The sequence below is a fragment of the Miscanthus floridulus genome, chromosome 11, assembly GCF_019320115.1.
Source record: "Miscanthus floridulus cultivar M001 chromosome 11, ASM1932011v1, whole genome shotgun sequence".
NCBI classification, from domain to species: Eukaryota; Viridiplantae; Streptophyta; class Magnoliopsida; order Poales; family Poaceae; genus Miscanthus; species Miscanthus floridulus.
The window spans coordinates 190,475-262,563 of NC_089590.1; the positions used below are offsets into that span (position 1 = coordinate 190,475).

Genomic DNA, 72,089 nt, shown 5'->3' on the forward strand with positions numbered 1-72,089 from the left:
CTGTCACTGTCCGACGACCTTTGACATTTATGCATATGTTTCCATTAACTTAAAAAGATTGTCGGGTGTCCTCGGGGAACCCCGAATCATCCATGATTTCCGAGTAGGATCACGTTACAGAGTCATTGCAGTATTACAACATTTATTCAAATATCAAAACCAGAGTAAAAACAGCGGAAGTCTTACGATAACATAGCTTACAAACCAGTTGTTTCAAACTAAGTTCGATGATAATTATTACAAACCATAGTAGTAGTGGAGTGGCATAATTAATATACACATAGCACACCAAATAAACATCCTGCCCAAGGATCACACATTTACTTCTCGTCGTCAGAACGAACGATATTCATGCAGCACGATCCAAAACAGATCTGCTCATGAGGCTCACCTACAACAAGGGGTCAACGAACCCTGAGTACAAAAGTACTCAACAAGACTTATTCGAAATATTAACTGATAAACTCAGGAATGCAGGCTCAGGGATTCAAGGTATAGCTTTAACAATGATCAAAGTTCTTTTGCATAAAAGCTCTTTTAACAATATTCTTTATATAGAAAACTTCTCAAGAATTATATACAAAGCTGACACGATCCGCACTGAGATCATGAAACTTCATATCCAACACCTTCACGAGCCTTATTCAAGTTCCGGTTATTAATTCTACGATGATGAACAGTGAATTGAGTCTCCTTAACCGAGGAGCAACGACGATTCGAACCGATTAAACCCAGCTGGGAATTCCAGACCACACGACATATGCAGGTCCCTGACCTACATATACCAACCTATCCTCGGATCCCCTAAGACAAGAACGGGTCCACGCCACCCGAGAACACAGTACTCCACCATTCCAGCCCATGGCCACGTGGGTACACGCTATTCCCGCTATCTCTCCACTCCCAGTGCGCGAGTAGCCATTCTCGTAATAGAATTGCCAAGTTCAGGCTTACCGGAGTATGTGGTTAGTACTACAAATTCTCACCTCATGCAATTCAACAACGGACGTGCCTTAATCGACACAGGCGGAAAGACCCCGCTCACAAGACCTCCATGTCCTATGGCTCACACACACCGAGTCCGCCCGGTCTAGATTTATTACTCCACATTCCCATATCACATGCTAACATAATTAACCAATGTTCCATTTAAAACTAGAAGGTGGCAGGTAGTCACCCGACTTTCATCGTTCTATGCATAGCTAAGCAAAACTAGGCATATACGAGTTTAAAACAGGTAATATGGTAAATATGGAATAACAAGGGTGGTAATGCACCAATTAGGCTTTTACTTAACTCCTAATCACTTAATGCAGTAACAGAAAGCAAAAGCAAAATTAATTTATAAAATACAAGGTAGGGTTGTATGCATCCGGGGCTTGCCTTCGTTGACGGAAAAGTCTGGTTCCTGCGACGTTTCACAAGTATTCGATCCGACTTCAACAGACGGATTAACCTCCTCAACAACTTGATTAACTACCACATGTTCACCTTCGTTCACTACACGTAATAACAATGCCATGTTTAACATGATGCGGAATACGAAATATGATGCTCGATGATGGATGCAAAATTAATAACTTGAATACAACTTTCCTTCGCGGTACAGTTGCAAGTCAAACAAACTAAATCTTTTTTGTAACACATACATCAACTGCCAAGGATCATTAACAACAAATGACCCAAGGTCATCACTCAATCCAAAATTCCAAACAAAAACCTAAATCATTAAAGGTTACTATTCACTTTTATGAATTAATTATTTAATTCAAAATTATGAAATAAATCAACTTATTCCAATTGAGCTCAAAATTTTAGTACATGTTCATTACATGTTAACTAAGTGGCAAAACAAATTTCATAATTTTTGGATAAATAAATAAGCCTAGAAAAATCCTGGAAATCCATTTATGAATTAACTGAGCAATTTTTATCACATTTAAAAATTACTAAAAAACATTATTTCATATTTTTCTTAAATAATATACCTCACAGAGAAGTCACTCAAAAATTTTCATAATTTTTGGAGCTCTAAATAAATCTACACAAAAATAACAAAAACAGACACTATTCATTCAAATCTAAAAATAGAAAAATCCAATTGAACGCTGAGTCACTGACATCGGACCCCACATGTCATCACTTACCTCCCGCGTGTTGACTACGACGACGACGGCACTGACCGGTGCAAACTCACCGACGGTGAGATCAACGGCGACGGCCAACGTACCAAAATGACCACATCATCCCGGCGCATCGACTGAAGGCACTAGCTAGACGAATTACTACGAGTTACGAGCTTGGCGTTGGCCATGGCGGACGCGGTGGCTCGGCGATGTTACGCCGGCGACAGGAGTACAGTAGCAGTTAATCAAAGGGCACAGGAAGCATTAGGAGCTCACCACGAACACTACAGAGCAGAAAGTAAGCCTAGAGAAGCAGCGTAGACGCGGGTCGACGTGAACAGCAACGGCGGCGGAGCAAGGATCGTCGATGATGGTGTGCCGGCGACTGCAGTGGATAAAACAGCCAATCAACAGTGAAATGAGCACTACGGCATCGAGACGAAGCTAAAGGTACACCAATCAAGGGCAATGGCTCACCGACGGGCTCTGGCCACGGAGATGCGCATGCGACGATGAGGTTACCGACCGCGAGGAAGAAGGCGATGAAACTCGAGTTCTCGGTAAAGACAAGCCAAATTGGTGGGTCAGATGGATGCGCAAGGTTCAGGCAGAGCTGGGACTAGCTTATCAGCGACGGTGGAGCACGACAACGACGGCACGGGCTCGCCGGAGATGGAGCAGCGGCGACGGGGAAAAACAGAGAACGAAGAAAGAAGAACGGCGGCGGCTCCAGAGCTTTATAGGGCAGCCAAGGAAGCGCAAGGAAGCCACGACGAAGCCTTCAGCGCGCCAACGCGACGCCCAGACGGCCACGCGCGCGACTGGAAGCAAGCCAAAGCTCGCCGGCGGTGTAGCGCAAGCGGTGAACACTGTTCATCGAAATTACAAGTTTGCCATTCGCCAAAATTCACAAATTACTCCCAAATTTTCATAACAACTCAAAAATCTCCAAAAATAAAAGTTGTTCAAAATCAAAAGTTCTACAACTTTGCTTTTATAACCATCTCCTAATTCGGTCTAGATTTTGAAATGAACTTTTGAATTTGAATAGGGAAATTTAACGAATTACGCCTTTTTGAATTACTCAAAATTTTCCTAAATAACTTGAAAAACTCCAAAAACAAACTTTGTATAACTTGCCAAGCTCTACACTTTTGCTTTTGGGCCCAACCCCAAAATATGCTTAGATTTTGAAATGGATTTTCAGGGTAGGATTTAAATATGGAAAAGCGGGGTTTTCTCGAAAAATTCAAAATCCAAACAAACATTGAACTTGAGTCAAACAATACATTGCAACACATACCACATAAATATAAACTTGTATTAGTGTATGCATATCAAAGTTTTCACCAAATGCCAAATGCTTTGCAATGCATATGATGACATGCCAGATTTTAATATTTAAACACCCGAGGTGTTACAAAGCATCATCGCCATCATTGGAGAAACAAAAGAGCGATGCAGACTTTCTACTACAAATTAGGTTGGGATCACCATGGATGGAAATTAATCATCTTGGAATAGAAAGTCAAAACACTAAAACCATGGATGAACACAGATACATACAGTAAGCTATTCTCCATACATTAACCAAATCTATTTCCTGATTGACCCATTAAAAATCCGCTTGACGATCATCTATCTAAAAGAAAGATGCAGAACCTTAAGCCGATGTAGCATGCCAAGTTCAGCAGGGATGGAGCCAACGAGGCTGGTGTTTGCGAGGTTGAGGAAGGAAAGGAACGAAAGATTACCGAGCAGAGAGGGAGAGGGAGGGGGCCGGCCGCCGGAGACACATCGGGAGCCTGCGATCCTCGCCTCCTCAGTGCGGCGGGAACCCTAGCCTCCTCGCTCCGGATCTAGGCGAGCGGAGAGGGAGAGGGAGGGGGCCGGCCGCCGAAGACGCGTCGAGAGCCTGCGGTCCTCGCCTCCTCGGTGCGGCGGGAACCCTAGCCTCCTCGCTCTGGATCTAGGCGAGCGGAGAGGGAGAGGGAGGGGGCCGGCCACCGGAGACGCGTCGGGAGCTTGCGGTCCTCGCCTTCCTCGGTGCCTTCGTGCCGCGGGAACCCTAGCCGCCGAGGAATTGGGCAGCCTGACGGCGTCCATAGGAGATTTCGCCCAACACTTAACGGGTGGCCACAACGACGGTCACAGATATACCTCAGAGCACTGTAGGGGCGGCTGAGGTTATAAGCTGCCCCTACAGAGAAATTATAGGGGCGGCTGAGGTTATAAACCGCCCCTACAGTTGAATTTTTTTTAAAATATCTAAATCAAAATAATTTTTTGAAATGTAAATAATAAATAAACAGTACAAAATTTTATAATTATTTTTTATATATATATTTACATATCCAATAACTAAGACAACTACAACAGTTTAAAATTGAAAAATTGAACCTTTAAAAATGGGAAAAAAATTTAAATTTTAAAAAATTAAAATCAATACTACTAAAATAATTTGAACCTTTCAAATTTGAAATTTGAAAAAATGACAAGTTCGAACCAAAATTTGAGACCCAAAATGATTTCAACATAAAAAGTGATGAATATCAAAGTTGTTCAACTCATTAATATCTACAACTTTTATTTTGGTCATCTTGTCATTTGACAAAATTTGAACCTTTCAAATTTGAAATTTGAAAAAATGACAAGTTCAAACTAAAATTTGAGACCCAAAATGATTTCAACATAAAACGTGATGAATACCAAAGTTGTTCAACTCATTAATATCTACAACTTTTATTTTGGTCAACTTATCATTGGACAAAATTTGAACCTTTCAAATTTGAAATTTGAAAAAATGACAAGTTCGAACCAAAATTTGAGACCCAAAATGATTTCAACATAAAAAGTGATGAATACTAAAGTTGTTCAACTCATTAATATGTACAACTTTTATTTTAGTCATCTTGTCATTTGACAAAATTCGAACCTTTCAAATTTGAAATTTTGAAAAATGATAAGTTCGAACCAAAATTTTAGACCCAAAATGATTTCAACATAAAAAGTGATGAATACCAAAGTTGTTCAACTCATGAATATCTACAACTTTTATTTTGGTCATTTTTTTATTTGACAAATTCTTAGCACACATTGTTCATTAATCTTACACATGTCTCATATAGTTTATAAAACCTTATGAGAGATGTGTCACATTTGTGAACAATGTCATTACCACTTTATCATATGAAGAAATGACCAATACAAAAGTTGTAGATTTTGATGAGTTATTCAACTTTGGTATTTATCACTTTTTCAGCTGAAATCATTTAGGGTACCAAAATTTTGTCTGAAGTTGCATTTTTTTAAAATTCAAAATTTAAATTGCTCAAACTTTTAATATGTATATATTGACAAAACCAACAAAATAAATTGATAGAGAATGATTTTATAAAATTTTAGGAAAAAATCATCAGATTTAGAGTTAGTATGAGGAAGAAAAACTAGTTACAAAGTTAACCCACAGATTAAAAAAACAAAACACACTGTTCACTATAATCATATAAGGATCATCTAGAAAAGTGTGATTTCTCTTTTTAATTTGTGGGTAAACTTTGTAACTAGTTGTTCTCTCTAATACTAACTCCAAATGTGATGGTTTCTTTTCCTAAAAATTTCTAAAATCATGCTTCAGCATTTAAGTTTGATCAAACTTTGATGTGACAATGTTTTACACATTTTAAAATTTGAAATTTGAAATTTGACAAGTTCAAACCAAATTTTCAAACCCTAAATGATTTCAGATGTAAAAGTGATGAATACAAAAGTTGTTCAACTCATCAAGATCTACAACTTTTATTTTGGTTATCTTGTCATTTGACAAAATTTGAACCTTTCAAATTTGAAATTTTAAAAAATGACAAGTTCAAACCAAAATTTGAGACCCAAATTGATTTCAACATAAAAAGTGATGAATACCAAAGTTGTTCAACTCATTAATATCTACAACTTTTATTTTAGTCATCTTGTCATTTGACAAAATTTGAATCTTTCAAATTTGAAATTTGAAAAAATAACAAGTTCGAACCAAAATTTGGACCCCCAAATCATTTTAACTGAAAAAGTAATGAATACCAAAGTTGAATAACTCATGGAGATCTACAATTTTTATTTTGGTAATTTCATAATTTGTTAAATTCTTAGTACACATTGTTCACACAAACATACATGAATGTAGTCTCACACACACATACATGAATGTTGTCTCACACACATACATAAATGTAGTCTCACACACACATACATGAATGTAGTCTTACGAACACTGACACACTTACATAAACTAGCTAGCCCACCATGACAACTTTCCCCTTGACACATTTTCGTTCCCATGGCAATACATCTTTGGGCAGGTTCTTTTCCACAGCCTCGATCTTCTTACAAAAGTCTGTGAATAGCAGCATCTCATCACACTTATTGTAAGCTTCAACATCGTCCACGCCATCAACTCCGATGATATGTTGTTTTCTAGAGGCCACCACGTGCTTTGTCTTCTTCTTTGGGGGAGGTTACTTTGTGGGTCGGGCATATAGAAGACTTGCGCGACTCGTTCAGTGAGCACCCAAGGGTCATCCTGGTAGCCTACATTCTGGAGGTCGACGACTCTCTGTCCGATCTCATTTAATTGATGTTGCTTGATCCAGCGGCATCGAAACAGGGCCACCTTTATATCTCTTCCATAGTCAAGTTCCCATATATCTTAAATTATGCCAAAGTACAGCACCTTTCGCCCCACTTCGTCGAGAGCCTCTATTTGGACGCCGCTGTTCTGATTCACATATTTTCTGTCCTTTGTGTCGGTATAGTATGTGTACCCATTGATGTCATAAGCATTCTAAGACGTCACCTGTTTCGATGGCCCGGCCACCAACTGACTGATGGTAATAGAATCTATGGTTTCTCCAGGCTGTATGTTCTGGTCCTTCAACCATGATGTTAGGTGTTGCTTATGCTGTTTCATGACCCAATCATCTGAACGGCCATTCCTCTCGGCCATAATGATAGCCATGTGTTCATCAATGTACGGTTGCATCACTGCCATACTCTGCAAGACACTGTAATACGCTCGACTCACCTCTCTGTAATCATTGTCGAGGAACACTTTCCTACCACTTGTGCCCTTCCCAGCTAGCCTTCCCTTGTGATGAGAATCAGGATTACCAATCCCTCTCTGTACTTTTAGCCACTCTTGGCAGCACTCGATGACTTCTTCGGAATTGTAACCCTCTATCATAGAGCCCTCTGGGTGTGTTCGGTTATGCACGTATCGGCTTAGAACTGACATGAACCGCTCATAGGACCACATTTCATGCAAGAAGCTAGGGCCCAGCGCCTCGATCTGATGAACCAGGTGAATCATGAGATGTACCATTATATAAAAAAATGGGAGGTAAACACATCTCTAGCTGGTTCTGGGTCTCCACCATGAATTCATGTAGGTCACTCAGCTCTTGCCTGCGAATCGTCTTCTGTGAGATCTTCGAAAAGAAGTAGCACATGTGGGTGATGGCCATCTTTAGGAGCTCTGGCTTTATAGCCCTGATTGCAATTGGTAGGAACACTGTCAGCATCACATGACAATCGTGAGCCTTGCAGTATGTTAATGATAGGTCCTTCATCGACACTAGCTTCTTTGGGGTCGCTGAAAACCTAGTCGGCACTCTGACCCCCCTAAGGAAATTGCATATAGCTCTCCTCTCGTCTAGGGTTAGGTTGAAGCTAGCCGTGGGAAGACTGTACTTGCCATTATCTTGCTGTACCGACCAAAGCTCCCGCATCACGTTCAGCTGCACCATGTCTTTCCGTGATCTAAGACCATCCTTTGACTTGCCCGTGTCCATCAAGGTAGCCATGAGACTCTCAAAGATATTCTTCTGCACGTGCATCGCATCAATGGCATGGGGGACCTCCAAGTCTGGCCAATAAGGCAGGTACTGAAAGAAGATCGATTGCTTCTTGAATGGTACGCCTTTGATGGGAGGTGTGCTTCTATCTCTAATCGTTCCATCCGGATTCTTCTTTCCATAGACGACGTGTATGTTTTGGACCATTCTGAACACATGTTCTCCATTACGATGTCTCTCTGGAGGGGGTTCATCCTTTAGGATGTTGTCATAGTATCTTAGGTACAATTTGCCACGGTACTTGTGATCTGTCTTTAAGAAGCGCCGGTTCCTTATGTAAACTATCTTCCTAGATCTATCTAGGAACACCCATTTAGTACCATCCAAACAGACTAAGCATCCAGTCTTGCCTTTGAACTGTCCAGACAGGGCAAACAGCGTGGGGTAATCATTGGTAGTAACAAATATTATTGCTTTGCATATAAAGTCCTCCCGCCAGAACGCATCATACATTGGCTCCCCATACCTCCATAGCCTCTCCATTTCTTGCATTAGAGGCTCCAAGAACACGTCTATATCAATGCCTGGTTATTTAGGGCCAGAGATAAGAATGGTGAGGAGAAGGTACTTCCTCTTCTGACACAAATATGTTGGGAGGTTGTACATGGTCAAGATGACTAGCCATGTGCTGTGGTCGGTCATCCTCTCATTAAACGGATTCATTCCATCAGTGCTCAAGCCGAACCGTACATTCCATGGGTCATCCCTGAATTCTGCTTTGTACTTGGCATTGAATGATTGCCATTGGCTACAATCGGCCGGGTGTGCGATCGTATCATCATCCACCTTGCGCTCACCATCCCACCATATCATCAGTGCGGCTTCCTTAGGGTTTAGGAACATACACCTCAAGCGGTTGGTCACTGGCAAGTACCACATAACCAGGACAGGAATTCTTCTCTTATTTGCATCATTGCCTAATGGAGTTTCCTCTAGGGTTGAGATTCTTGCACCACCTTCTTCCCACCCTTCTTCCTCTTTCCTATGGAGGCTTCCACCCCACTTTGAAGGTCATTGTTCTTGTACCGACTAGCCCCACACCTAGGACATGTATCTAAAGTCTCGAACGATGTGCCACGTCGAAAAAGGATACAGTGGTTGGGGCATGCATGGATTTTTCAACCCCCAATGTGAGTGGACTTATAACCTTCTTCGCTTGGTATGTGTTGGCGGCAACTGTGTTCGGCTGTGGGAGCAACCGTGACATGAGGCACAACCGATCATTGAAACTGCAGTCTGACCAACCGTACTTAGCATTCAGGATGAGTAGCTCAAGCACAAAACGTAGGAGTGTGAAGTATGTTGGACAGCCCTTCTCAGCATCATACACAGTCTTCTTCAATGCTTTTGTCACCCTCTCAAGATTTTCTAGACCTCTCTTGCTCTTTTCTAATATTTCTGGTCTAAAGGCCCCAAGCATTTCGTCCAAGTTGTCACCATCATCTGCATCCCCCTCACGTGCTTCGCCATCATTGCTAACACCACCAGCATCATCACCACCTTGTTCATTGCCAAAGCCACTACCTTGTTGATTGCCATAGTCACGATCCATTTGTTGCTCAAGATCGTCTATGAATCGGGACAAGTATGCTTGGGTTTTAGCTTCATCAACTAGATCATCGTCGCTGTCATCAACAACCACTGTTTCACCGTGATGAATCCACACTGTGTAGTCCAGAACAAATCCTCTCCTAATCAGATGTTCTTTGATGGTACTCACATCTCGAAATGCAATAAGGTTCTTGCAATCTTTGCAGGGACAAATAATCGTGTCACTATTCTTTTTCAACGTCGCTGCATGCTTCTCTGCGGCTTTGATGAATTTGTCCATCTCATCACGGAAAAGAGCGTCGTGTCTTAACGAACCATACATCCAAGAGTTCCTATAGTCCATGTTATAGAAACAAAACAACCAAAAAAAGAATATTACTTGAGAATAATTGTATATACCTAAGACACGCACCATAGTAGTAGAGGATAGTTAATTAATTGACTATTAATGCATAAATATTTTAAAATATAAATTAATAGGTTCAAATAAACAATTTCAAAGAAAACAATTAGCAACATTTAATATTTCATCCACTACCTTTCATGCAAACTCCATTCCAATTTCATGGTAGAGGATAATTAATTAATGGCCTATTTATCCATAACAAATTATAAACACACATTATAGAAAGGAATCAAAATAAATATTAAATGATAATTAGTAGTCATGGTAGAGGATATTTTACACATTAGCAACAATTAAAATCTTACACATTCACCTACATGCAAACCCTAGTCACATAAAGAAAAAATTGAAAAAGAATAAAAAAACAAAATCCTAGATCTAGATATAGGGTTTCATGACACATGCATCAAACTTCACTAATACTATACTAAAATCAACAAAGATGTACTAACAAAGGGTGTAATCTTACTTCCCTACCTAATTTACCTTAGTATAGTGAAAATTAGGGTCCAATTTCACTCATAACTAGCTCAAGCTCCATGGAAGAGAGAGAAAACCAAAAATTAAATTACTTATTAACCAACGAATTAAACTTTAAATAAAGAGTTGTAGAAGCATTTCCTTACCTTTTAGAGCCTCTTCATCAAAGGATTTGAGATCAAAACCTTCCCCCTTAGTAGAGCAATTTTTAGGAGGAGCCAAAGGCCTCCCAGCCTTTGTTTTTGGTAGAAGAGTATGTCCCGAGTTAGAAGAAGGGGTGGCTGCTATTTATTCGTGCGCCGTCAGTAGAGGCGGCTGGTGATTCAGCCGTCCCTACAGTAGAACAGCAGGGGCGGCTGGTGGCAGCCGCCCCGATAAAATGGTCACTGCAGGGACGGCTGGTGATTGAGCCACCCCTACAGATCAGCCCCAACTGTAGGGGCGGCTTAGGTTACCAGCCGCCCCTACAGTGCCATCTGTAGGGACGGCTGGGCTGCTGGGCCTGAGGACGCCCACTGTAGGGGCGTCCCCAACCCCAGTCGCCCATACAGTAAAAATGCCCCCGTTCCTACTGTGCGAATCTGGCATAGTGGGTGAATAGAGGGAGTAATTAGCTCTAAGCAATTTACCTAAATTTGTTGATTCCATGCATGTAACTGAAAGGGATGTGCCTTAAATTTGTTGATTCCATCTGATTGAAAGAGATGTGTGCCTACGGAGGGCATGTTTGGATGAAAGCAGCGGCGGATCCACGAAAAATTTTAGGGGGAGTTGAACAACACATACCTTCGACTGTTGCTCGATCTTAAATCTCAACTCCATCTACACTATAGAACTTTACCTAAAAATTCATGGGGGCTTTAGAGAGGTTCCACTGCCCCGGTATGGGTAGGCACACTTCGGTACGTCTAACGTTAGCCAGCTTTGACCAACTTAGGCGCCTGTTTGAATTGATTGATAGCGATAGTTAGGATGGCAAGAATCCTTTTCATGTTGCCATGGTCCTGCATGCACGAGTTACTCAAAAAGTGTGACAATATTCTCTTAATCAAGCCAAAGTAAAGCAAAATTCCCATGAACTAACTTTAACAGGTGTGGCAAAAAAAATTATGACTATTAGTAGCAAATTTAATATATGAACCAAACAGGGAGGATCTTATCTTTGTCTCCTCATCCCTTATCCACCCACTATGTAGACAACGTGTCTAGTATATATATTGATACTTCCACTGATATTTTGCAGAAAAAAGTTCCATTAAACCACTGTATAGAGACTACAAGATCTGTTTAGATCACAACTGAACTGTTATAGTTTAATTATATATAGGATTATTATAATCTAGGACATGTTTAGGATCATAGCTAGATTATGATGATCTAGATTGCTATGTATAGGATTATTATAATCTAAATTATTGGATGTTTGGTTTTCTTGATTATTGTGGTGGATTCTTCTTAGTTCAAGTGAAAATACTTGCTATCACCAAGAAGCAAGTCCGTTTTTTAGTCTTTAAACCAGAGATAGGTACGTCTTATATACTAGGAAAGAGCTAGTAAGAAACAACATACCTTATATACTAGGAAAGAGCTAGTAAGAAACAACATACCTAACGAAGCAAAAAATAATAAATGGCAACTAAAGTAACCCTACATATATTAAGATTTTTTAACAATTGTTTTAACTATAACATTGTTACGCTATAAATTCATTTTTTTGCTGCAATAAGATCTTTAAAATGCTATACTATCATAGGCCTTAAAATACAAGTACTATATATGCTATAGTTATTATTCTAGTAAGTAAAATAATAAGGAAGAAAAAACCAAAAACTTATCAAGATCTAGGGTGCCCAAGACAGGTGTGGTGCGCGGTGTTGGCGACGCTAGAGGCAAGGAAGCGAGTGGTGGAAAGGTAGATGTGAGGTGCCTGCGCAAGAGAGAGAAGGGGCACTAGAGGTGTGTTTGGTTGGAGTACGAGAAAACTTTGTCTTAGTTAGATATGGATTCTAGGCGTTCGATTTTGGATGCATGTGCCTAGAATCGTTTGTCTGCATAGAAAATACATGTCTGACAAATCCAAACACGTCCTAGACAGTTTAAGGCTTGTTGACAGTTCACACATGCCGACAGATCTATCAACAAATCGCATGTCAATAGGTTTATGTGACACCTTGGACATCAAACCTATTAGCCCTATCGATAATTGAAAAGGCCGACTAGCCTCCTATCAACTATCGTTGGCGAATAAGCCTGCTAAGATGACATAGAAAGTGATATGGTGACGTGGTGATATGCCAATATCTATCAGAGTCGGTTTGTTACCCGGCTAAAGCCTACCACCACAATGGAGACCGCGCCACACTTTGTGGTGAGCTTTTTGGCCACCACACTCGCCACGGAACAGCGCATGCAAAAACTGTGACGGCCGCATCATGAGGCGAGCAACCAAGCACCATTATTTTCGTGGCTGTCGAACTTTTAGCTGTGGGTGGGAAACCAACAGACCCTTAATAGTCCACTTGATAGAGATTTGGCCTACTGCCAATAGGGATCTAAATGTACAATTTTTTAAAAACAAGATCAATATATGTAATTATTCTTTAAAGTACTATGATATTTTCAAAAAAATAGAGATTTTTGTAGCTAAGCTTGCAAGGCCCGAGCATGATCGAAAAGGAGCGAGGACCAAGCAGGCAAGCACGCATTTTGTCCCGTCCGTTGGAGGAACTAGAAAGCTGCTGGAAGGAGTTTTGTCAACAGACAGACGTGATAATAAATAAGACAAATAAAAAAATGGAATAAAATTGAATGGGAGAGACGGGGGAGTCGGAAGACGAAGAGACACTCCGGAGGCTCCGATTTGTGCAAAGTACCCTCCCTCTGCGTATCTCCTCCCCCACGGCCACTCGCAACCCACAACTCACTCTGTTCCCAACCTCGTGAAGCACCGTCACTCCCCCCGCAAAAAATCCCAAATCCCTTCCCTCCGCCACCGATCGGGCCTCCATGGCCGCCAAGCGCAGCGCCCGCCGGCCAAGTTCCGGCGATTCCAAGGAGTTGGGCGGCAACGGTGGCAATGAGGGTTCCGACGACGACGAGGATGAGGAGAGCGGCAAGTCCGGCGACACCGCCATGTCCGCCGAGCCCAAGGAGATGCCGCTGAAGCGAGCCGAGGAACCCTCGTCGCCGTCGCCGGAGGATGTTGGGGCCCAGGGCTCCGGCGAGGCCTCTCCGGCGAGGAGCGCACCGCGCGGTGGGGTCAAGCGGGTCAAGAAACCCCCTCCGGCGTCGCAGGAGGAAGATGAGGCGGAGAGTTCTGGTGGTGCATCACCGGCGAGGGGTCTGCTGCCCGACGACAGCGCCGACGCCGGCCACAACAAGAGAGGCGCGACTCCGAAGCGGGGCGAGAAGCGCTCCCCGCCGCCACGGCAGGGAGATGAGCGCCCGGAGAAGCGTGCCGCGGGACCTGCTGGCGAGACCGTCGCCGCGTCGGCCCCACGGCGCAAGAAGAAAAGCAAGAGGTCCGCCGAGAAGGACAGGCGCAAGAAGAAGAAAAAGAAGCAGCTTAGAAAGGCCTTGACCAAACCGAAGTCGCCGCCCCAATTGCTGGAACTAGAGCTCAACGACGACAGAGAGGACACACCCTCCTTGCCTGACATCGCCCAAGAAGACGAGCACAATGGCAGAGAGACGGCAGAGCAAGAGCAAGAGCAGAGCAGCACCTCACCCCCAGAGGTCGAGCACAGAGCCCGTGAAGAGGAGCATCAGGAGAAGAAGATCACAGAGCAAGAGCATGCCAGTGACACTTCACCCCCACATGACAAGGACATGCACATCGTCCATGGAGAGGAGCAGCAAGAGAAGGAGGTTGCAAATCAAGAGCATGCAGATGACACCTCACCCCCAAAAGACAATCACAGTGTAGACGAAGGGGAGCAGCAAGGGGAGGGGATCCTACAGCAAGAGCAACCCAGCGACACCTCACCCTCACAAGAGGAGAACCGAGCCCAGGAGGATGAGGAGACAGGGGCTCAAGTGAATGGCAAAGCCTTGCAGGAGAGGAATCCTCCATCAACCAAGCCACACAGTTCTCAGACAGAGAAGAAGCCAGCGGTTGAGCGATCATGGTCCTATGATGACGAGCTCAAGATTCTCAATGCTTTGGTTGTGCACGCCAAGTCCCATAATGGTGCTTTGCCAGATTCATCGCACCTTTTGGCAAATCTCACATTTGACAAAACTGATGCCAACGAGGAGAAGCTCACTGACAAGATCCGCAAGCTTAGGACATGGTACCGCAAGATCCTTGTACAAGGCTGCCCATCCGATGACCTTGGTCGTCGGCTGTTTAAGCTATCTGAAATTCTCTGGGGCCAAGTTGATGAAGATGAGCGGGTTGAGCCAACATCTAGGGACTTCAGTGTACTATCAAAATTGTATCCTCATCTGGCCAAAGAAGTCAAAGCGTACGCCGAAACGCACAGCTCGAGGGACTTAATCATGGCAATGTTCATGACCATAGGTGATGAGAAGGCCCGCGATCTTGATGCTAAGTGCAAGAAGCAACAGATTGAAGCATTCAAGTTGGAGTTGGGCCAGGCAAGCCTAATCAACGAATTGCTCTTTGCACTTTCAAGTCTGACCTGTGTGAAGTTCTAGTAAAGATCTCTGCTATCTTTTGTTTTAGTGTAATGAGTAGACTTGCTGTCATTAGGTTAATGTAGGATCAAGAGCCTTCTTTTGGGTACTGGAAAGCTCTTATCTGCTAACTAGTTGGTTGCTTAGATTTGGTGTCTGTTTCTGCATATGGAACTAGCTGTTACAGCTCGATGGTGGAAAACAGTACTTTAACGTTTAAGTATCATGAGCTTAGTGATCTAATCAGACTGCTTGTGTGATTTATTGGTTTCTGATCTGTTATTGTGTTAGCTTGTGTTTGGGATGACCGGGTTTCACAGATATGGTTATTCAGGTGTACCGATATGAGGCGGGTTCTTCTACTCCATAAACTTTTGAAGTGGATCTTTTCGTGGAAAGTAAAGAGGATTTCCAGGCGTGCTTATTTTTTAGAGAGATTTACTTTTCTTTCAAAAGGATACATCAACCTGTAGTGAACCGGGCCACCGAGCTTGCTTTTACCGCTCTTACAGCTCTCTTCTTTTTTTTTGGTAGTTTGGCCAGGAAAGAGAAAGAGGAATGTACCCATTTCTATTTATCCATTCTCATAGAAAGTACCCAAAATGTTTTTTAATGTATGGAGCAGGCGTATGAGTTGATATCTTCAAGAGTCAAATCCTTTTCTTGCCCACCCAGCCATAAAAAGAAAAAAATCGTTACGAGCGGTCTTCTCAATCTCCAAAATGGAATTGAAAAGCTCCAATTTCCATGAGAGTTTATACTCCATTGAAAGAAGCAAAATTACTATTTACTATTACTTGACAGGGACTTGGCCTAGAATGGATAGCATGATCTGCAGATGTTAGTTTAAGCACTGAAAATTTTCCAAAAGGTCTAACGGCTCTGAGCATTTAATAATTTACGTTACGGCTGCATATTTCTGTTCGTATGGTATTCACCAGCGTTGTGAATTATCGTGGATAATGTTGTCCTCTATTGGGCTTGGACCTTTCTGTTAATTTTTGTACTGCTAGAGCTGAGCACTCCTTTTATCTTATTTGTTTTACCACATTGAATTGATTTTGTTTATGCTGTATTTTTCTGAACTCTATTGTGTGGGGCCACTGCTTGAGGTAATCCATCCAGTTTGCTCGTGGTTGCCTGTGATGGTTGAATTCTGCACGAATTTAATGGTTTTACTTGCTCTGCCTGCAGCTGGTGTTATATGCTTCCTGGTGCTGTGCCTTTGTCCCCTTGAGGTTGGTGCATCCTGTTCCTTGTGTGTTTTCTTTTCAAATGTGTTGATGCTTACCTGGTGGTTCCAAGTTAGATGCTAGAACTGCTGACAGCATTGACTTAGTTACTCATCCTAAACCAAGAGTGCAGGTTACTAGCAGATCACAATGAAGTACTTTAACCAATTCTCTCTAGCAGTACCTTTCCGAGGCATGCATGTCTTGTTTGTTTAAATTTTATCTGTGGCCACCTTTCAATTTATGTCAGATTTTGTGCTCTGTTACTAGCAAAACTTATCGTGCGGCCTATCATTAATCTTTTGTGCTGATTCTAAACAAAGTAGTGCATGGGTGTGGTTATATTGGTGTCTTTCTCTGTTGTGCATGCCTGCTCCGCATAATTGAATTTAGCTTCTAGTGTATGTCAACAGAATTGAAGTTTAAAATTGCTCTTGTGGCAACTACTACAGACTGCTATTTTGACTCATCTGCATCCCACAGTTCAGTTCAGTAGCAGTTGGCTCTTGGTCAAGTGTCAATAATGGCATTTATATTTTCACAATACTGCATTGATGATTGTAAAAATAGGCATCTAATGATTTCTTAATCTTGATAGCGATATTTTTTATGTATAGTTCAAACCTTGCCAGTCTTGAGGTTCTTTCCATAGCTTTAGCTTCTGGTAGCATGCAACATGATCGCAGCAATTCTTGTAATTTAATGTTGTTGAGCTTGTTTTCTTTATCTCTTCAGCATATTCTGTGTGGCAAAAATGGAGTGGCAGGTAATGCTGGGCCTCCAGTTTTTCTTTTTCAGGTGTTGCCCATTACAACTGTATGCCTTTCTTTGGGTCTAGACCTTATGTTATCAAGATTGTGGTCACTTTGATATAACTGGATGCTTCTTTGGATAACGAATTCTTAGCTTCAGTTACCTTTTGACATTCACTTTTTTTTCCTTACCATCTAAGGCCTTTTTACGGGGCCAATATCTGTTGTAGTCGTTGCGCACTGCCATGTGCTAAGGTAGTACTGCTGGCTCAATGGACAACATTCTTACACATTGCACCCAAACTAGTGCGGTTGTTAGTAAAGGTTCATCAACGAAATGCGCAAGGTTCAGGCAGAGCTGGGACTAGCTTATCAGCGACGGTGGAGCACGACAACGACGGCACGGGCTCGCCGGAGATGGAGCAGCGGCGACGGGGAAAAACAGAGAACGAAGAAAGAAGAACGGCGGCGGCTCCAGAGCTTTATAGGGCAGCCAAGGAAGCGCAAGGAAGCCACGACGAAGCCTTCAGCGCGCCAACGCGACGCCCAGACGGCCACGCGCGCGACTGGAAGCAAGCCAAAGCTCGCCGGCGGTGTAGCGCAAGCGGTGAACACTGTTCATCGAAATTACAAGTTTGCCATTCGCCAAAATTCACAAATTACTCCCAAATTTTCATAACAACTCAAAAATCTCCAAAATAAAAGTTGTTCAAAATCAAAAGTTCTACAACTTTGCTTTATAACCATCTCCTAATTCGGTCTAGATTTTGAAATGAACTTTTGAATTTGAATAGGGAAATTTAACGAATTACGCCTTTTTGAATTACTCAAAATTTTCCTAAATAACTTGAAAAACTCCAAAAACAAACTTTGTATAACTTGCCAAGCTCTACACTTTTGCTTTTGGGCCCAACCCCAAAATATGCTTAGATTTTGAAATGGATTTTCAGGGTAGGATTTAAATATGGAAAAGCGGGGGTTTTCTCGAAAAATTCAAAATCCAAACAAACATTGAACTTGAGTCAAACAATACATTGCAACACATACCACATAAATATAAACTTGTATTAGTGTATGCATATCAAAGTTTTCACCAAATGCCAAATGCTTTGCAATGCATATGATGACATGCCAGATTTTAATATTTAAACACCCGAGGTGTTACAAAGCATCATCGCCATCATTGGAGAAACAAAAGAGCGATGCAGACTTTCTACTACAAATTAGGTTGGGATCACCATGGATGGAAATTAATCATCTTGGAATAGAAAGTCAAAACACTAAAACCATGGATGAACACAGATACATACAGTAAGCTATTCTCCATACATTAACCAAATCTATTTCCTGATTGACCCATTAAAAATCCGCTTGACGATCATCTATCTAAAAGAAAGATGCAGAACCTTAAGCCGATGTAGCATGCCAAGTTCAGCAGGGATGGAGCCAACGAGGCTGGTGTTTGCGAGGTTGAGGAAGGAAAGGAACGAAAGATTACCGAGCAGAGAGGGAGAGGGAGGGGGCCGGCCGCCGGAGACACATCGGGAGCCTGCGATCCTCGCCTCCTCAGTGCGGCGGGAACCCTAGCCTCCTCGCTCCGGATCTAGGCGAGCGGAGAGGGAGAGGGAGGGGGCCGGCCGCCGAAGACGCGTCGAGAGCCTGCGGTCCTCGCCTCCTCGGTGCGGCGGGAACCCTAGCCTCCTCGCTCTGGATCTAGGCGAGCGGAGAGGGAGAGGGAGGGGGCCGGCCACCGGAGACGCGTCGGGAGCTTGCGGTCCTCGCCTTCCTCGGTGCCTTCGTGCCGCGGGAACCCTAGCCGCCGAGGAATTGGGCAGCCTGACGGCGTCCATAGGAGATTTCGCCCAACACTTAACGGGTGGCCACAACGACGGTCACAGATATACCTCAGAGCACTGTAGGGGCGGCTGAGGTTATAAGCTGCCCCTACAGAGAAATTATAGGGGCGGCTGAGGTTATAAACCGCCCCTACAGTTGAATTTTTTTTAAAATATCTAAATCAAAATAATTTTTGAAATGTAAATAATAAATAAACAGTACAAAATTTTATAATTATTTTTTATATATATATTTACATATCCAATAACTAAGACAACTACAACAGTTTAAAATTGAAAAATTGAACCTTTAAAAATGGGAAAAAAATTTAAATTTTAAAAAATTAAAATCAATACTACTAAAATAATTTGAACCTTTCAAATTTGAAATTTGAAAAAATGACAAGTTCGAACCAAAATTTGAGACCCAAAATGATTTCAACATAAAAAGTGATGAATATCAAAGTTGTTCAACTCATTAATATCTACAACTTTTATTTTGGTCATCTTGTCATTTGACAAAATTTGAACCTTTCAAATTTGAAATTTGAAAAAATGACAAGTTCAAACTAAAATTTGAGACCCAAAATGATTTCAACATAAAACGTGATGAATACCAAAGTTGTTCAACTCATTAATATCTACAACTTTTATTTTGGTCAACTTATCATTGGACAAAATTTGAACCTTTCAAATTTGAAATTTGAAAAAATGACAAGTTCGAACCAAAATTTGAGACCCAAAATGATTTCAACATAAAAAGTGATGAATACTAAAGTTGTTCAACTCATTAATATGTACAACTTTTATTTTAGTCATCTTGTCATTTGACAAAATTCGAACCTTTCAAATTTGAAATTTTGAAAAATGATAAGTTCGAACCAAAATTTTAGACCCAAAATGATTTCAACATAAAAAGTGATGAATACCAAAGTTGTTCAACTCATGAATATCTACAACTTTTATTTTGGTCATTTTTTATTTGACAAATTCTTAGCACACATTGTTCATTAATCTTACACATGTCTCATATAGTTTATAAAACCTTATGAGAGATGTGTCACATTTGTGAACAATGTCATTACCACTTTATCATATGAAGAAATGACCAATACAAAAGTTGTAGATTTTGATGAGTTATTCAACTTTGGTATTTATCACTTTTTCAGCTGAAATCATTTAGGGTACCAAAATTTTGTCTGAAGTTGCATTTTTTTAAAATTCAAAATTTAAATTGCTCAAACTTTTAATATGTATATATTGACAAAACCAACAAAATAAATTGATAGAGAATGATTTTATAAAATTTTAGGAAAAAAATCATCAGATTTAGAGTTAGTATGAGGAAGAAAAACTAGTTACAAAGTTAACCCACAGATTAAAAAAACAAAACACACTGTTCACTATAATCATATAAGGATCATCTAGAAAAGTGTGATTTCTCTTTTTAATTTGTGGGTAAACTTTGTAACTAGTTGTTCTCTCTAATACTAACTCCAAATGTGATGGTTTCTTTTCCTAAAAATTTCTAAAATCATGCTTCAGCATTTAAGTTTGATCAAACTTTGATGTGACAATGTTTTACACATTTTAAAATTTGAAATTTGAAATTTGACAAGTTCAAACCAAATTTTCAAACCCTAAATGATTTCAGATGTAAAAGTGATGAATACAAAAGTTGTTCAACTCATCAAGATCTACAACTTTTATTTTGGTTATCTTGTCATTTGACAAAATTTGAACCTTTCAAATTTGAAATTTTAAAAAATGACAAGTTCAAACCAAAATTTGAGACCCAAATTGATTTCAACATAAAAAGTGATGAATACCAAAGTTGTTCAACTCATTAATATCTACAACTTTTATTTTAGTCATCTTGTCATTTGACAAAATTTGAATCTTTCAAATTTGAAATTTGAAAAAATAACAAGTTCGAACCAAAATTTGGACCCCCAAATCATTTTAACTGAAAAAGTAATGAATACCAAAGTTGAATAACTCATGGAGATCTACAATTTTTATTTTGGTAATTTCATAATTTGTTAAATTCTTAGTACACATTGTTCACACAAACATACATGAATGTAGTCTCACACACACATACATGAATGTTGTCTCACACACATACATAAATGTAGTCTCACACACACATACATGAATGTAGTCTTACGAACACTGACACACTTACATAAACTAGCTAGCCCACCATGACAACTTTCCCCTTGACACATTTTCGTTCCCATGGCAATACATCTTTGGGCAGGTTCTTTTCCACAGCCTCGATCTTCTTACAAAAGTCTGTGAATAGCAGCATCTCATCACACTTATTGTAAGCTTCAACATCGTCCACGCCATCAACTCCGATGATATGTTGTTTTCTAGAGGCCACCACGTGCTTTGTCTTCTTCTTTGGGGGAGGTTACTTTGTGGGTCGGGCATATAGAAGACTTGCGCGACTCGTTCAGTGAGCACCCAAGGGTCATCCTGGTAGCCTACATTCTGGAGGTCGACGACTCTCTGTCCGATCTCATTTAATTGATGTTGCTTGATCCAGCGGCATCGAAACAGGGCCACCTTTATATCTCTTCCATAGTCAAGTTCCCATATATCTTAAATTATGCCAAAGTACAGCACCTTTCGCCCCACTTCGTCGAGAGCCTCTATTTGGACGCCGCTGTTCTGATTCACATATTTTCTGTCCTTTGTGTCGGTATAGTATGTGTACCCATTGATGTCATAAGCATTCTAAGACGTCACCTGTTTCGATGGCCCGGCCACCAACTGACTGATGGTAATAGAATCTATGGTTTCTCCAGGCTGTATGTTCTGGTCCTTCAACCATGATGTTAGGTGTTGCTTATGCTGTTTCATGACCCAATCATCTGAACGGCCATTCCTCTCGGCCATAATGATAGCCATGTGTTCATCAATGTACGGTTGCATCACTGCCATACTCTGCAAGACACTGTAATACGCTCGACTCACCTCTCTGTAATCATTGTCGAGGAACACTTTCCTACCACTTGTGCCCTTCCCAGCTAGCCTTCCCTTGTGATGAGAATCAGGATTACCAATCCCTCTCTGTACTTTTAGCCACTCTTGGCAGCACTCGATGACTTCTTCGGAATTGTAACCCTCTATCATAGAGCCCTCTGGGTGTGTTCGGTTATGCACGTATCGGCTTAGAACTGACATGAACCGCTCATAGGACCACATTTCATGCAAGAAGCTAGGGCCCAGCGCCTCGATCTGATGAACCAGGTGAATCATGAGATGTACCATTATATAAAAAAATGGGAGGTAAACACATCTCTAGCTGGTTCTGGGTCTCCACCATGAATTCATGTAGGTCACTCAGCTCTTGCCTGCGAATCGTCTTCTGTGAGATCTTCGAAAAGAAGTAGCACATGTGGGTGATGGCCATCTTTAGGAGCTCTGGCTTTATAGCCCTGATTGCAATTGGTAGGAACACTGTCAGCATCACATGACAATCGTGAGCCTTGCAGTATGTTAATGATAGGTCCTTCATCGACACTAGCTTCTTTGGGGTCGCTGAAAACCTAGTCGGCACTCTGACCCCCCTAAGGAAATTGCATATAGCTCTCCTCTCGTCTAGGGTTAGGTTGAAGCTAGCCGTGGGAAGACTGTACTTGCCATTATCTTGCTGTACCGACCAAAGCTCCCGCATCACGTTCAGCTGCACCATGTCTTTCCGTGATCTAAGACCATCCTTTGACTTGCCCGTGTCCATCAAGGTAGCCATGAGACTCTCAAAGATATTCTTCTGCACGTGCATCGCATCAATGGCATGGGGGACCTCCAAGTCTGGCCAATAAGGCAGGTACTGAAAGAAGATCGATTGCTTCTTGAATGGTACGCCTTTGATGGGAGGTGTGCTTCTATCTCTAATCGTTCCATCCGGATTCTTCTTTCCATAGACGACGTGTATGTTTTGGACCATTCTGAACACATGTTCTCCATTACGATGTCTCTCTGGAGGGGGTTCATCCTTTAGGATGTTGTCATAGTATCTTAGGTACAATTTGCCACGGTACTTGTGATCTGTCTTTAAGAAGCGCCGGTTCCTTATGTAAACTATCTTCCTAGATCTATCTAGGAACACCCATTTAGTACCATCCAAACAGACTAAGCATCCAGTCTTGCCTTTGAACTGTCCAGACAGGGCAAACAGCGTGGGGTAATCATTGGTAGTAACAAATATTATTGCTTTGCATATAAAGTCCTCCCGCCAGAACGCATCATACATTGGCTCCCCATACCTCCATAGCCTCTCCATTTCTTGCATTAGAGGCTCCAAGAACACGTCTATATCAATGCCTGGTTATTTAGGGCCAGAGATAAGAATGGTGAGGAGAAGGTACTTCCTCTTCTGACACAAATATGTTGGGAGGTTGTACATGGTCAAGATGACTAGCCATGTGCTGTGGTCGGTCATCCTCTCATTAAACGGATTCATTCCATCAGTGCTCAAGCCGAACCGTACATTCCATGGGTCATCCCTGAATTCTGCTTTGTACTTGGCATTGAATGATTGCCATTGGCTACAATCGGCCGGGTGTGCGATCGTATCATCATCCACCTTGCGCTCACCATCCCACCATATCATCAGTGCGGCTTCCTTAGGGTTTAGGAACATACACCTCAAGCGGTTGGTCACTGGCAAGTACCACATAACCAGGACAGGAATTCTTCTCTTATTTGCATCATTGCCTAATGGAGTTTCCTCTAGGGTTGAGATTCTTGCACCACCTTCTTCCCACCCTTCTTCCTCTTTCCTATGGAGGCTTCCACCCCACTTTGAAGGTCATTGTTCTTGTACCGACTAGCCCCACACCTAGGACATGTATCTAAAGTCTCGAACGATGTGCCACGTCGAAAAAGGATACAGTGGTTGGGGCATGCATGGATTTTTCAACCCCCAATGTGAGTGGACTTATAACCTTCTTCGCTTGGTATGTGTTGGCGGCAACTGTGTTCGGCTGTGGGAGCAACCGTGACATGAGGCACAACCGATCATTGAAACTGCAGTCTGACCAACCGTACTTAGCATTCAGGATGAGTAGCTCAAGCACAAAACGTAGGAGTGTGAAGTATGTTGGACAGCCCTTCTCAGCATCATACACAGTCTTCTTCAATGCTTTTGTCACCCTCTCAAGATTTTCTAGACCTCTCTTGCTCTTTTCTAATATTTCTGGTCTAAAGGCCCCAAGCATTTCGTCCAAGTTGTCACCATCATCTGCATCCCCCTCACGTGCTTCGCCATCATTGCTAACACCACCAGCATCATCACCACCTTGTTCATTGCCAAAGCCACTACCTTGTTGATTGCCATAGTCACGATCCATTTGTTGCTCAAGATCGTCTATGAATCGGGACAAGTATGCTTGGGTTTTAGCTTCATCAACTAGATCATCGTCGCTGTCATCAACAACCACTGTTTCACCGTGATGAATCCACACTGTGTAGTCCAGAACAAATCCTCTCCTAATCAGATGTTCTTTGATGGTACTCACATCTCGAAATGCAATAAGGTTCTTGCAATCTTTGCAGGGACAAATAATCGTGTCACTATTCTTTTTCAACGTCGCTGCATGCTTCTCTGCGGCTTTGATGAATTTGTCCATCTCATCACGGAAAAGAGCGTCGTGTCTTAACGAACCATACATCCAAGAGTTCCTATAGTCCATGTTATAGAAACAAAACAACCAAAAAAAGAATATTACTTGAGAATAATTGTATATACCTAAGACACGCACCATAGTAGTAGAGGATAGTTAATTAATTGACTATTAATGCATAAATATTTTAAAATATAAATTAATAGGTTCAAATAAACAATTTCAAAGAAAACAATTAGCAACATTTAATATTTCATCCACTACCTTTCATGCAAACTCCATTCCAATTTCATGGTAGAGGATAATTAATTAATGGCCTATTTATCCATAACAAATTATAAACACACATTATAGAAAGGAATCAAAATAAATATTAAATGATAATTAGTAGTCATGGTAGAGGATATTTTACACATTAGCAACAATTAAAATCTTACACATTCACCTACATGCAAACCCTAGTCACATAAAGAAAAAATTGAAAAAGAATAAAAAAACAAAATCCTAGATCTAGATATAGGGTTTCATGACACATGCATCAAACTTCACTAATACTATACTAAAATCAACAAAGATGTACTAACAAAGGGTGTAATCTTACTTCCCTACCTAATTTACCTTAGTATAGTGAAAATTAGGGTCCAATTTCACTCATAACTAGCTCAAGCTCCATGGAAGAGAGAGAAAACCAAAAATTAAATTACTTATTAACCAACGAATTAAACTTTAAATAAAGAGTTGTAGAAGCATTTCCTTACCTTTTAGAGCCTCTTCATCAAAGGATTTGAGATCAAAACCTTCCCCCTTAGTAGAGCAATTTTTAGGAGGAGCCAAAGGCCTCCCAGCCTTTGTTTTTGGTAGAAGAGTATGTCCCGAGTTAGAAGAAGGGGTGGCTGCTATTTATTCGTGCGCCGTCAGTAGAGGCGGCTGGTGATTCAGCCGTCCCTACAGTAGAACAGCAGGGGCGGCTGGTGGCAGCCGCCCCGATAAAATGGTCACTGCAGGGACGGCTGGTGATTGAGCCACCCCTACAGATCAGCCCCAACTGTAGGGGCGGCTTAGGTTACCAGCCGCCCCTACAGTGCCATCTGTAGGGACGGCTGGGCTGCTGGGCCTGAGGACGCCCACTGTAGGGGCGTCCCCAACCCCAGTCGCCCATACAGTAAAAATGCCCCCGTTCCTACTGTGCGAATCTGGCATAGTGGGTGAATAGAGGGAGTAATTAGCTCTAAGCAATTTACCTAAATTTGTTGATTCCATGCATGTAACTGAAAGGGATGTGCCTTAAATTTGTTGATTCCATCTGATTGAAAGAGATGTGTGCCTACGGAGGGCATGTTTGGATGAAAGCAGCGGCGGATCCACGAAAAATTTTAGGGGGAGTTGAACAACACATACCTTCGACTGTTGCTCGATCTTAAATCTCAACTCCATCTACACTATAGAACTTTACCTAAAAATTCATGGGGGCTTTAGAGAGGTTCCACTGCCCCGGTATGGGTAGGCACACTTCGGTACGTCTAACGTTAGCCAGCTTTGACCAACTTAGGCGCCTGTTTGAATTGATTGATAGCGATAGTTAGGATGGCAAGAATCCTTTTCATGTTGCCATGGTCCTGCATGCACGAGTTACTCAAAAAGTGTGACAATATTCTCTTAATCAAGCCAAAGTAAAGCAAAATTCCCATGAACTAACTTTAACAGGTGTGGCAAAAAAAATTATGACTATTAGTAGCAAATTTAATATATGAACCAAACAGGGAGGATCTTATCTTTGTCTCCTCATCCCTTATCCACCCACTATGTAGACAACGTGTCTAGTATATATATTGATACTTCCACTGATATTTTGCAGAAAAAAGTTCCATTAAACCACTGTATAGAGACTACAAGATCTGTTTAGATCACAACTGAACTGTTATAGTTTAATTATATATAGGATTATTATAATCTAGGACATGTTTAGGATCATAGCTAGATTATGATGATCTAGATTGCTATGTATAGGATTATTATAATCTAAATTATTGGATGTTTGGTTTTCTTGATTATTGTGGTGGATTCTTCTTAGTTCAAGTGAAAATACTTGCTATCACCAAGAAGCAAGTCCGTTTTTTAGTCTTTAAACCAGAGATAGGTACGTCTTATATACTAGGAAAGAGCTAGTAAGAAACAACATACCTTATATACTAGGAAAGAGCTAGTAAGAAACAACATACCTAACGAAGCAAAAAATAATAAATGGCAACTAAAGTAACCCTACATATATTAAGATTTTTTAACAATTGTTTTAACTATAACATTGTTACGCTATAAATTCATTTTTTTGCTGCAATAAGATCTTTAAAATGCTATACTATCATAGGCCTTAAAATACAAGTACTATATATGCTATAGTTATTATTCTAGTAAGTAAAATAATAAGGAAGAAAAAACCAAAAACTTATCAAGATCTAGGGTGCCCAAGACAGGTGTGGTGCGCGGTGTTGGCGACGCTAGAGGCAAGGAAGCGAGTGGTGGAAAGGTAGATGTGAGGTGCCTGCGCAAGAGAGAGAAGGGGCACTAGAGGTGTGTTTGGTTGGAGTACGAGAAAACTTTGTCTTAGTTAGATATGGATTCTAGGCGTTCGATTTTGGATGCATGTGCCTAGAATCGTTTGTCTGCATAGAAAATACATGTCTGACAAATCCAAACACGTCCTAGACAGTTTAAGGCTTGTTGACAGTTCACACATGCCGACAGATCTATCAACAAATCGCATGTCAATAGGTTTATGTGACACCTTGGACATCAAACCTATTAGCCCTATCGATAATTGAAAAGGCCGACTAGCCTCCTATCAACTATCGTTGGCGAATAAGCCTGCTAAGATGACATAGAAAGTGATATGGTGACGTGGTGATATGCCAATATCTATCAGAGTCGGTTTGTTACCCGGCTAAAGCCTACCACCACAATGGAGACCGCGCCACACTTTGTGGTGAGCTTTTTGGCCACCACACTCGCCACGGAACAGCGCATGCAAAAACTGTGACGGCCGCATCATGAGGCGAGCAACCAAGCACCATTATTTTCGTGGCTGTCGAACTTTTAGCTGTGGGTGGGAAACCAACAGACCCTTAATAGTCCACTTGATAGAGATTTGGCCTACTGCCAATAGGGATCTAAATGTACAATTTTTTAAAAACAAGATCAATATATGTAATTATTCTTTAAAGTACTATGATATTTTCAAAAAAATAGAGATTTTTGTAGCTAAGCTTGCAAGGCCCGAGCATGATCGAAAAGGAGCGAGGACCAAGCAGGCAAGCACGCATTTTGTCCCGTCCGTTGGAGGAACTAGAAAGCTGCTGGAAGGAGTTTTGTCAACAGACAGACGTGATAATAAATAAGACAAATAAAAAAATGGAATAAAATTGAATGGGAGAGACGGGGGAGTCGGAAGACGAAGAGACACTCCGGAGGCTCCGATTTGTGCAAAGTACCCTCCCTCTGCGTATCTCCTCCCCCACGGCCACTCGCAACCCACAACTCACTCTGTTCCCAACCTCGTGAAGCACCGTCACTCCCCCCGCAAAAAATCCCAAATCCCTTCCCTCCGCCACCGATCGGGCCTCCATGGCCGCCAAGCGCAGCGCCCGCCGGCCAAGTTCCGGCGATTCCAAGGAGTTGGGCGGCAACGGTGGCAATGAGGGTTCCGACGACGACGAGGATGAGGAGAGCGGCAAGTCCGGCGACACCGCCATGTCCGCCGAGCCCAAGGAGATGCCGCTGAAGCGAGCCGAGGAACCCTCGTCGCCGTCGCCGGAGGATGTTGGGGCCCAGGGCTCCGGCGAGGCCTCTCCGGCGAGGAGCGCACCGCGCGGTGGGGTCAAGCGGGTCAAGAAACCCCCTCCGGCGTCGCAGGAGGAAGATGAGGCGGAGAGTTCTGGTGGTGCATCACCGGCGAGGGGTCTGCTGCCCGACGACAGCGCCGACGCCGGCCACAACAAGAGAGGCGCGACTCCGAAGCGGGGCGAGAAGCGCTCCCCGCCGCCACGGCAGGGAGATGAGCGCCCGGAGAAGCGTGCCGCGGGACCTGCTGGCGAGACCGTCGCCGCGTCGGCCCCACGGCGCAAGAAGAAAAGCAAGAGGTCCGCCGAGAAGGACAGGCGCAAGAAGAAGAAAAAGAAGCAGCTTAGAAAGGCCTTGACCAAACCGAAGTCGCCGCCCCAATTGCTGGAACTAGAGCTCAACGACGACAGAGAGGACACACCCTCCTTGCCTGACATCGCCCAAGAAGACGAGCACAATGGCAGAGAGACGGCAGAGCAAGAGCAAGAGCAGAGCAGCACCTCACCCCCAGAGGTCGAGCACAGAGCCCGTGAAGAGGAGCATCAGGAGAAGAAGATCACAGAGCAAGAGCATGCCAGTGACACTTCACCCCCACATGACAAGGACATGCACATCGTCCATGGAGAGGAGCAGCAAGAGAAGGAGGTTGCAAATCAAGAGCATGCAGATGACACCTCACCCCCAAAAGACAATCACAGTGTAGACGAAGGGGAGCAGCAAGGGGAGGGGATCCTACAGCAAGAGCAACCCAGCGACACCTCACCCTCACAAGAGGAGAACCGAGCCCAGGAGGATGAGGAGACAGGGGCTCAAGTGAATGGCAAAGCCTTGCAGGAGAGGAATCCTCCATCAACCAAGCCACACAGTTCTCAGACAGAGAAGAAGCCAGCGGTTGAGCGATCATGGTCCTATGATGACGAGCTCAAGATTCTCAATGCTTTGGTTGTGCACGCCAAGTCCCATAATGGTGCTTTGCCAGATTCATCGCACCTTTTGGCAAATCTCACATTTGACAAAACTGATGCCAACGAGGAGAAGCTCACTGACAAGATCCGCAAGCTTAGGACATGGTACCGCAAGATCCTTGTACAAGGCTGCCCATCCGATGACCTTGGTCGTCGGCTGTTTAAGCTATCTGAAATTCTCTGGGGCCAAGTTGATGAAGATGAGCGGGTTGAGCCAACATCTAGGGACTTCAGTGTACTATCAAAATTGTATCCTCATCTGGCCAAAGAAGTCAAAGCGTACGCCGAAACGCACAGCTCGAGGGACTTAATCATGGCAATGTTCATGACCATAGGTGATGAGAAGGCCCGCGATCTTGATGCTAAGTGCAAGAAGCAACAGATTGAAGCATTCAAGTTGGAGTTGGGCCAGGCAAGCCTAATCAACGAATTGCTCTTTGCACTTTCAAGTCTGACCTGTGTGAAGTTCTAGTAAAGATCTCTGCTATCTTTTGTTTTAGTGTAATGAGTAGACTTGCTGTCATTAGGTTAATGTAGGATCAAGAGCCTTCTTTTGGGTACTGGAAAGCTCTTATCTGCTAACTAGTTGGTTGCTTAGATTTGGTGTCTGTTTCTGCATATGGAACTAGCTGTTACAGCTCGATGGTGGAAAACAGTACTTTAACGTTTAAGTATCATGAGCTTAGTGATCTAATCAGACTGCTTGTGTGATTTATTGGTTTCTGATCTGTTATTGTGTTAGCTTGTGTTTGGGATGACCGGGTTTCACAGATATGGTTATTCAGGTGTACCGATATGAGGCGGGTTCTTCTACTCCATAAACTTTTGAAGTGGATCTTTTCGTGGAAAGTAAAGAGGATTTCCAGGCGTGCTTATTTTTTAGAGAGATTTACTTTTCTTTCAAAAGGATACATCAACCTGTAGTGAACCGGGCCACCGAGCTTGCTTTTACCGCTCTTACAGCTCTCTTCTTTTTTTTTGGTAGTTTGGCCAGGAAAGAGAAAGAGGAATGTACCCATTTCTATTTATCCATTCTCATAGAAAGTACCCAAAATGTTTTTTAATGTATGGAGCAGGCGTATGAGTTGATATCTTCAAGAGTCAAATCCTTTTCTTGCCCACCCAGCCATAAAAAGAAAAAAATCGTTACGAGCGGTCTTCTCAATCTCCAAAATGGAATTGAAAAGCTCCAATTTCCATGAGAGTTTATACTCCATTGAAAGAAGCAAAATTACTATTTACTATTACTTGACAGGGACTTGGCCTAGAATGGATAGCATGATCTGCAGATGTTAGTTTAAGCACTGAAAATTTTCCAAAAGGTCTAACGGCTCTGAGCATTTAATAATTTACGTTACGGCTGCATATTTCTGTTCGTATGGTATTCACCAGCGTTGTGAATTATCGTGGATAATGTTGTCCTCTATTGGGCTTGGACCTTTCTGTTAATTTTTGTACTGCTAGAGCTGAGCACTCCTTTTATCTTATTTGTTTTACCACATTGAATTGATTTTGTTTATGCTGTATTTTTCTGAACTCTATTGTGTGGGGCCACTGCTTGAGGTAATCCATCCAGTTTGCTCGTGGTTGCCTGTGATGGTTGAATTCTGCACGAATTTAATGGTTTTACTTGCTCTGCCTGCAGCTGGTGTTATATGCTTCCTGGTGCTGTGCCTTTGTCCCCTTGAGGTTGGTGCATCCTGTTCCTTGTGTGTTTTCTTTTCAAATGTGTTGATGCTTACCTGGTGGTTCCAAGTTAGATGCTAGAACTGCTGACAGCATTGACTTAGTTACTCATCCTAAACCAAGAGTGCAGGTTACTAGCAGATCACAATGAAGTACTTTAACCAATTCTCTCTAGCAGTACCTTTCCGAGGCATGCATGTCTTGTTTGTTTAAATTTTATCTGTGGCCACCTTTCAATTTATGTCAGATTTTGTGCTCTGTTACTAGCAAAACTTATCGTGCGGCCTATCATTAATCTTTTGTGCTGATTCTAAACAAAGTAGTGCATGGGTGTGGTTATATTGGTGTCTTTCTCTGTTGTGCATGCCTGCTCCGCATAATTGAATTTAGCTTCTAGTGTATGTCAACAGAATTGAAGTTTAAAATTGCTCTTGTGGCAACTACTACAGACTGCTATTTTGACTCATCTGCATCCCACAGTTCAGTTCAGTAGCAGTTGGCTCTTGGTCAAGTGTCAATAATGGCATTTATATTTTCACAATACTGCATTGATGATTGTAAAAATAGGCATCTAATGATTTCTTAATCTTGATAGCGATATTTTTTATGTATAGTTCAAACCTTGCCAGTCTTGAGGTTCTTTCCATAGCTTTAGCTTCTGGTAGCATGCAACATGATCGCAGCAATTCTTGTAATTTAATGTTGTTGAGCTTGTTTTCTTTATCTCTTCAGCATATTCTGTGTGGCAAAAATGGAGTGGCAGGTAATGCTGGGCCTCCAGTTTTTCTTTTTCAGGTGTTGCCCATTACAACTGTATGCCTTTCTTTGGGTCTAGACCTTATGTTATCAAGATTGTGGTCACTTTGATATAACTGGATGCTTCTTTGGATAACGAATTCTTAGCTTCAGTTACCTTTTGACATTCACTTTTTTTTCCTTACCATCTAAGGCCTTTTTACGGGGCCAATATCTGTTGTAGTCGTTGCGCACTGCCATGTGCTAAGGTAGTACTGCTGGCTCAATGGACAACATTCTTACACATTGCACCCAAACTAGTGCGGTTGTTAGTAAAGGTTCATCAACGAACGCACAGTGGCGGATAATCAACTAGATCGGCAGTGGATTAGAGATATCAAGAACACCCTTTCAGTTCAGGCAACCATTGAAGCTGCAAAGCTGGGAGCTTGGGACCTAATGGAGCAGATGGTGTGCAGGATGTATAAGTGGGTGCACACAGTGCGCCTGGCCAGTAACTAGCACAGTATGCCGCCCAGAACTCAACAGTCGAGGTGCTTAAGAAGAACCCTCCCCAAATATTGGGATCAGAATATCAGTACTAATTTGTATGCCAATGCCACCCTTCAGAATGAAGCAAAGGTTTCAGATAGGAGCTGATTTTTTTGGGGATGAAACTGCAGGAAAAGGAAATAAAGCTATCTACATCTACTTACATTGGCATTCCAGGTGGTTTGTTGACCACAATGGTGGCCATATTCCCAAGGGAAAAAAAATTACAGATTACAATAATATCATTTAGCATCCAGACTAATCAAATACCTTTGAAAAAAATAGATATATAGTATAGATATATATTTACGCCATGTAAATCTGAAAGCTACATAGAAATCAATCTGATTCTCATTACCAAGGCACTACTCCCCATCTTTTCCTGAAACCTTTAAAACAATTAAAATGATGTATCTTACTACAATAGAGGACTAAAAAAATACTCGACCAGAGGGAGAGACGTCCAAGATTTTGTCCTAAAGAAGAATACCTTGGCTTCGAACCGAGGCCGGTTACAGGGGTTTCAGTACCCACTCTCCAGAGTTCATCACTCTACCGTTGCACCACGGTAAGCTTTGGTACTGCACTAGAGGACTCGGTTACTAACAAAAATATTGTGCTATATAGCCCCATTAGGCTACATCTAAAAACTGGCTCAGTTTACAATATCATTGGTGTTCATCCACGCCACTTTATTCTTTGTCAATAAACCATAACTACATCAAAACATGATATACATGTGTGCAAGATGAACTGTAAAATAACCAGGCTTTGTAACATGTCACAATACAGTATGGTTGCATGAAGAAATACTGAAGACAGAAACTGCAGGAAATGAAAAATGAAGAGAACAATGGCAAAGATTTGTGGCTCCACAAACTTCCCCAAATAATGAAAGAATGTCAATTAGATCGTCCTCCTGATAATTACTAAAAATACAGATGAAAGTTTGTGAAAAACTGAGGCATATTATCAGTTCATGTCACTATTTGGTCAGTGACTGATGTCGCATCATACAAATTATAAACCATGATGACAAGTCACCAACTTTCTCATTCATGTAATGGTACTAGGGGAAGATAGGTCATAACCGATGGGAAAATGATTTGACAGTCCGTTGTTTTACAAACAAACTAGAAAACTTGAGGCGCGGCACACTTTGAGCTTGACTAGTGGAGAGCCGAGCCACTTTGAGCTTGGCCAGTGGAGAGCCGAGCCCGTATGGAGTTAACACCGTGCCAGCTTGAGATAACACAGCTTCGAAAAAGGAGAATCAAAAATCCAAACAAGATTGTAGGGTATCAAAATTCTGATGGTCAGGAGTCGAGTTATGAGCAGACAAATTGTCTTAACTGTAGTTTGGATGAAGAGGCTACCTAATTGAATGGTCATTTGAAAGTTCAGATTTCTTCTTCGTTACCCCTTTTTAGTCCGAGACGTAGCTAGCATGTTGAGCGCTAAAATTTACTAAAACATGATGGTACAATTACAGCTGATTGATAAGTTGATTCCGCGATATTCAAGTTGGTAGATGATGGACGTCCAAATTACAGTATTAAAAAAGTCAATCATGTATCCAGTGGAAATTCCTGCACGCACTGTGGAATTTCCTTGATACAAAGACGCACAAACATTTTGCGTGTTCGAGAAAAAAAATATATATCACGTGTAAGGTTACAATATTTTTAAAAGTACATACCTTTTGTTATCTTTATTTCGATTTAAGCCTAGATTACCCAATCCTCAGCTGAAATATAATTTGTATAAATTGTAGAGCATGAGTTGGGCTTGAGAAGAAATGAAACACATTCTAGCCAGATGAAACAACAATCCGATGGCAAGCCAATGTAGTCCAAATCAAACAATCATCCTAGGCAGACGCTTGGAAGCGAGGAAAACTTTATTTTCTAATGTTTGAACACAGGAATAGGTAGAGCCTTGACCATTCAATCAATCTAGTTTGCAACCTCAACGTGTGATATTGCAATCAATCTACTCACTGATTCATAGTATTCTTCGGGAAGTTGTTTGCTTTGATTTTGGTGGACAACATATTGAAGTTTTCCCCAACCTCTTTATCAGAATCAGATCTTATCATATTCTATTAGATAGTTTAATAGCGATGTACTGATGTGAGAGGTTAGTGTTGAGATTATGAAAGGATCAAGATGCCCAAGAGGGGGGTTGAATTGGGCTAATTCTAAATTCTCTTGCAATAATCAAATCCTACGGATAGCCCAATTAACCCCTTTGCCTAGAAAAGTGTTTATATCAAACTAATGCACAACAACCTCGCAACCTAAGTTCCAAATTTACTCTAGCAAGCAATTCTATGGATGTAAAACAAGTATTGAATTGCTCAAGGTAAATGCTCAAAGTAGGTGCTCAAAGTAAATAGAGAGAGAAAGGAACGCGGCGATGTTTTGCCGAGGTATCGGAGAGTCGCCACTCCCCACTAGTCCTCGTTGGAGCACCCGCGCAAGGGTGTAGCTCCCCCTTGATCCGCGCAAGGATCAAGTGCTCTCTACGGGTTGATTCTTCGACACTCCGTCGCGGCGAATCACCCAAAGCCGCTCACAACTTGAGTTGGGTCACCCACAAGCTCCGCCGGGTGAACACCAAACTCCCGATCACCACCAAGCCGTCTAGGTGATGGCGATCACCAAGAGTAACAAGCACGAACTCTCACTTGACCACGCGAAGCCTAATGAGAAGATGGATGCACACTTTGCTACTCTTGATTTGCTAGTGAGGCTACTCTCTTGGATTCTCAAATCACAAACACCTCACTAGGACCTTGCTCTTCTTGGCACTCACAAACGTGTTTCTCAGCTGTTGAAATGAGCAAAAGTTACTCCACTCACGAGTGGAGCCTCTATTTATAAGGCAGCCTGAAAAACGAACCGTTATGAGCTTATGCGGGATGACTGGACGCTCCGATCGTTTTGACCGGACGCTCCGGTCAGTTCAACCCGCGAACAGTTTTTAAATGATGACCGGACGCTGTCAGGGTCCGGTCAGTACCGACCGGACGCGTCCGGTCGCTCTTGGATGCTTACTGTAAACGACCGGACGCTAGATACTCAGGGTCCGGTCACCACTGACCGGACGCGTCCGGTCACTCTTTCCCAAGTCTGGACCCTTACTGGAGTCGACCGGACGCTAGCCCTCAGCGTCCGGTCACACGACCTTCCAGCGTCCGGTCACTCCAGACTTGTTCTTCACGGTCAAATGAACTGACCGGACCCTGCGGCCAGCGTCCGGTCGCACCGGAGCCAGCGTTCGGTCAGTGTTTGACCCTCCATTCACTTCCAACATTCGAACATATGTGAATGAAGTTCGCTCCATAGGATCTTAGGCATTCATAGGAGCTACCTAGAGCTAGTTTAAACAAGTGTGCACCACACCTAACTCACTAGACTCAACTAGGTCAAGCTACCCGTTCATACCCCCCTTCATAGTACGGCCAAAGGAAAAACAAAGTCCTAAACTACTCTAAGTGTCTCTCCAACTCCAATCGACACTTAGAACTAGTTATCCTTAACCTTGTCGTCCATCCTTTAAAAACCGAAACGATTTCCATCGTAGGGGCATGACAACCTCGATTGCCTAATCGATCTCTATTACCATGACCTAACTTAATTGCCTCTGTAAAACACACGTTAGTCATAGTAATCTTGTATTGACATTAATCACCGAAATCCAACTAGGGGCCTAGATGCTTTCAATCTCCCCCTTTTTGGTGATTGATGACAATACTACCTCGAGTATGTTGTGGAGTGAGGTTTTTGACGGGCTTGGTTCATATAAGCTTTTGTCAATAAGAACAAAAGAGTTAGTCAAGCTTATATGACCCAAGCCAACACAATGTACTCAAAGGATATGAATTAAGCATGAGTACAAATAACAAAGCTCATTTGCTTCGAAGTATAAACGCAGAAGCGAAAGACAAATGAGCATTACACAAGTGATATGACATATAGATAATGAAAAGTAGAAATCACACATGTCAAATATCACAATCACGTAGATAGCACTATCACATATATATAATAGTATGCATGAAAGTAAACACACGAATGCATAAGTAATAGTGTATCACACAAATAAAACTCCAAATGTATATAATAAGCTAATACTAGATAACTAGTTCCCCCTAAAACTCGCTCCCCCTAAGTCTACATACTCAAACCCTCTCCCCCTTTGGCGTCAAACACCAAAACCTAAGGGTCGGTCGGCGGGGCTGCAGCGGACGAGTCGGGCGCTGAAGTACGTGGAGCAAGATGGAACTGGGTGCCATCATCATCGGACCCTGAGCTCTGAACTGACTGACCCTCTGAAGCAGGAAGTGTCGCTGAAGCGGTCTGGGTCTGAGCTGGGGCTGGTGCTGCCTGTGAAGCTGCAAGTATGTCTGTCGTAGGATCTAACGAGGCGACAGACGAGGGGAGCCTCTGAGTAGTCATGATAGCTGGAGCTGCTGCAGACGGACCGGCAGTATGCATGTGAGGCAGAGTAGGCATGCCGGTCAACTCGTTGAAAGATGCTCCAAGACTCCTGGAGACTGACGTGTCAGGTACGAATAGCGAGGAAGACTGCTCTAGTGAGAAACCCGTGTGATAAGGAGTGAACTGCGGGGCTACACCAGGTGAGGCTAACCACTGGGACACCTATACAGGAGGTGAAGTAAACTGAGCTGGAGGCTGTCCCTGACTTTGGAGCCCAATGGGCTGTACTGCTAGAGTCGTCGAAGTGGTAGGAGGCTATGCAAGCTGGGGCGAAGTCTGTGGCAGTGGGATCCCAATGGCTGTCACTACATGCTGCATGAATCCCATGAGCTGCTGCTGCATAAGTAACTGCTGGTGCTGAAGGAGCTGCTGCTGCCGCTGAAACTCATCCTGACGAGCCTGAAACTGTGCGAAGTTGGTAGCTGTCTCCTGTGCCTGTCGTGTCTGATCCTGCTGCATCCGCTCAAGAATAGCTATGAGAGCGGGGTCTGTCTGCGGAGCAGGTGGTGCAGAACTGGAGCTACCGGCCTCTGCATCATGTCTACGTGGAGGCATCTGAGGTATAGGCTGGTAGTCGTCGTCGGAGCTGTCACTATACTCGCTCACCTCCTGCTGTGCCTCTAGCTCCTCCTCCTCAGTGGCTGCAATCCCTCTGATGATCTCATCCTGCTGAGCTGCGGACTCTGGCATGTCGAGACGATGGCTAGGCTGTCTGGGTGCCTAAGGAGTGGTGTGTCTGATCCTCTATGACAGGTTGTAGGCTGGGAACTCTGTAGTGGCACCTGTATACTCATCCATCATGCCAGGGGGCTTATCAAGCACAACTCTGCGGATGAGGAACGTGATCCAGTGAGCATAGGGAAGCTGCCTGTGACCCTTGAACCCCTCAGCTATAGTATCCTCCATCTCTAAAAGAAGGAGGTCCCAGATGTCAAATACTGTCATCTGCATGATGGCATTGAGAAGCTAGAGCTGTAAGCGAGTCAGGCCCTCCCTGTATCCCAACCTGGGAAGCAGTGTCCTCCTGATGATGACCTCTAGTATCCTCGCTGTAGGAGTCAAGTCACTGGGGTTCCTGCTCGACCCCTCTCCAAAAGGCTCCTTGAAGCAATGCCGCACTAAATCTGTAGGGGGCACCTGCCCTCCATGAGGATGCCTGGGAGGCTCCTGATGTCCATAGCAAACCTCATGCATCTTTACAGGCTACTCCTGTAGTCTTAGTATCTCCCTGGCTCTACCACTAGTCACTCTGTAGTCTTTGCCTTTGAAAGCAAAGTGAATGAATCTGTGATGAGGATCGATGTAGAGCGAGGCATAAAACTAACGGACCCAAGAAGGTACATATATGCCCGTCCGTCCAATCAAATCTATCAGTCCTGGCAAATATGACAAGTATTGCCGAATGCTCTCTCCGGCTGCTGCCATAATAGACTCTATCTGACAGACCCTCTGAGATCTGAACACTGCCCCACTGTTAAGATATGCATTATAGAAATCCTCCTGCAGTGGCATGTAGAACCCCTCAACTGCTCTCTCATCTCTCCTCGGAGGAAACCAGACCTCAAACTCAACAAACCGCAGCTGCTAAACCTGCCTGGCTGTAGCGGCCCTCAAGTCGAGGTGAACCACTGGAGGCGGACCCTGTGGTCTGGGCGGAGGGCGTGAACCCCTACGCTGTGTAACTGGCCTCGGTGGAACTGCAGCACTGGTACGACTCGAGCGGCATAGCTGAGGTGCCGGCTCGGTCTCCTGACCCTCCTGAGTCTCCTGAGCTGGCTGAGTCTCTACTGGTGGGGGCTGCTGCTGTGCTGACGGACCCTCCTCAATGGCAACCCGTCGTCCTGCAAGCGTGGTAGTCCTAGCTGGACTATCGTGATGACGCTCAACATCCTCGATCGCAGCTCTGACTGCGGGTGAAACTGGCTGATCTGCAATGACAACTCCGCTGCGGGTACCACCTCTCTCGGCACGCTCTGCGGCCTCCGCAACAGCTGCTGCTCTCGCTGTCTCTGCGTCGGGGTACTTCCGCTTCTTGGATGTTACCTGCTTGGTTGACTTGCCTTTAGATCCGGCTGGCTAGCGAGGCGGGGGCCTCTGATCATCATCACCTGGGCCACCACCAACATTCTTGGTGCGAGCCATCTGAACTGACAAGATAGTGAACTGTCGTTGATGAAGATCAACTGTCAAACTACCGCTTTCGAGGCTTGGCCTCGATCCTTACTCGTGAGCTTGGCTCCGAGTTGACTGCCAACTGCCAGACGAAACACAACGGAACCAACTTGCTGCACGATAGAATAGATGGAGATACAAATAAATACCATATGTCTAATAGATGCGAAACCCTAATAGAGAAAGCAATGTAGATGCGAATTTGAATCATATGGCTTTCTACCTGACGATCCGCGAACCGAGAATAGATAAGATGTCACGCGGGGGATCCTCGGAACCGGGCTAGGGTTAGGTCAAAAGCCCTGAACGCAATGGGAAATCAGTGCATTGAAAATTTGATCTAGGTCACAATTAGAAGTCAAGATTGAAACACAAAACTTGCCTTACCAATAACTGGGATGGTAGGTCAGGAGCACTTGGCGTGAAGACCGGCAGCCTTGGCAATGGCGGAGCGGCGAGCTTTGGGCGCGAGGAGGCCGGTGTGGTGCTGAGCAGGCGCGGTGGCGCGCGGGGACGAGGCTCGTAGCTCGGCTGCGGGCTTGGCTGGAGCGCGGCTGGCGAGCGGGGGCGAGCGCGGTGGCGTGGCGAGGCGAGGGCACGGTGGCGCGGGCGCGAGGTGACCGGCGCAGGTGGCGCGCGGCTAGGCTGCGGCGGTGGCTTGGGCTAGGTCACAGCGGGTTGAGGTCAAACAGGGGTACGGTCTTGCTGTTAAATAGTTCCCCACACGCGACAAAAAAGGAATCGGAGAAAGGAGTCCTAAAAACGCGCGAGATCCACTGACCGGACGCTCTGGTGGTAGCGACCGGACGCTACCACCCAGCGTCCGGTCGATTCCAGAGAGGTCCAAAACCTCTGGAATCGGGACCGGACGCGTCCGGTGGTCCATGACTGGACGCAGGCAGGGTCCGGTCAGTACTGCTAGTCCTTCCTTGATCGACCGGACGCTGAACCCTTCCTGACCGGACGCACAGATGCAGCGTCCGGTCACTCCTTCAGTAGCAGTTCACCTCCTATGAACTGACCGGACGCTGGACAGCAGCGTCCGGTGCTCCTTTTCCAGCAAACCTTCAACCTTCCTTCGCGCTGCCTGTTCCCAATCAAGTCCCAACTTGAATAAGATCCAAATAAACACCAACTGGGACTGATGTGAGTGACCTCTCTCAAACCCTCATATTTTTCAAAATATTTTGCCTTATGCTATAATTCTTTTTAAGAAAATAGGCAACAAGAGGGCAAATGGAACAAAACGACAAAACAACATTCATGCATATGTAATACTTGTAAGTAAGTCTAGTTGCTTGTCAAGTTTGATCCAAGGTTAAGCTTCTTCACATGCTTTTCGGCGGTTATCTTAACCATGTTAGACAAGCCCTATATGCATTGCCACAAATTAAACATGTTGTATATTACAATGAATACAAGGGACAACACAAGCTCAATTTTTAGTGAAGTTACTAAAATCAAGTACATTGAGCTCATTCCGCAATCTACAAAATGAAGCCTCATCTAGCGGTTTAGTGAAGATATCCGCTAATTGATCTTCGGATCTTACACCTTCTAGTGATATATCATTTTTAGCTACATGATCTCTTAGAAAGTGATGGCGGATATCTATATGCTTGGTGCGAGAGTGTTGAACCGGATTATTTGCAAGTTTTACCGCACTTTCATTGTCGCACAAAAGAGGTACTTTCTCTAGAACTACTCCATAGTCTAGTAAAGTTTGTTTCATGTATAATATTTGTGCACAACAAGCACCCGCGGCAATGTATTCCGCTTCGACGGTGGACAAAGCCACACTATTTTGTTTCTTGGAGGACCAAGACACAAGTGATCTACCAAGCAAATGGCACCCTCCGGACGTGCTCTTTCTATCAACTTTGCATCCAGCGTAATCCGAATCGGAATAGCCAATTAATTCAAATAAAGCTCCTTTGGGATACCAAAGGCCAATGCTTGGCGTGTGCTTAAGATACCTAAGGATTCTTTTTACGGCAATTAAATGTGTTTCCTTAGGACTAGCTTGAAACCTAGCACACATACACACACTAAACATGATGTCGGGCCTAGATGCGGTTAAATATAACAAGCTACCAATCATAGAACGGTAGAGAGTTTGATCAACCGAGTTACCTCCCTCATCTAGGTCGAGATGTCCATTGGTAGGCATTGGGGTCTTGATTGGCTTACATTCATCCATCTTGAATCTCTTGAGAAGATCTTTTGTGTACTTCTCTTGAGAGATGAAGATGCCTTCTTTCATTTGCTTGACTTGAAAACCTAGAAAGAATGTAAGCTCACCAATCATTGACATCTTGAACTCCTTAGACATCAATTCACCAAATTCTTTGCATGAGTCTTCATTTGATGATCCAAAGATGATATCATCAACATATACTTGACAAATGAAGATATGCCCATCAAGCTTCTTGGTGAATAGTGTGGTGTCGACCTTCCCAATGGTGAAGCCCTTCTCAATGAGGAAATCCCAAAGGCGCTCATACCAAGCTCTTGGGGCTTGCTTAAGCCCATATAGTGCCTTGGACAACCTATAAACATGATTAGGATATCTAGGGTCTTCAAACCCGGAAGGTTGATCAACATAGACTAGTTCATTAATAAAGCCATTTAAGAATGCACTTTTCACATCCATTTGATATAGTTTCATTTCATGATGTGATGCATATGCAAGAAGGATATGGATGGCTTCTAATCTTGCAACCGGTGCAAAGGTTTCTCCAAAATCTAAACCTTCAACTTGAGAGAATCCCTTTGCAACTAGTCTTGCCTTGTTCCTCACAACAACACCTTGATCATCTTGCTTGTTGCAGAACACCCACTTTGTTCCAATGACTCTTGCACCTTTTGGTCGCTCTTCAAGATTCTAAACTTCATTGCGAGTGAAGTTGTTCAACTCTTCATGCATGGCATTGATCCAATCCGGATCTTTAAGAGCTTCTTCTACCTTGGTAGGCTCATAGCAAGAGACAAAAGAGTGATGAGCGATAAATGAAGTAAGTTTTTGAGATCGAGTCATTACACCCTTTGATGGACTCCCTATGATGAGATCTTGTGGATGATCTTGTAGGAGAGGTGTATTTCTTGTATTGACCACTTGAGGAGGAGGTTGTGGAGCATCAACATCTTGTGCTTGTACCACCATTTGCTCATGGGAGATATGAGTATCTTCATTTTCTACTCTCCCATCTTTTTCACCATCTTGTGGTACATTTGATGAAGAAGGTTGGTTAATGACTTGTACATCATCTTCATCATCTTTTGGCTTGATGTCTCCCACCGGGATATTCTTCATAGCCTCCCTCAATGGTTCATCACCTACATCATTAAGATTCTCATGTGCTCCTTGGGAGCCGTTAGATTCATCAAATTCCACATCATATGTTTCTTCAACCAAGCCGGTGGCATGATTGAATACTCTATATGCTTTGGACTTCAATGAGTAGCCAACAAGAAAACCTATATCACAACGTCTTTGAAACTTCCCTAGGTGTTGTCGCTTCTTGTAGATGTAGCACTTGCAACCAAACACCCTAAAGAAGGAGACGTCCGGCTTCTTCCCATTTAGCAACTCATACGGTGTCTTGACAAGGAACTTTTGAAGAAATAGGCGGTTGGATGCATAACATGCGGTGTTGATTGCTTCCGCCCATAGAGCTTTGAGGGTGTTGTACTCATCTAGCATTGTCCTTGCAAGAGTGATCAAAGTCCGGTTTTTCCTCTCAACTACACCATTTTGTTGAGGAGTATAGGTTGCGAAGACTTCATGTTTGATTCCAACTTCATCACAATAAGCTTCTATGTTTGTGTTGTCAAACTCTTTGCCATTGTCACTTCTTATCTTCTTGAGCTTCACTTCAAATTCATTTTGAGCTCTCTTGGCAAACTTCTTGAAACAAGATGCAACTTCGGATTTGTCATGAAGGAAAAACACCCATGTATATCTTGAATAGTCATCCACAATCACAAGGCAATAGAGATTTCCTCCCAAACTCTTGTATGTTGTTGGTCCAAATAAATCCATGTGTAGGAGTTCTAGCACTCTTGTGGTTGACATGAAAGCTTTGGTTGGATGAGTGTTTGCAACTTGCTTGCCGGCTTGACATGCACTACAAAGCTTGTCCTTCTCAAACTTCACATCCTTCAACCCTCTCACCAAATCATTCTTCATAAGCTTCTTGAGTGAGCTCATCCCAACATGAGCAAGTCTTCTATGCCATAGCCACCCAAGTGTTGTTTTGGTGAATAGGCAAGTCTTCAAGTTTGCATCTTCAGAGGTGAAGTCAACTAGATATAAGTTGTTGTATCTAAATCCATTGAATATCACTTGATTGTCATCTACTTTGGATACAACAACCTCCTTCTCGGTGAATAAGCATTGAAAGCCAAGATCACACAATTGCCCAATGGATAGCAAGTTGAAGCTCAATGAAGCAACATAGAGCACATTGGAGATGGAATGATCATTTGAGATTGCCACTTTGCCCAATCCTTTAACCTTGCCCTTTGAATTATCTCCAAATGTTATTTTCTCTTGTCCATCTACCTCTTCATCTAGTGAGGTGAACATACGAGGATCACCGGTCATATGTTGAGTGCAACCACTATAAATAACCCAATGACTTCCACCGGTCTTGTAGTTCACCTACACATAAGAGATTCAAGCTTTAGGGATCCAAGCTTGTTGAAGGCCCTTCACCTTCTCAACAAGTGACTTAGCCACCCAAATTTTCTTAGGCCTACTCTTGTTGGGGGGACCTAAGAACATGACTTTCATCTTTCCACTCAAATCTTTTCTAAGCATGTAGTGAGCATTGAAAGCAAAGGGTCTAGCATGCTTGGGCAAGGGTTGTGGTGGTGGAGTTTGACACTCATGAGCAAAGTGGCCTTCTTGTCCACACTCAAAACATCTCTTTGGCTTTGGCTTTGGCTTTGATTGTTGGTGTTGAGCTTGAGCCTTCTTCTTCTCTACACTTGCCATATATCCAATGCCACTTCTATCCATCTTCATGACGGTATTCATGAGTAGCTCACTTTGGAGATGCTTGCCTCTAGCAAACTTGCTCAATCCCACCTTGAGATGCTCTTTCTCCATCTTGAGCTTCTTGTTCTCTTCCTTGAGAATATCATTGTTCTTCTCCTCCTTAAGTTTCTTGATTTCTTCTTTTAGCTTCTCATTCTCAAGGATCACCTCTTTGTCATGATCAAGAGTTTCTAGCACAATGGTGTTGTGACTTTTCATCTCTTCAAGATCTTTCATGAGCTTCTCACTGTCACTCTTGAGCTTGACATACTCATCATAGTCATTGCACTCAACCACTTGCTTGCCCTTGCTACTAGATCCATGCTCAAAGCTTTCATCAATTAAATCATCACATGAGGTAGCTATATCAATCTTAACAACATGGTTAGTAGCATCATGTGGCTCATTTGGTAAGAATTCTTGTGCAATAGTAAGGGTATCATAATTGATCTTTAGAGTTGTATATTCATCTTTTAGCTTATTGTGACTAGTGATAAGCTCATTGTGCACCCACTCAAGTTTATCATTTTTATCTTTAAGCTCTTTCTTAGAAGATTTGAGCTCCTTGAGTTTGGATGATATAGAATCATTTATTTCTTTGAGCTCATCATTAGCCTTTTCTAATGTATCACACTTAGCTAAGAGTGAATCATTTTTAGCATCAAGTTTTTCATTTGTAGCTCTACTCTTTCTAATGATCTTAGTATATTTTCTTAGTATTTTGACAAGATCATCATATGTAGGTGAGTCATCATCATCACTATCACTATCATCATCACTAGCATGTTCATTATCACTACTATCATCACTCTTAGTTACCTTGCGTTCACCTTTGGCCATAAGGCATAGGTGTGTAGAGGATGATAGCGATGATGACGGTGAAGATGCAAGATCAATAGCAATGGCGACCACCTTTTCATCGTCACTATCATCATCGGATGATCCACTTGATGAATCAATGTCCGTGAGCCAATCACCGACAATATAGGCCTTGCCACTCTTCTTTCTCTTGTAGAAGTCCCTCTTTTGCCATCTCTCTTCTTCTATGGCTTGTTCTTTTTCTTTTCATCTTCATCACTTGAATCATCTTTCTTGCCCTTGTTCTTGAACTTGTCTTTCTTGGGCTTTGTGCATTGATGAGCTAGATGGCCAAGTTCGCCACAATTGTAGCAATCCATCTCGGAGATTGGCTTTCTTCTTGAGCTTGTGAAGAACTTCTTCTTCTTGCCGTCAAACTTGATGCCACTCTTGTTTAGCCTTTTTAGCATCTTGGTGGTCTTCTTCACCATGAGGGCAAGGCTTTCTTCATCATCTTCATCACTTGAGCTCTCATACTCAAGTCTTGCTTTGGCCTTGTCTTGGCTAGCTTTGAATGCTAAGTCCTTCTCTTTCTTCTTTATAGAGGATGAGCCATCTTGAGGTGTGATGTGCATGTACATCTCATGAGCATTGATCTTTCCCAAGATTTGTGTCGGTGTAGCGGCGGAAAGATCACCTTGATGTAGCACGGTCACAATGTGCCCATATTTGTCAATGGGGAGGACACTCAAGATTTTTCTCACAACGTCGGATGGTGACATTTGAGTAAGTCCAAGCCCATTGACTTCCTCTACAAGAACATTTAATCAAGAATACATCTCATTAGCACTTTCTTTGGGAAACATCTCAAAAGAATTTAGCTTTTTGATCACAAGATGATAGCGTTCCTCACGCTCACTCTTGGTTCCCTCATGGAGCGCACAAACGTCCGACCATAGTGCATGGGCGTCTTTGTGGTTCCTTACACGATTGAACACATCTTTGCAAAGGCCTCGAAAGATGGTGTTGCGAGCCTTTGCATTCCATTTTTCATAATTCACTTCATCACCTTGAAGTTGTGCGGCATTCCTAGGTGCTGGGAACCCTTGAGAGGCGGCTCTTAGAATTCCAACATCTAGAGCTTCTAAGTATGCCTCCATGTGGATTTTCCAATATGGAAAATCATCTCCCTCAAAGATAGGAGGAGGTCCATCCCCATGAGACATCTTGCTCTAAGCGATTAAGCTTAAAAACGTGAGCACGAGGCTCTGATACCAATTGAAAGGATCAAGATGCCCAAGAGGGGGGGTGAATTGGGCTAATTCTAAATTCTCTTGCAATAATCAAATCCTACGGATAGCCCAATTAACCCCTTGTGCCTAGAAAAGTGTTTATATCAAACTAATGCACAACAACCTCGCAACCTAAGTTCCAAATTTACTCTAGCAAGCAATTCTATGGATGTAAAACAAGTATTGAATTGCTCAAGGTAAATGCTCAAAGTAGGTGCTCAAAGTAAATAGAGAGAGAAAGGAACGCGGCGATGTTTTGCCGAGGTATCGGAGAGTCGCCACTCCCCACTAGTCCTCGTTGGAGCACCCGCGCAAGGGTGTAGCTCCCCCTTGATCCGCGCAAGGATCAAGTGCTCTCTACGGGTTGATTCTTCGACACTCCATCGCGGCGAATCACCCAAAGCCGCTCACAACTTGAGTTGGGTCACCCACAAGCTCCGCCGGGTGAACACCAAACTCCCGATCACCACCAAGCCGTCTAGGTGATGGCGATCACCAAGAGTAACAAGCACGAACTCTCACTTGACCACGCGAAGCCTAATGAGAAGATGGATGCACACTTTGCTACTCTTGATTTGCTAGTGAGGCTACTCTCTTGGATTCTCAAATCACAAACACCTCACTAGGACCTTTCTCTTCTTGGCACTCACAAACGTGTTTCTCAGCTGTTGAAATGAGCAAAAGTTACTCCACTCATGAGTGGAGCCTCTATTTATAAGGCAGCCTGAAAAACGAACCGTTATGAGCTTCTGCGGGATGACCGGACGCTCCGATCGTTTTGACCGGACGCTCCGGTCAGTTCAACCCGCGAACAGTTTTCAAATGATGACCGGACGCTGTCAGGGTCTGGTCAGTACCGACCAGACGCATCCGGTCGCTCTTGGATGCTTACTGTAAACGACCGGACGCTAGATACTCAGGGTCCGGTCACCACTGACCGGATGCGTCCGATCACTCTTTCCCAAGTCTGGACCCTTACTGGAGTCGACCGGATGCTAGCCCTCAGCGTCCGGTCACACGACCTTCCAGCGTCCGGTCACTCCAGACTTGTTCTTCACGGTCAAATGAACTGACCGGACCCTACGGCCAGCGTCCGGTCGCACCGGAGCCAGCGTCCGGTCAGTGTTTGACCCTCCATTCACTTCCAACATTCGAACATATGTGAATGAAGTTTGCTCCATAGGATCTTAGGCATTCATAGGAGCTACCTAGAGCTAGTTTAAACAAGTGTGCACCTCACCTAACTCACTAGACTCAACTAGGTCAAGCTACCCGTTCATACCCCCCTTCATAGTACGGCCAAAGGAAAAACAAAGTCCTAAACTACTCTAAGTGTCTCTCCAACTCCAATCGACACTTAGAACTAGTTATCCTTAACCTTGTCGTCCATCCTTTAAAAACCAAAACGATTTCCATCGTAGGGGCATGACAACCTCGATTGCCTAATCGATCTCTATTACCATGACCTAACTTAATTGCCTCTGCAAAACACACGTTAGTCATAGTAATCTTGTATTGACATTAATCACCGAAATCCAACTAGGGTCCTAGATGCTTTCAGATTAGATGTCAAAAACTTTGTCTAAGATGGATCACAACTCATGTTTGTGCCCTGCCAGGACTTACGGTTGGTTTATGAGCCTGCTTTTGGGTTCCAAAACCTGCACAACCAAAATCATACCTTCATTTTGGCTAGGCAAGTTTTGGAACCCAACCAAGGAGGCTCTATGTACAGTAAACAAAGTTATTTCACATATGAAAGAAATGGTATTGAAGGGCATGCCTGGTGCAGTGGTGAGAGCTGTCTCACTGAGTCACCAGATCGTGGGTTCGAAGCAGCCTCTCCGCAGATTTTGCGGGGGGAAGCTTGCCTCGGTTTTTCCCTTCCCCAGATCACCCCACTCATGTGGGAGCCTCCGGCACTGGGTCTGCCCTTTTTTTATGGAAGAAATGGTACTGTTAACCCTTTGGTTCTTGAGGAACCATTGGATAACATTCAGGCATGTGATAGCTATCAATGTTATATTTGATCTAAATCTTGCTCCTGCATCCTAATAGGGCACTCGGCAAAGACCAAAAAACACTCGGCAAAGGCTTTGCCAAATGTAACACTCGACAAAGAGCACACAGCGTACATTTTAACGGCAAAGAGCTCTTTGCCGAGTGTCAATTATCGGGCACTCGGCAAAGACTTTTGTCAAGTGTCAATAAACACTCGGCAAAAATAAACTCTCGGCAAAAAAAGGTTAACGGGATGGCACGGTGACGGCGCTTTTGCCGAGTGCACGACGGAAAAACACTTGACAAAGTTTCTTGCCGAGTGTCAAGCCCAAAACACTCGGCAAAGTTTCTAAACTTTGCCGAGTGCCAACGCCAAAACACTCGGCAAACAAGCACGCAACGGCCAGATTTTATGGTCACTTTGTCGAGTGTCGAGTAGAATACACTCGGCAAAGAAGGTTCTCAGAATAACAGAAATTGGCCTCTTCACCGAGTGTTTTGGCATGACACTCGGCAACGCATCTCTTTGCCGAGTGTTACACTCGGCAAAGCGACCAAAACTCCCCTTTTTACTAATCTGTCACGTATAACGGACCCCTCTCAATTCACAATAAACCACCACAATTCACAATAAACCATCATCACAGGCATAATTATATGTCATAGGCATAATAAACCATCATCACAATTCACAATAAAACCATCATCACACTTCACAATAAACCATCATCACAAGTCACAATAAGCCACAAATGCAAATGCAATCACTGTGGAGGCCCTTGGAACCACTATGATAAATCCGGGTCTTGATGCTAAATTATTGATGCCGCCGATTGATTCTGCACAAAAGAGAAGAAATTGCATGTGTGAGACAAGATTGATATTTATATGTGATGCACTCAATGTTTTCCTAAATGGTAAATGGTCTTTACATGATCGCCCTTCGTTTAGCGTTTAGGCTGTTTACACGGTGTTTAAACAAAGTTAAATGGTCTAAATGGTTTTGTACTTAAAAAAATACATATAATTATATATGTGCATGTAAAAAATCAAGTATTCTAGCATTTATACATATTTATCCGAGTAAAAATCAATTATTTTGGTATGTATATATATATTTATGCATGTGAAAAGAACCAAATATAGATATTTATGCATGTAACATATCAAGTGTACACATTTATAAATATAATAAACTTAAGTATACAAATTTATCCATACAAAGCTGAACTAGATTTACCTCGTGTTCGTCTAAACAGCCGTTTAAACAGCTGTTTAGCCCGTTTAATGCTGTTTATCTCTGTTCCATTTAGACCGTTTTTCCTTTTTTTTACTGTTTAAACGGACAACCGTTTAATTTCTGTTTACCCCCTAAACAAAATAGTTTACCACCGTTTACCGTTTACTGGCCGTTTAGACGAACACTGGATGCGCTTAATATCTAAGGTTCTTTGACACATGGAGATTGCACTTAATTCTGCACAAAATAGAGAACTATGGAGCTCAAGCTAATCTTAAGAGTTTAGTTGCAATATTGCAAATGCACATGCCCAATATCATCCAGCCGACTCGTGGACCAAAACCTATCTAAACAAAGCATCAAGACTACCCACGACTCTACATCTCTACCTAGTCATAAAAACATGTAAAGTATTCAATCTAAAGTTCTCTAAGTTATTTTGTGCTAACATCTAAAGTTCTCAAAGTCATTTTGAACAACATCTAAAGTTCTCTAAGTCAAAGTATTCAATCTGTAGTATAAAGTGTCAAGTGACTCACATGAGTAGTTGTGGGTGTCTAAGGTGGAGGGAATAGCATCGGTGGCGGTGGCAAAGCTTGACCCATACTCGATGCAAAATTTTACATGTATTGGAATATTTGATCCATCCTCAACCGATTTTCTTCCTCTATCCTCTACCGCTCGGCCTCTATCCTCTGCTAAATCATATGCTCCATCATCAGCCGTTGTTCTTCCTCCATGTTCTGCCGCTCGGCCGCCACCCTCTGCTGAATCATCTCCTCCATCCTCGCCTCCATCTTCTCTCGTTGCTTCATTTCTGCTTCCACCCGGGCCTATAATATTTTATCCCAATGTTACAATGCAAAGCTAAAGTACGTAACAATCAACGAATGATGAATAAAACAGAAATAACCTGGAGAGCCTCCATCTAGAACTGTGTAGTGGTTGGCCGTGGGCGTATCACCGGGCTCGAGCTCGTGCTCCTTGCTTGGATCTGGAAGAGAGTGGGAGTAGAGGCCGTGTCGATTGTACTGTCGCCAATCTAGTATCGGCCATGCTTCTTGCCTCCTCCCACCCTCATCACGATTTCTCCATCAAGATCCTAGGTGCTTGGATCAAACTCTGGCCCATGAACCACCCTTGCCATCGTTGTGTACTCAGTGACGCGGCTATGGATGCTGGGATCGCTGTACGCCTCAGGCGGGTCCTCCGGGTTAAAGTCGATGTTTGTCGTCGCCTTGCCCTTTTTGACAGAACCCATGCCTTGAACTGGGAGCAAGGCTGGCCATCATGTGACGACGACTGCGGCAAAAATGCAAAATGATTAGAAATTATGCAAAATTGAGCGTTAGAACAAAGAAATGAATTCGCGTACCCATTTTTCCCTGTATTCGTCGAGGCTCAGGCTGCCTTGATGGTATGATGCATGTGGCATCAGCAAACGCTAGTCCCGGCAAGCGTTGTGCATCTCCAACCACCCGGGCTCCAACCACTTGTCCACCATGTATTCCTAGCACCGGGTATGCTAGGCGCACTAGTACAGAGGCATCTACGTCATCAAGTGTATGACATATGAAAAAATGAAATTAAGCGTAATTAATCTCATAAAAAGTAAGTATTAATGTTATATATTTACCTTCAAGAATTGTTTCTGGGTCAGGTTCATTGTTCTTGCCTCTTCTTTTTTAACCTTCATCCCTATGTATTGAGCATAGTAGTCGATGATGGCCTAGACACACGCCTCGTAGTGCATGTCCTTCATGAGCTTCTTGGCGGCTTCTTCAGAGATGGAGGCCGCCTTGGCCTCATACCCCTCCTAGTATCTGTAGAAGTCCTACATATAGACACGATGTATACAGTCATTACTTCAAGAATGTTCAGTGAATATGATGTATTGAGCAATGTAGTGTGAGGAATACTTACCCATAGCTCGCCCTTCACCCACTCCACCTTGTTGGAGAATACCCTGCCATCACAATCATCGAAGTCGCGGGCGGTGACGTTGTGGTCCCACGTGTAGGCCACCTGCTGCTCTTTGCCAAACTACACTAAGCCAGGGAAGTGTAGCCTGCACAAAAGGCCAAGGATGTCGTTGACCTTGCAGTTGTGATCACCTCCACTGACCTTAATCCAACCCCTACCCAAGTGATTATGATAAATTATTAGTTTCCATTGTAATTTTTAACATATCAAATGAAAAATTATTGAGAACATCTAAAGTTACTTTTTCCCAGAGGGTCGAATCATCGGGTGTCTCTCAAGAGGTATCGGTCGCCTCGGGAGGGTAGAGGGACCTCGCAACCAGACCTGGGAACCAACTGCCTCCTCCTCCACCTGCTCATGCTCCTCCTGTACCTCCTCCTTGTCACCAGAGGCGTGCGCGGAAGGTACCTCCTCCTCCTTAGACAACGACGAGGAAGCTACAGGCGACGGGGGCCTCGCCCCTTTAACCTTCCCTCGACCCCTCTCTGAAGCTGACCCTGAACCTGCAGCTTTGAATTTTTCATAAAGCGCCACAATCTTCCTCGTACCGCCCACCTTTGTTCAATCACCTACAATTAAAAAGAGTAAACCAATCAGCATAGATAAACAAAACATACTTAGAAAGATATGCAAAATAAACTAAACATACTTCAAAAAAAACATGGTATGACAAATAATAAATAAATTAGTACGGCTCATACATGTATTAGAAATAATCATCATGATCGGGATGAGCTGGATCATAAGTCTCATCATCACTATCACGCGTGGCGATATAATCATCATGATCGGGAATGTCATCATCACTGTCATTGCCTAAATGTAATCGCTGAAGTAATTCTAAGCCCTTCACATTCTGAACCTTGTCTCCAGCGTCCTCGTCAGCAACCCTTTCATTGTCTACTTCCATTCCGATCGCTTCGGTTAAGTCTATCTCAAAACTCCCTTTGAGCCCATCTTCTTGGAAGAACTCTCCGTCATATGTGTTAGGGTCTATGTTGTAATCTTCATTGTTTGGTACAGGTAGTTTACCATGTGGCGATACCTTGTACACAACATCCCAACCCTTAAGACGGTCATCGGTTTGGCACGGGTATGAGAGATAATAAACTTGTGTGGCCTATTGAGCCACAATATAGACATCGTCTCCTGGTAAGACGGATGATTGTCAAATTTCAACTAGCCTAAGATTAGGGGTCCGTCTCACTACTGATGGATCAAACCAATGACATTTGAATATGACTGGATTAAGAGGTTTGCAACCATGAAACATGAGTTTGTATATTTCTTCAATTCTTCCGTAGTACTCGACCCCATCAAAGCCTGGCGTAAAAACTCTGGTATTTGTGGTTCTTCGATTGGGCCAACTCTGCTCGTGGCTTGTTGTGTGAAAGCGATATCCATTCACGTCATAACCGGTAAATGACTTGACCCTCTAGGCATAGCCATCGGCAACCTGTCTCAACTCGGCACTCATAGACACATCAGTTTGGCCCCTGCAAGTTCAAGCACGGTGGTTCGTTATTGTCGACACAGAATTTTCGTCTCCGTGCCGAGGACACACGTAGCAAGCCGAAAGGGTCCGCTCAATGGAGCAGATCCGCCTAGCTTCAGCGCAAGGGTGGTCGATCCTGCGCAATCCTCCCGAGACGTGCCAGTTAATTTGACCCTACAATTGACAAGGAGAGAAAGCTTATCAATAATTAAGGGCGGAACATGCCGGTGTTGCCAAACAGTCCCGAATGTGCGGCTCTGAGAGCAGGTATGAGAGGAAATCGACTAAATAGTCGATTCCAGCATATTCATGAGAATAAATCGGTTAAAGTTCATAGGCTTGTGTAAGAAGAATCGGTTATCATTCAGGATAAACATAATTTGAGCAAGAATTAATCAAAGGCAATAAGATATCCACGATGATCGGTTTAAACTGAGCCAATGATTACAAATAACCAAACCCCTTTTATATAAAGAAACAATTCAACACCACTTAACCATTTAATAAAAATAAATATAATGAACATGTTAGATCTTATCTATCGCCATGACCAGTGGGGCATGAGGCAGAATCATGCAGGCTATAGAAACAACAATAGACTCGACGACCCTAACTCATTACTAATATCAGTGGGGCATGAGGCAGAATCATGCAGGCAGTAATACAATAATAAGATCATGGGGCTAACATATCTTTCAACTTATCTCTACTTCAATGGTCTTGTATTGTGAACTGTTTGTGAAAGCGCTCGATATCGGCTAAACAGCTGATTCAGGCATAGCGCACAGTTAAAGTCATGCCTTCTCAGGAACGGATCTATCAACTAACGATCCTCACTCCACAGTGCTAACAGTGGGGTGAGAGGCAGAATCCCACAGGCCATGATAACGGGCCATGGAACGGTTCTCGATAACCGATAGATCTACTCAAGATCAAACATGCCTTAACCACACGCTATGCACGATTAAGATTGATATAAAACAGCCGATAAAAACATAACTCATCGTTTAAGGTGTAGATTAGATCAGTTTTAGATTGGCAAACGATGGGTTAAATAAGATATAAGGCCGATCTAGATCAATCTCAATCGGGCAAAGTGATATTGCTGTAATTAGATAAACAATGAAAGCAATAAGCGATATCGGTAACTTAATGAATCTACCAGAGACTGCCATTCAAAGGTAGAGCCGATAACTTGACCTTGATCTAGTTCAAGTAGTGGGGTGTGAGGCAGAATCACACAGGCCATACTTGAACTAGACAAGAGTCGATAACTAGCCTATACCAGAGTCGCAGTGGAGGTCGACCGGATCGATGTAGCCATACAAATAGAGGTATAAACCATGACGGTACTTATAGACGAGCAGTGGAGGTCGACCGGATTGATGTAGCCGTACTCGCTGAAGAACTCGTCGAGATCTACTCTACTCCTACTCCTAAGGGGTGGCCAGAGCCAAAAAACTAAATTGACTTGTATTTGATTGATTGTATGTTTTACAATAGCCGGGGTTTGATATTTATACCAGGAGTCTAGACATAAATCCTACTCGAGCACGACTTGTTACAATCTTTGGCATAAAAATGAAAACATTCCTAATTTAAGATAACTTGGACTCTAATCTTTCCCTTTTTGTAGAGTCCAGCAGGTCTCGTCCTAGCGCCGATCATAGCTTCTGTCGTTATCCACTGGCACTATCTGAAGAAAGCCAATTCTAGTGCTGCATCCAAATCAGCTATTTTTGATCTACACGCAATTGATCCCTTGCTGACATGGTTTTGGGAGCTTTCGAGCCTCTGAAATCCTTCTTCCAAATTCTGGTGTAAACACATGCCCCCCAATTTTGGGATAAAAGTAATTTTATTCCAAAATTATCCTGTCTGCATCCCTGATTGGTCCATAGTCACGGGTAGAGAACCTTGATCTGGGGTCCACTGTTCGTTGCCGCCTGCGTCCATTCACGAGCCTATGGCCAAGACTTTTGCAAGAGTACCACTATTTCATAGACATTTGGATTCATCTTCCTAGGCCGGCTATAAAATGCTTATCCGACCCTGGCGAGAGCAACTCAACTATTCAGCTATGTTTCTCTTCTTCCTATAGGCGATATGTATCATATCAGCTTTTGTCCCTTTAGGTTCATTTTTTGCACTAAAGGCGATACCTTTCTGATATCGGCTATTAGAACTGTTGACCGAAAGAATTGGCTATTTAAGTGTTAATCCAAATGCTGGGATAATATTTCTTCAAATATTTCCCATTGATTGCTCGGCCGAATTCTTCTTCTCCTCCTAGTGTTTCCAGAATATATGCATTACCAGGCGCGCAACGCTTGATCCGATAAGGCCCTTCCCAATTGGGTGACCATTTGCCGAACTTGTTGTCCTTTGATCCGATCGGCAATTTCACTTTCCAGACCAAATCTCCCTCAGAAAATTGCTTATTCTTGACCTTTTTATTGTAATATTTTGCGACCCTTAGTTTATTGGCTTCAATATTTTTTGAGAGCACGCAGCCGAAGGCAACTTAAGTCTTCTAAGCCATCCATCATAAGATTTTTGTAGACTTCGGCTGTCAAATCGTTTTGTAACATAACACGCCTCAATCCAGTCTAAACTTCCCAAGGAAGGACTGCGTTATGGCCACACACAAGTTCATAAGGTGATGTTTTAATTGATCCATGATAGGCCATCCTGTATGCCCATAATGCCTCATTAAGCGTTGAATGCCACTTCCTTGGCTGTTCCTCAATTTTCTTCTTGATCAGCTTGATCATAATCTGATTGGACGCCTCTGCCTGGCCATTAGCCTGAGTATAGTAAGGAGATGAATTTAGCAGCTTGATCCCCATATTGGCAGCAAAATCTCCGAATTCCTCTGAAGTGAACATGGTCCCTTGATCGGTAGTGATGGTTTGAGGATCCCAAAATGATACACGATATGCTCCTTGACAAAATCAACCATATTTTTTGAAGTTACCATTTTCAGGGGAACTGCCTCAACCCACTTGGTGAAGTAATCTGTTGCTACCAATATGAACTTATGCCCTTTGCTTGAGGGTGGAAAGATCTGGCCAATCAAATCAATTCCCCAGCTCTGAAACGGCCATGGCTTGATTATTGGGTTCATGGCCGATGCAAGCGATTTCTGGACATTACCAAAACGTTGATAGTCTTGGCATCCTTTGTAGTATTCAAAACAGTTTTCTAATATTGTTGGCTAGAAATATCCAGTTCTATGAATAATCCATTTCATCTTATAAGCCGATTGATGAGCCCCACATATCCCTTTATGCACTTCGCCCATCAAAACCTTGGCTTCTTCTTGATTTAGGCATTTGAGTAATGCCCCATCGATTGTTTTGTAATACAGCTGATCATCCAGTAAAACATACTTAGTTGATTTATACCTTAGCTTTCTAGTAACTTTCTATGACGGATTTCTAAGGTAGTCAACTATCTCAATTCTCCAATCATTATCCGAGGCTTCATTACTCAGGATTTCTTGAATCACTCGATAACCTGATGCACTTTGAGCCAAACGGTTAGCTTCTTGATTCTGTGCCCTCGGAACATGTTGGAATGAGACATGAGGAAATTCCCTGAGCAACCTTTGGCACTCATCATAATATCCCCTCAGAGTATCCTCTTTGCACTCATATAGGCCGATCAACTGATTAATAATTAACCGTGAGTCTCTAAATATTTCAATCGCTTCGACCTTTACCTCATGAAGAAGTTGAATCCCTTTGAGAACAGCCTCATATTCTGCTTGATTGTTGGTAACCATTGGTTTGATTCGAAAAGCAAACTCAAAATTTGCCCCCAAGGCGAAATAATAACAATACCAATGCCACCACCTTGCTTACAAGATGACCCATCGAAAAACAATGTCCAAGGCACCGGCTCCACATGATTCATGCTTGGCTTATGATGCTGGGTGACGAAATCAGCTATTACCTGCCCTTTAACCGCCTTAGCTGATTCGTACCTCAAGTCAAATTCTGATAACGCAAGAATCCATTTTCCTACTCTCCCATTTAGTATCGGCATTGATAACATGTGCTTGATCACATCAGCCTTGAAAACAACTGTGCACTCAGTCGATAATAAGTAATGCCGTAACTTGGTGCAAGAGAAGTATAAGCACAAGTATAACTTTTCGGTGGGAGAATATCTTGTTTCCGGATCTAGAAGCCTCCTACTTAGATAGAAAACCACTCGCTCTTTTCCTTCAAACTCTTATATCAAGGCCGATCCAATCGTTTTGTCATCGGCCGATATATACAACCTGAAAGGCTTACCCTGATGAGGAGGGACCAACACGGGTGGATGCTTCATATATTCTTTTATCTCCTCAAATGCCTTCTGTTGTACGTCACCCCATTTAAATTATTGATCATTCTTTAATTTCAACAAGGGAGAAAACGGCAGAACCCTTTCCGACAAATTCAAAATAAACCTTTTGATGAAATTAATCTTGCCAAGCAAAGATTGCAACTCTATCTTAGTAGTCGGGGGCACTGCGTCGTCGATTGCTTTCATGCACTTCTAACCAACTTCGATTCCTCTCTCGTGGACCATAAAACCCAAGGATTGTCCAGCTGACACTCCAAAAGCACACTTATTAGGATTGATCTTCAGACCATGTTTTCTTGTGCATTCTAGAGTCTCCCGCAAATCAGCTAGATGCTCTTTGTATCCTTTTGATTTTACCATCACATCATCAATGTAGATCTCAACAATCCTGCTGATCAACTTATGAAAGATATAATTCATTACCCTTTGATAAGTGGCACCAGCATTCTTTAGACCGAAGGTCATTACAACCCACTCGAACAAGCCGATTGCGCCGGGGCACCTGAAAGCAGTTTTCGCTATGTCCTCCTCAGCCATGAAAATTTGATTATACCCTATGTTGTCATCCATGAAGCTAATAACCTTGTGCCCGGCTGCTGCATCTACTAACATATCGGCTATCGGCATCGGATAACCATCTATGGGTGTGGCATTATTCAGATCCCTGAAATCAATGCAAACCCTTAGTTTTCCATTCTTCTTGTATACAGGGACAACATTCGACATCCATTCTGCATATCGGCACGGTCGGATAAACTTTGCCTCCAATAGCCTTTTAGTCTCCTTTTTAATATCATTAAGCACGTTCAGATTGAATCTCCTTGGAGCTTGCTTAAAGGGCCGATATCTAGGTTTGATTGGCAACCGATGTTCAACAATTGACCGGTCTAAACCAGGCATCTCGTAGTATTACCAAGCAAAGCAGTCTTTAAATTCTTTTAATAAATCAATTAATTCTCGCTTATACTCCGGATCCAATTTAGCACTCACGTATGTCGGCCTAGGCCTATCTCCAGAACCAATGTCCACTTCCTCCAATTCATCGGCCGACATGAAGCCATGTCCCAGTTTACCATCTGTACCATCTATTGGATTATCCATTAAAATAAATTTTCAAAGCCGACTGCTTGGATCGGCTGTTGGCTTTCGCCATTGATTATAGATTCTAATGGCGATAGAAAAGCCATTTGGATATTAGCCGATGGTTGTTTTCTATCGGCTATTTGCTTGGTACGCCACACTTGAGTTTTACTGGATGCTTGAGTCTGTTCCAACTCTTTATTCCTTAGGCGCTGCACCCTTCTCTTCTGACTTCTTGTCAATCCTCCGGGGCACCATTGGCCTTTCTGCCAGACATGCTCCCTTTGGTTGCTTCCTTCTTCATGATCAGCCCAGTCTTGGTCAACAACTCTTTTTCCCAGCCGATCATGAATACTTTTATTTTTTAAGCGTCGATCCATGTTATTATGATGATATGCATCCTGGGCATGGATAGACCGGCGGTTGATTTGAGATTGCCTAAACTCCCAATATTGATTGCTGCATTCTGGACAGTTGTATCTGGTAGGCAATTTCAAACCTTCGTTCCAGCAGTATCTGAAGAAAGGGCAATTCCAATGCGATTCGGCTTGCTTCCTTTCATACCTTTCTTCTTCTAGTTGACACTGGTATTCTTGATCCTCTAACCATCGCTGATAATTCCTCTCCTTCTGCCGCTGCCACTTATTCAACAAGATTCGAGATGTAACTCGTGGCTTTGTCGCTCCATCCTTTGATGCTTCCCCCTGTCCATATCGGCTCTTTTGCTGATCACGATGTTTTCTAATCTCTCTATACTCATCAGCCGATATTTGCATCTTGGGATCAACTGTTCCAGCTTCTCTTGATTTAGCCAATGTTAGAACCTTAGTTTTTTCCTTTAAATAGCCCAACATCAACCATATTTTGATCTCTTGGGAAAGGATTATCATCAACTTTCATCTTCCGAGGCGTATCGAACTTGAGCCTCCCTTGCTAAATAGCTCTCTATATATGTTGCCTGAAGATTCTACATTCATTAGTGGAATGAGAAGTAGCGTTATGGAATTTGCAGAATTTCTTGTTCTTCAACTGATCAGGGGGCAATATGACATGACCATCAGGCAACTTGATCTGCCCCTTCTCAAGCAAGAAATCGAAGAGCTTATCCGATTTAGTAACATCAAAGTCATAACTCTCCTCAACTCCTCTTCCCCAAGGATTTGGCACCATCACTGTCTTCTTGCCCCAATTCCATTTGGCTGCAGCAACCTCTTCTTCTTCATCTTCATAGTTGTCATCGACTGAATATGGATTGTAAGCTTCGACCACTGAGGTACTCCTCTTAAATCGGGTATCTCTGTATATGCTCTGCAATTGGCTATTGAGCGCTGTTACTCGCTGAGCCAATTGACCCAAGTTGTCAAATTCTTGTCCTAGCAGCTTTTCTTTCCATATTGGCAGCATTCCTTGGACGGCTAAAGTAGCTAACTGATCATCTGCCAAGCTCAACGAGAAGCACAAGTTCCTAGTCTCTCGGAATCTCTAAAGAAACTCAGTGCCCGATTCATTAGTCCTCTGTCTCATGGTTATTAAATCGGTTATCTTCTTTTTCCCCAGTCCCAGTGTAGAAATATGTATGAAACTTCTTCTCTAGGTCAGCCCAATTGGCAATGGAGTTGACTGGCAGTGATGAAAACCAAGTGAAGGCTGACCCTGATAGGGATAAGGAGAAGAAACGAACTCGATGGGCATCCTCAACTGATGCTTCACCCAATTGTGTAAGATACCGACTGACATGTTCTATTGTGCTTGTACTATCTTGACCAGTGAACTTGGTGAACTCTGGGAGCCTGTAATTTGTAGGAAGAGTGACAAAATCATACTACTCTAGGTATGGGTGTTTATACGAAAAGGTCAGCCCTTTTGGCTTCAGACCAAACTGATTCTTCATCATCTCGGTCACCTTCAGCAGCAACTCGTCAGCTTGCGGATTTGGATTTCTTGGTACTTGCTGACCCATCTGTGGATTGAAATCCCGTGTGCCCTGATATCCTGGATTTGGTATCATGTGAAGAGTGTTATAATCTGTGCCATAATGATACCCTTGTGAAATCTCAATCTGCTGGTTCTTCTGCTGGCTTGCTGCTTGAAGTCTCTTATTATAGACATAAGGATCTATATCTCTATGGATCCTTATCTTCTGAGCCGACGATGGTATATGGCCTGATGTGCCAAAATTAATCATCTGGTTTTGACTTTGCCACGCCGGCTGTTGCACATGCTGTATCGATGGTCTAGGATTGTGTTGTATCTGATTCGTAGTAGTACCTGAAATTTGTTCAGATGAACCTTGAAGTGCCTGGACGTCACCATTACCAACTGGTGCTACTTCTTGATGGCTGGTACTGACTTGATTAGTCCCTTGGGTCAATGGATCTGGAATGTTGTAACAAGTCGATACAACATGACTAACTGGAATTCTATGAATCGCCTCTTTCATGGCGTTGTGAAATGCGTCAACGAAAGCTTCATTGCGGCTTGACAGGGCATCACAAATAGATTTGTCTATGGCTTCTGTAAAGAAACGCCTTTCTTCAGCTTCAACTGTATCTGTCTGCCCGTGTAGTAGAACTCTTGGTAGTGGAAATTTCTGAATAATAGTGCTATCACGTGTTTTGGTGTAGGACAACAAACACTTCTTCTGAAATTCTTCTGTAGCTTTATTGATGATATCCTTATCTTCATCAAGTAGGTCTTCATAATGTACCATAAGGATGTTATTGTTGTTGTGAACCGCCATGACGATTATGGTGTCCCACCGGGCTTGCCAGAAACGTGTGTCGACATAGAATTTTCGTCTCCGTGCCGAGGACACATGCAGCAAGCCAAAAGGGTCCGCTCGATGGAGCAGACCCGCCTAGCTTCAGCGCAAGGGTGGTCGATCCTACATAATCCTCCCGAGATGTGCAAGTCAATTTGACCTTGCAATTGACAAGGAGAGAAAGCTTATCAGTAATTAAGGGCGGAACGTACCGGTGTTGCCAGACAGCCCCGAATGTGTGGCTCTAAGAGCCGGTATGAGAGGAAATCGACTAAATAGTCGATTCCAACATATTCATGAGAATAAATCAGTTAAAGTTCATGGGGTTGTGTAAGAAGAATTGATTATCATTCAGAATAAACATAATTCGAGCAAGAATTAATCAAAGGCAATAAGATATCCACGATGATCGGTTTAAACTGAGCCAATGATTACAAGTAACCGAACCCCTTTTATATAAAGAAACAATTCAACACCACTTAACCATTTAATAAAGATAAATATAATGAACATGTTAGATCTTATCTATCGCCATGACCAGTGGGGCATGAGGCAGAATCATGCAGGCCGTAGAAACAACAATAGACTCGACGACCCTAACTCATTACTAATATTAGTGGGGCATGAGGCAGAATCATACAGGCCGTAATACAATAATAAGATCATGGGGCTAACATATTTTTCAACTTATCTCTACTTCAACGGTCTCGTAATGTGAACTGTTCGTGAAAGCGCTCGATATCGGCTAAACAGCTGATTCAGGCATAGCGTACAGTTAAAGTCATGCCTTCTCAGGAACGGATCTATCAACTAACGATCCCCACTCCACGATGCTAACAGTGGGGTAAGAGGCAGAATCCCATAGGCCGTGATAATGGGCCATGGAACGATTCTCGCTAACCGATAGATCTACTCAAGATCGAACATGCCTTAACCACACACTATGCACGATTAAGATTGATATAAAACAGCCGATAAAAACATAACTCGTCGTTTAAGGTGTAGATTAGATTAGTTTTAGATTGGCAAACGATGGGTTAAATAAGATATAAGGCCGATCCAGATCAATCTCAATCGGGCAGAGTGATATTGCTGTAATTAGATAAACAATGAAAGCAATAAGCAATATTGGTAACTTAATGAATCTACCAGAGACTACCATTGAAAGGTAGAGCCGATAACTTGACCTTGATCTAGTTCAAGTAGTGGGGTGTGAGGCAGAATCACACAGGCCATACTTGAACTAGACAAGAGTCGATAACTAGCCTATACCAGAGTCGCAGTGGGGGTCGACCGGATTGATGCAGCCATACGAACAGAGGTATAAACCATGACGGTACTTACAGATGAGCAGTGGAGGTCGACCAGATTGATGTAGCCGTACTCACTGAAGAACTCGCCGAGATCTACTCTACTCCTACTCCTAAGGTGTGGCCGGTGCCGAAAAAGTAAATTGACTTGTATTTGATTGATTGTATGTTTTACAATAGCCGGGGTTTGATATTTATACCCGAAGTCTAGACATGAATCCTACTCGAGGATGACTTGTTACAATCTTTGGCATAAAAATGAAAACATTCCTAATTTAAGATAACTTTGACTCTAATCTTTCCCTTTTTGTAGAGTCCAGCAGGTCTCGTCCCAGCGCCGATCATAGCTTCTGTCGTTATCCGCTGGCGCTATCTGAAGAAAGCCGATTCTAGTGCTGCATCCGAATCAGTTGTTTTCGATCTACACGCAATTGATCCCTTGCTGACATGGTTTTGGGAGCTTTCGAGCCTCTAAAATCCTTCTTCCCAATTCTAGTGTAAACAGTTATATTATTCGCATGTATGAGCAACTTGTAATGTCAAACTAAGTACGAGTTAAATTGGACTGTACCTTCTATTTGAACCAAGAAATGAAATCGGGCATTCTATTTCCCGCACCCTCTCTAAAAAGGGTCTCAGCTTCCTGCGGGGTAGGTTCCCTTGATTCATGCCAGAATTGACGATGAAATTCCCTGTACCAACGAGAAACATGGGAGTTGGACATAGAATAGTGACTACTTGAGAACAAGTTTGTTGAGAACTTACAACATGTACGGCTCCAATTCGGATAGGTTGGTCAACACATACAGCATGATAGTGCGCCACTCTTCATGTTTCAAGGTCTTGTGGGTCACACCACTTGCACTTCCGAGTTGCCCTCGGAAAATGCTAAGGCTCGATTCATCTTCACTGACATTGTAACGAGGGGGTGGATTATGCACGCTAGGAAGGTTGTCAGCATAGTATTTTGTTGTGAAGTTTGACACCTCCTCCAGAATGTATGCCTCTGCATGGATGCTTTAATTTTGCATTTATTTTTACATTTAGTTCGAAGAACCTTTTGACATCTCTCAATTAAATAGCACCAACAGCCTTGCAAAGGCCCCACCATTTGTGCTTCATACGGGAGGTGCAGAATCATATGCTGCATCGAATTGAAGAAGCCGGGTGGAAAAATCTTCTCCAACTTACAAAGCAACACAGGCACCATTCTTTCCATTTCTACAACCACGGTATGAGATAACTCCTTGGCACAAAGCTGGCGAAGAAATTGCTCAACTCCGCTGCACCTGCCAGACATGCATAGGGACATAGCCTCGAAACCATCACCGGAAGTAGGCGCTCAAGCCATATGTGGTAATCATGACTCTTGAGCCCGTTGATTCGCATAGTAGCTAAGTTCACTCCCCTCTTCAGATTCACTGCATACCCATCAGGGAATATTAACGTTTAGAACCATTCTAGTACCTCCCTCCTTTGGCCCTCGTCAGGATGAAATCGGCCTTAGGCTTTCTCCATGACTTGCTGGCTCTGGGAGGCGCCATGTCCAGCTTTGGTCTGTCGCATAACCTCGCTTGATCCACTCTAGCCTTAACGTTATCCTTTGTCTTATCAGGAATGTCCATGATTGTACCAAAAATTGCCTCAGGATATTCTTTTCAGTGTGCATTACATCAATGTTATGTGGAAAAAGAATATCATCAAAATAGGGGAGGTTCCACAAGCACGACTTCTGAGTTCAGGCATGTTGCTCGCCATATCCCACAAAACCACCTTCTTGTTTATTGACCTCGAGAGCATCTAACTGAGCAGGAACCGCGGCTCCTGTCATCATCTATGGTGTAGGGTCTTTAACTATGACATCTTTCATAAAGTTCTTTATGTCTCATCTGAATGGATGGTCAGGAGGGAGGAATTGTCGATGTTTGTCGAATGAAGAATACTTGCCACCCTTCGTCAACCAAATGAACTTCAGAGAAGCCTTGCATACTAGGCATGGGAACCTCCCGTGAACACACCAGCAGCAGAAAATCTCATATGCCGGCAAGTCATGCAGGGAGTACTAGTACCAAACATGCATTTTGAAGTTTGTCTTTGTAGCTTGGTCGTATGTCCATACCCCTTCCTCCCTAGCACGGACCAAATCATCAATCAGAGGCTCCATGTACACACTCATATTATTCCCCGGGTGTTCTGGAATTATCAACGACAAGAATATGTTCTGTTGTTGAAAGAGGACACCAGGGGGAGATTGAGGGGGATAACGAACATGGGCCAACAGGTGTACGGGGCAGCCGCCATTCCATAAGGATTGAACCCATCTATTGCTAGCGCAACACATACATTATGAGCCTCTAGAGCTTTCTCACGATGAATCACATCAAACCTTGTCCAGGCTTCACCATCGGATGGGTGTACCAGCTTCTCAGGATTGTATCGACGTCCATTTTTGTGCCATGTCATCTGTTTTGTGGATTCCTCAGTCATGTAAAGCCGTTGGATCATCGGTATGAAAGGAAGGTACTGTAGGATCTTCAGGGGGATTGCGAGTTGCCTCTTCTGACCATCACCAGAGTCTACCTCTAGGAACCTAGACGATTCGCACTTCACACAGTACTTTCTTCTGCATACTCTTTCCTAAATAAGATGCATCCCTTCGGACAAGCATGTATCTGCTCGTATGGCATCTTAAGTGCACGAAGGAGTTTCTGTGCCTCATACATGCTCTTTGGCAAGATGTGACCATCCGAGAGCAGGCTGCCAACAACTGTCAGCATAACATCGAAGGCGTCTCGACTCAAGCTAAACTGGGACTTCACGGCCATTAGGCGCGCAATGACATCCAGTTGAGAAACCTTGGAATGCCTGTGAAGGGGTTGCTGTGCCGCAGACAACATGTCGTAATACGTCTTTGCGGTAGCCTCTGGCTCCTCCTCCCTACGTCCTTCATCGAAGTGTGCTTCATGATGGTCATTAACATGTCTCCTACCTCAGCATCATCATCATATTCCTCGATGCGTTGTCTCACGACCTCGTCTCTCCCACGATTGGCTTCACCATGGTAGATCCACCTGGTATAGTCTACCGTAAATCCATTCTTACAAAGATGTTTACCCATGACCACCTTGGTTTGCCGACGCATGTTTGCACATTTGCTGCAGGGACACCAAGTGACACTAGCTCCTTTAACCCTTGCAAATTCCCGTTCCAAGAAAGCATCGGTCTTGTCAATCCATTCATCGGTCAACGAAGTCTGACTAGAGCGGCCCGTGTACATCCACTCACGGTCATCCATCCTCTAGCATATCAGCGAGTAATATAAAAAAATCATGTTGCATCTACACGTTCCTATACTGTCTAATATGTGAAGATACGTTCTAATCCCACCCAAGGATGTGTAGATTGGGTTAGTTTCCATGCTCTACTCCTATCCGAGACAGAATTTCGGCAGCACCTCCCCGCTGTTCTCCAAATACATGTCCTGGAAGGGAGATTGTGTATCTGGAGAACAACAGGGAGATGCTGCCGAAACTCTATCACGGATCGAAGTAGAGCATGGAAACTAACCGTATCTACACATCCTCGGGCTGTCCAAAAAACGTGGACAATTCAAAACAGATACAGTTATAGATATACAAAGATCTGTATATTTTCAACCGTATATCTTTCGAATGGGAGACGCCTAGCTAGGTTACGTGATGTACGAACATGATACGGAAAGAAGGGTCTTTTATGCCTCACCTTGCTGTCCTACAAAGTGACGAGTCGAGAACGTTGCAATAGCCTCTCTTGCAATAAAAGGAACATAATAGTGTCAAATCTAAATTTCGGCAGCACCTGCCCTGCACGGGGAGGTTTCTAAAACCTGTAATAAATAAAACGGCACGATGGCCGACAACCATATACACTCGGCAACAAACGGCACGATGGCCGACAACCACATACACATCTTATACCTTGCAAAATGACGGCAAGTTGTGGGGCAGCGGGAGGGCAAGGCGGAACCAGGCGGCAGGGCGGGGCAGGGAGCGGCGGCAAAAACCTGCAAGTTGAAGATAATAGAGAGTCAAATGCATCGGATCAGTATGTGTATAGCGAGATCATTAAAAGAATGACAATCATTAGCATGGAAATATGCTCAAGTTAATAATACAACATCACTGTTTACTGAAGTGATGTTGCTTGTATGTGTGTGTCTAGTTTTAACAATTTCGACATAAGGAGATTGCAAGAGCTAGCTAGCATGGTTCTTGTGCCTTATCTCCTAGGTAGCGTGACAGCTAATGGTTACAAGTGGTAGTATGTCAACCCTTCTCCTCTAGATTATTACCGTTGGGTAACCACATAGGTTTTGGGATAACTACTACGACTCTCTAGCAATCAATCATATGCCAACAAATTATAAAATAATTACGCTTGCTAAGTCTCAGTTTCATCATGTCTCAACATCAAATATTTCATAATTATTGACTAGTTACAATGGAGTATTTGGAGTGTATTTTGGATTTGTTTTCCTAAAGAAAAACGGTCATAATGCGAGCGTGATGTCATGATGATGTCAACAAAGCTAACAAGAGAAAAGAAAGCACGCACGGCGCTGGGCTGCTTCTCTGTTCCTTGGTCGCCGGAGCAGAGGTGCACGGCAGCACCATGGCCATTTACGGCGCTGCTTGGGATCGAGCTAGGGACTACGAGAGACGGAGACAGGAGGCGCAAAAGAGAGCGAAGCTCACCGAACTCAGGCAGGCTCTCCTCGGTGCTTGGTTCAGAGCGGAGGGGGAGGCAGCCGAGATGAGGCGGACGGTGACGATGAAGTGTTCCGGCGGGCTCGTGATTTCTCCTAACACGCCGTGATCTTTTGGAAATAAAGGCAGGGTGTGAATCTCCGGGATGAGGAGAATCCAATAGAGGCGAATATTGAGCAAGAGATGGACATGTTAGCAATAATCCCTGAGCATGTTCTTTACTATTGTTAGCTAGTTAGTTTCCTCCCAGTTTTTAGTCGTAGCTGAAACTGCGGCACGTCCCAGGCCATCGGGATGGCGGTGACTGCGCACGAACGTGCCGCGACGTTCTCGGCCACTAGGGCCATGTTTAGTTTCCTGTTACTTTAAATTCAGTAATTAAAGATCAGAAAAGCTGCCGCTTAGCAGCACAACTTGCGTGTGTCCACTTCGTGTTCGTGTGCGTAATCCTCTCGCCAGTTCGGATTCTATCAATTGGTACCGGAGCCACGGTTACGCCGTCGCCATGTCGCAGCCACCGCCCAACAAGCAGAAGGCTTTTGGCGACAGCTCCGGCGAGAAGAAGGAAGCCATGCCGTCGCGTTCGCCGCCTCGACGTCGGCGCGGTCGCTCCAGCCGCTCGCGCACCCGGGACACCGGGGAGCGCATCATCGAGCGCGTCATCGAGCGGCCGTCCGCGAACGTCGCGTGGCCGATGCTCACCCGGACAAACTACTCCGAATGGGCGTTGGTGATGACGGTGAACTTCCAGACTCTCAGGGTCTGGGAGATTGTCCGGGACGGCATCGACGACGACCACGACAACGACGAATACCACGACGATCGAGTTGCCATGGCCGGGATCCTGCGCTCGGTCCCCACAGAGCTCTGGAGCACCCTCGCCCGCAAGCCCACGGCGATGGAGGCGTGGGAGACCATCAAGAGTCTGCGGATCGGCGACGAGCGCGCGCGCGACGCCAGCGCGCAGCAGCTGCGCCGTGAGTTCAACTCCATCTCCTTCAAGGAAGGGGAAACCGTCAGCGAGTTCGGCCTCCGCATCGACACGCTCGCCACCAACCTCTGCACGCTCGGGGACGAGATCACCGACTCCGAGGTGGTGAAGAAGCTCTTGCAGATTGTCCCTGGAGAGTCTCAACCAGGCGGCGGTCTCCATCGAGATGTTCATGGACTTGAACACGGCCAAGGTGGAGGACGTGATCGGGAGACTGCGTGTCTTCGAGGAGCGCAGCAAGCCGAAACAAGTCACGGACGCCATGGGGCGCCTGATGCTCTGCGAGGAGGACTGGGAGGCGCGTCGCAAGGCCCGCCGTGAGAAGGAGAATCCTGGCGACAGCAAGTCGTCCGGGAACCGCGGAAAGCGCCCTGGGCGCGGACGCGGTCGTGGTGGATCCAGTTCCTCGCGTGATGGCAAGAGCGGCCAGAGCGCGGGCGCCGCGAACGCTTGGGGTGGGAAACCTCCCCCCGGTGACCGGTGCGCCAACTGCGGCAAAACCGGCCGCTGGGCCAAGGACTGCCGTGGCAGGAAGAAAGAGGCGGCCCACGTCGCCCAGGTCGACGAAGAAGAGGGAACACTCATGTACATCGCCGCGGAGTCGGAGGTAATTGAATTCCCCAGGTCTTCCTCATCTACGACTCCGGCGTCGCCGGTTATCGATGTGGAGCGCCCAGTACACCTCCACGAGCGCAAGGTCCTCCTCCACCTCAACAGTGAGGAAGAGAAGGAGGCGTTGGGTCCACGACGCTGGGTGCTCGACACCGGCGCCACGAACCACATGACGGGGTCGCGGAACGTCTTCGCCGAGTTGAACACCGGGGTCACTGGAACCGTCAGGTTCGGTGACAGCTCGGTCGTCTCCATCGAAGGCAAGGGGACTGTGCTGTTCGCCCTCAAGAACAGCGAGCATCGTCGGCTTGACGGCGTCTACTTCATCCCGCGCCTCACGATGAACATCATCAGCATCGGGCAAATGGATGAACACGGCTTCAAGGTCGACATCGAGTCGGGCATCCTCCGTCTGTTCGACCTACGCCGCCAGCTGCTCGCCAAGGTGCACCGCTCCCCCACTCGGCTCTACTACCTCGACATGAACATTGCCGCACCGGTGTGCCTCACTGCTCGTGCCATCGACATCGCATGGCGGTGGCATGAGCGGTTTGGACACCTCAACTTCCAGCCGCTGCGGAAGCTGGGACGCGAGGAACTGGTGCGTGGACTGCCCGTGATCGACCACGTCGAGCAAGTCTGTGAGGACTGCGTTCTGGCGAAACAGAAGAGGGCGTCGTTTCCGCGCGCGGCCAAGTACCACGCCGAGGAGGTGCTCGAGCTGGTGCACGGCGACTTGTGCGGGCCCATCTCTCCATCGACACCAGCAGGGAACGCCTACTTCCTGCTACTGGTCGATGACATGAGCCGTTTCATGTGGCTTTCCCTCCTGCGCACCAAGGCGGATGCACCCGCCGCGATCATGGCGTTCCAAGCCCGCGTCGAGCGTGAGACTGGAAAGAAGCTGAAGGTGCTGCGTACGGATCACGGTGGTGAGTTTACCTCTGTCGAATTCGGGGAGTACTGTGCAGGCATCGGGGTGCAGCGCCACTACTCGGCACCGTACACGCCCCAGCAAAACGGGGTCGTCGAGCGGCGAAATCAGATGGTCGTGGGCACCGCGAGAAGCTTGCTGCGTGCTCGGGGCATGCCTAGCCAGTTCTGGGGGGAAGCGGTTCACACCGCAGTTTTCCTCCTGAACCGGGCCCCCACGAGCGCGCTCGACGGCATGACGCCGTTCCAGGCGTGGCACGGAAGCAAGCCACCGGTGCACTTTCTGAAGGTGTTCGGGTGCGTGGCCTACGTCAAGCGCACGCGACCTCACCTCCCCAAGCTCGACGATCGCGGCGACAAGGTGGTCTTCATCGGCTATGAAGCAGGGTCCAAAGCGTATCGCTTCTACGACCCCCACCGAGCGCAGCGTCGTGATCTCCCATGACGCCGTCTTCAACGAGCAGGCACGCTGGGACTGGGACAGCCACTCTGACAGCCTCAGCTGGGAGCCGTTCAGTCGTTCAAGGAGGAGTACGAGCTGAGCCCATCCTCCACTGCCACACCGACAGCGAGCCTGTCGCCGCGAATGCCCTCGCCACCACCTGCGGCCATGACGTCGCCCGCGCCATCGACACCACTTCCCACTTCACTGGGCACGCCTGCAGCGGTACCGTTCGAGTTTGCGACGCCACCCTAGCGTCGATGACAATCTTGATGCAGATGATGATGGGGAGGCGCCGCGTCGGTACAGAACCATGGAGAACATCCTCGGCACCAGGTGAGGAAGCTGAGCTGCACGCCATCAGTGTAGAAGAACCCAAGTCCTTCAAGGAGGCAGGGAACGATCCGCACTAGGCTGCAGCGATGGAGGAGGAGTTGAAATCCATCAGCGACAACGACACTTGGTCACTCGTCGAGCTTCCGGCCGGCCACCGTCCCATCGGCTTGAAGTGGGTGTACAAAGTCAAGCGGGATGAGAAGGGGGACATCGTGAAGTACAAGGCCCGCCTCGTCGCGAAGGGCTATGTACAGAGGCCCGGCATCGACTTTGAGGAGGTATTCGCCCCCGTCGCGCGTCTGGAATCGGTGCGGCTGCTCCTCGCCATCGCCGCCCACCATGGCTGGTCCGTCCATCATATGGACGTAAAGTCGGCGTTCTTGAACGGCGATCTCCAGGAGGAGGTTTACGTTCAGCAACCGCCCGGCTTCATCGACGACAATCACAAGCACATGGTGCTCCTGACTCCATAAGGCACTGTATGGCCTCCGTTAGGCACCAAGGGCGTGGAACCAGAAGCTCGACGCTTCGCTCATCTCCCTCGGCTTCAATCGCTGCATCAACGAGCACGGGATGTACACCCGTGGCCATGGAGGAGGCCGCCTGATCATGGGTGTCTACGTCGACGACTTGATCATAGCAGGCGGTGATGATGGCGCAGTGAAGAAGTTCAAGGCGCAGATGTAGAGTACCTTCCGCATGAGCGACCTTGGCCCGCTCTCCTACTACCTTGGGCTGGAGGTCACTCAGGGCGCCGAAGGGATCACGCTCTGGCAAGGGGCGTATGCCGTAAAGATATTGGAGAAGGAAGGTATGGCCGCCTGCAATCCCAGTGCGACCCCCATGGAGCTCAAGCTGAAGCTGCTCAAGGAGGAGTCGACGCCGACTGTTGATGCCACTGAGTACTGCAGTGTCATCGAGAGCTTGAGGTACCTTTGCAATTCCCGGCCCGACTTGGCGTTCTTGGTGGGATACTTGAGCAGATTTATGGAGGCTCCACGGCAGGAGCACATGGCGGCGGTGAAGCGCGTGCTGCGCTATGTGGCTGGCACCATGCACTGGGGAGTGCACTATCACCCCGCCAAGAAGAAGACTGCTGCGCCCACATTGTTGGGGTACTCCGACAGCGACTTGGCTGGCGACATCAACGATCGCAAGAGCACCAGCGGCTTGATGTTCTTCCTCGCCGGCGGTCCGGTTGCGTGGCAGTCAGCGAAGCAGAAGGTAGTCGCGCTGTCATCTTGTGAGGCGGAGTACATCGTGGCTGCAGGAGCTGCGTGTGAAGGAGTTTGGCTGGCCCGGTTGCTGGCTGAGCTCACCGGCGACAAGCTGATCGCGCCCAAGCTCTTGGTGGACAACAAGTCCGCCATCGCACTCATGAAGAACCCTGTCCATCACGACCGGAGTAAGCACATCGACATCAAATTTCATTTCATCCGGGAGTGCTGCGACAACAAGCTGATAGACGTCGAGTTCGTCAACACCGAGCTGCAGCTGAGCGACATTCTCACGAAGGCGCTCGGCCGTGTTCGTTTCCAGGAGCTCCGTCACGGGATCGGCATGGAGAAGTTAGCTTAGGTGCTCAGGTCTTAGGAGGAGAATGTTAGCAATAATCCCTGAGCATGTTCTTTACTATTGTTAGCTAGTTAGTTTCCTCCC

At 44.4% G+C, this 72,089-nt stretch overlaps 2 protein-coding genes across 2 annotated transcripts; both read left to right on the forward strand.

The window, feature by feature from the left end:
• Window positions 1–13,356: 13,356 nt before the first annotated feature.
• On the forward strand, window positions 13,357–15,347 carry LOC136493562 (nucleolin 2-like). Its single transcript, XM_066489660.1, has one exon. The coding sequence runs from the start codon at window positions 13,476–13,478 to the stop codon at window positions 15,126–15,128; it is 1,653 nt and encodes a 550-aa protein (XP_066345757.1). The 5' UTR covers window positions 13,357–13,475; the 3' UTR covers window positions 15,129–15,347.
• A 12,717-nt stretch (window positions 15,348–28,064) lies between these two features.
• LOC136493561 (nucleolin 2-like) lies at window positions 28,065–30,055 on the forward strand. The gene has a single exon (XM_066489659.1). The coding sequence runs from the start codon at window positions 28,184–28,186 to the stop codon at window positions 29,834–29,836; it is 1,653 nt and encodes a 550-aa protein (XP_066345756.1). The 5' UTR covers window positions 28,065–28,183; the 3' UTR covers window positions 29,837–30,055.
• Window positions 30,056–72,089: the final 42,034 nt, after the last annotated feature.

Coding starts and splice junctions, on each gene's coding strand:
- LOC136493561 (XM_066489659.1), top strand. CDS start 28,184: ATGGCCGCCAAGCGCAGCGCCCGCCGGCCAAGTTCCGGCGATTCCAAG.
- LOC136493562 (XM_066489660.1), top strand. CDS start 13,476: ATGGCCGCCAAGCGCAGCGCCCGCCGGCCAAGTTCCGGCGATTCCAAG.